Source organism: Pelophylax lessonae, assembly GCF_965119305.1.
Source record: "Pelophylax lessonae genome assembly, chromosome: 8".
In the NCBI taxonomy this organism is placed as follows: Eukaryota; Metazoa; Chordata; class Amphibia; order Anura; family Ranidae; genus Pelophylax; species Pelophylax lessonae.
In genome coordinates this window covers 155,749,555-155,821,643 of record NC_138775.1, presented here as the reverse complement: position 1 = coordinate 155,821,643, position 72,089 = coordinate 155,749,555, and positions in this window count along the sequence as shown.

Sequence of the window (72,089 nt, the reverse complement as noted above, 5' to 3'; positions counted from 1 at the left end):
TAGGGCACAGATTATCAGTGTCCTGATTATGAGTGCAGTCCCAACAATGGCCTCCAGTGCTGCCAATTAGTGTCCACTAGTGCTTCCAATCAGTGCTGCCAATCAGTGCCCATCAGTGCGTCCTCATCAGTGTCACCTATCAGTGCCCATCAGTGCCACCTGGGACTGCATGAGTGCTGCCGGCACTGGGGAGCTACAGTACATTGAGGGAACCATGAATGCCAACATGAACTGTGACATACTGAAGCAGAGCATGATCCCCCTCCCTTCAGAGACTAGGCTGCAGGGTAGTATTCCAACATGATAACGACCCCAAACCCACCTCCAAAACCACCACTGCCTTGCTAAAGAAGCTGAGGGTGAAGGTGATGGACTGGCCAAGCATGTCTCCAGACCTAAAACCTATTTAGCATTTGTGGGGAATCCTAAAAACAGAAGGTGGAGGAGAGCAAGGTCTCTAACATCCACCAGCTCCGTGATGTCATCATGGAGGAGTGGAAGAGGACTTCAGTGGCAACCTGTGAAACTCTGATGAACTCCATGCCGAAGAGGGTTAAGCCAGTGCTGGAAAAAAATGGTGGCCACACAAAATATTGACGGTTTGGGCCCAATTTTAACATTTTCACTTAGGGGTGTACTCACTTTTGTTGTCAGAAGTTTAGACATGAATGGCTGTGTTTTGAGTTATTTTGAGGGGACAGCAAATGTACACTGTTATACAAGCTGTACACACACTAATTTACATTGTAGCAAAGTGTCATTTTTTCAGTGTTGTCACATGAAAAGATATAATAAAATATTTACAAAAATGTGAGGGGTGTACTCACTTTTGTGAGATACTGAATATATATAGCTTGGTTGGCAGCCGGGTAGCCATCCTAAGACCATATTCTTTTGTCCAAGCAATCTATCACAATCTTGCTTCTGAGGGTATCTAATGGTGTTATTCTCTATATGATTTTTGCCAGTTAATTTAATATTCCACTTACTATGGATTTTGCTGGTTTAATTTGATATTCCGCTCACAGTATCATGAGCCCTAGGAATTTGATAATTACTTTTTTGTCGTACTGGTCCAGCTTATAGTCAGGCTTGACCTTTTTCTCCTACTGCAGGGGGGGGGCAACAAGTAATGTCCGATAATAGCAGATTAATTGTCTGCTAGGTTTAGCGATGTTTGGTTATTATGATATTTACTAGAGGAAAAAGAATAATTTAAATCACTCTTGTTCCCTGATATATATGTTTTAGCCATATGAATTGAGAGACTTACTGTATTGTAGAATATACATTTTGGTGTCTGTGTCATACTATCAATCCTACTGTTATGTGTGTTTGTTAGTGACTTTATAAAATACATCCTATTTCCATTTTCTAATTTTATAGTCCAAACTTTCACGCAATTTTTTTTGTGCTTAAGGTGTTCCAGCTGGGTAAAAAAAAAAAACGAAGTCAGTAGCTACTAATACTGTAGCTGCTGACTTTTAATATATAGACATTTACCTGTCCAGGGAGCTCGTAATGTCAGCACCCAAGCCGATTTTCTGATCGGTCCTGGGTGCTGCCGACGCCATTCGTTCTAAGGGAAACAAGCAGTGAAGCCTTTTAGCTTTACAGCCGGTGCCATACTGTGCATGCGCGAAGCGCGCTGCACTTTCTAATTGGCCCAGTGGCGGGGGAAGGAGGAAGGGGGCCGAACTTCTGAGGGACGGCGATTTCTCCCAGAAGTTGGGAAGGGTACTTATCAAAAACAGGTACCCGCTTCCCCCTGAAAGGTGCCAAATGCGGCACCAGAAGGGGGGAGGAAGCAGATGAGCGGAAGTTCTACTTTTGGGTGGAACTCTGCTTTAAAATAATATCTTCATGGACCAGCAAATTTCAGAGATCTGTGCACCCCAAAAATCCTTTTGAATATTGGTCAATAACTGGTAAAAGCTAGCTCTTCATTTGTCAATACCTTTCCTACTTTTTAGTAAATTGGATATTTTCCTTTTTTTAAGGATTATACTGTTTACTGTTGGATGATTTTGAAAAAGCTGCATCCTGTAAAAACACAGTGGATTTAAAGCTCCATACACACCTACCTTATATTATCTAAAACTACCTTGTCAGAAATACCCCTATTGCACCCTCTATGACATGACACATGCAGCAGGGAAGGATAATACCTCATGTGCATATTGGGTCACTGTCAACCATTGGTATATCCTTGAAACCCAGTAGTCCATGGATATTATCATTGGTAAGAATCAACAGTAAGGCTTTAAGTTGCAGCCTTGCCATCCCTGCCCATGCTTGCTTGACTAGGGCAAGGATGATCTTACGAGGAAAATATTAAAGAATGTAAAAAATAAATATAAAAAAGAAAAATTATAAGAAAATCTTCTATGTAAAAAAAAAAGTTAAAAAAATTATCAAAATATAACAGCACAGTGAGGATGTGAGACATTATCAAAGGTCAGGTTTCTGCCAACCTCTCACTCAAATGTGCTATTTGTGGTTCTTACAGCATGTGGTTTCTACTTTTTGTGCTACAGCCTGCATTGCTCTAGGGCCGGAAAGTATAAGCATCCGTGGAATCCCCCTGCTGGTTGATATAGCACCTAAACAATCAGTCCCAGGATGTCAACTTCACCATTTAGCTTTGCTCAGACCAATATCTGTTGCATGAGCAAGAGGTTTATTTCCTAGTGCCAGGTCCCAGACCATGTGAGTTCCTGCATTTCTGTTCCTCTCGTTTCTGACTTCAGCTGGTATCTGACAACATCTATTCACTGCTGCCTTGAACTTTGCCTGTACAGGCGGTTACAAACAAGATAGGGTCTGCAGGTTTGTTCTTAAGTTGAATTTGTTTGTAAGTCGGAGCAGGTACATTTTTAAGTGTAGCTCCAGCCAAGAGAAAATCATTTTTACATTTTTTGGATAGCATAGGGAAGGGTTACCACCTCTGTAATGTTTTTTTGCTGTCTGTGCCCCCATTCAAAAGATTTCACCTCACTTTCTCTCCCTATGGCAATTGGATTTTGAAAATTTTGGGTTTTTGTGAAACAAGGATTGGTGATAAAGCTTCAGTGGAGACATCTTTTTCCTATAAGAACTCTAAGAGGAGTGAATTTCTATTCCCAGGGGTAGATTTCCCTTCACTTCCTGTTGCCTCCCTCCATTTGTAAGTGGGAGTCATTTGTAAGTCGGATGTTTGTAACCTGGGTACCGCCTGTACCTGTTTATGATACTGACAATGGGGTACTTTGACGTAGTGGTGGGCTTGAGCACGATATGACCATATGGTGGGACCAAATCCCCATTTTTATTTATGGATTGTCTTCATATTTGATAGTCATTTCTTTTGCATGTGTGCGCTATTCTTTTTTAATATGCATGTCGCTTGGTTCATAGCTGCACCAGCTTTAGAAATACATGTTCAGGGTGTGCTCCCCCAACTTTTTGCTTGTTTATTATGTATTCAGTCTGACCAGACTTCTGAGGTTGAGCACCCCACCCCCCACACACACACCTGTACTCTATCAGTGTCCACTATCAAGTAGATATAGGAGGAGTCCCTTGTAGTGCAGTTGCACATCTCTCCCAGCAAGGAGTATTATCTCCAAGGGTTAGAGAGGCTGGATTCATCCTTTTTTTATGGATAGTGTAGGACCCACTGACAATGGGGTACTTTGACGTAGTGGTGGGCTTGAGCACGATATGGCCATTTGGTGGGACCAAATCCCCATTTTTATTTATGGATTGTCTTCATATTTGATAGTCATTTCTTTTGCATGTGTGCGCTATTCTTTTTTAATATGCATGTCGCTTGGTTCATAGTTGCACCAGCTTTAGAAATACATGTTCAGTGTGTGCTCCCTCAACTTTTTGCTTGTTTATTATGTATTCGGTCTGACCAGACTTCTGGGGTTGAGCACCCCACCCCCCACACACACACCTGTACTCTATCAGTGTCCACTATCAAGTAGATATAGGAGGAGTCCCTTGTAGTGCAGTTGCACATCTCTCCCAGCAAGGAGTATTATCTCCAAGGGTTAGAGAGGCTGGATTCATCTTTTTTTTATGGATAGTGTAGGACCCACTGACAATGGGGTACTTTGACTTAGTGGTGGGCTTGAGCACGATATGGCCATATGGTGGGACCAAATCCCCATTTTTTTATGGATTGTCTTCATATTTGATAGTCATTTCTTTTGCATGTGTGCGCTATTCTTTTTTAATATGCATGTCGCTTGGTTCATAGCTGCACCAGCTTTAGAAATACACGTTCAGGGTGTGCTCCCCCAACTTTTTGCTTGTTTATACTGTTTATGATATTGCCTGTCAACAATACACCATGCTCTGGTTCTATTCCTGATCATATGTTGCATCTGCACAAGTGTGTCTGATGGCTGAAACATAGTAAACCCACCAGGCAAGTCCATAACTCCTCTGGTGGAAATTTGGTGTATGTGTGCTTAGATTCTGTGCCTCAGCTTTTATAGGGTTCACACCATCTCCAATGTGCAAATGGTACAGAGGGGCTAATAGCTAGTTTGTCGGTATCATTGTGTTTCTCTCCATTCTTCAGAAGTAGCCTTTTTAACCTATTAGAGACATTACTTTCTCTATTCTCACATATAAGATTATATTCCTTGCAGCCATCACCAGTGCAAGGTCAATGTGTCAAAAATGTACTATATTTTGTTTATTCTTTTACTTTTTGCTGCAAGGCATCCCTTGTTTTTTTTTTAAATCTAAATAGAGGCAATTGTTTTAGAAGGGTGGTATTTTGGTGGGTGCGTTTCTTTTTGGGGTATACCGTTTAATATTTATGTTGATAGGGCACTTTCTTTATGTTAAACTGCTTTTTTTTTTTTTTTTTGCAAAAAGGCTTCACTTTGAAGTGATTGTAAAGACACAGTTTTTATTTTTACACAAACCGACTATGACCAAATTACCAACAACTCAAAGGTATAGAGCCCTATGTAGTGAAGACTACACAGGAGGGAGATTAAATATCAATAATCTGTCATCGCATCAACTAACAAATGAGGAGAAACAGGTATTATCACTAGAGTTATCATAATGCCCAAATAAAAGTATGGATACATTTGAGATGGTAAAAGATATTAACCTATTTGCTCAGAAATTATTGCTAAAAAGTATGTACACTAAACAGATGGATAAAGAGGAAGAAATAGAACCTAATCTCACAGCTGCAGACTTCAAGACTCTTCGAGAACTGAACCTGCTGCTACAGGAAAGTGAACACTGGAATGACACATGAGAGGGGGAATTTAAGGATGAGGAGAGTGAGGAGGAGGAATCAAATAGTCCTCAAAAAAAGTTTTATAAGAAATCACATAGATTTCCACCCTTGAGCCAAAATCCAGCCTTGGCTCTCTTTGTGAAGCAAACAACCAAGGAAATAGAAGCCATGAAAAATGATAACAAAGTAAGTAATTTAAAACCCAAACAACAGGCAGCATTAAAATCATTAAAAGATAACACCAGAATAACCATAAAAGCATCTGACAAAGGGAGGAACATAGTCCTAATGGACAAGGAAGCATATGAAAAAATGTTATCGGAGGGTTTCTGCTTCATTGGTTGAAAAATGTAATCAAGATTTATATTCACTAGTGGATAAGGCCCTAGGGGGGAACAATTAAGATACTTCCATATACCAACTTTTTATGCACTTCCTAAGGCGCATAAGAATATTGCCAATCCACCGGGGAGGCCGGTCATCTCGGGGAATGGCAGGATCTCTGAAGGGATTAGCCAGGTCATCTGTGCATATTTGAGACCACACGTAAAGAGCCTGGCTTCCTATACAAAGATACTATTCACGTGTTGCAGATACTTGAAAACTTAGAAATCCAGGAATCAGCAATATTAGTGACAGTTGATGTTGAATTGCTTTATAACAGCATCCCACATGATAAAGGGATTGCTGCTATAAGGCAAGTTCTCTGACAAAGGGTAACAAAGGAGTGGCAGTTCAATAAATTCATATTGCAGATGTTTGATTGCATCTTACAACATAATGTTTTTCTTTTTAAGGGCTCCCACTACCTCCAGGTACAGGGTGTAGCTATGGACACTAAAAGACCAGGATCTTATCTTTAAACCCAAAAAGGAATTATAAACCGGACAACACCATGAGAATATTATTGCAGTATTCTTTTTTTCAACAATATATATTGTTTAAAAAATGCACCTGAACAAATTTATATGCATCAAGAAAACATAGAGGCATCGTGTGATATAACATAGAGTACAATATAGCAAAGGTGAATATGCCAATATTAAATCTAAGAAACAATACAGACAAGAACTCAGTAGGATTACATTAGGGATCAACGAGGTGTTCAATAAGTAATAAATAAACGTGTCAACAGGGAACGGATGCTTGACTCCAATGGGACCAGGATTTCGTGAATTTGATGAGTGAGTTGGACCTCACGGCTAGGATGTGTTCATATTCGTGAATTAGGTTGACATGTTTAATCAGGTCTGACAAGTTAGGGGCTTTGTTTGTTTTCCAGATTCTGGTGATTTGAGTTTTAGCACTTAGTAGTATTACTGCAATTATGGTTTGAAACTGTGTGGTATTTATCAATTCCTATACACAACATGGCTAGGGCCGGGTCAGACTTAATGAGGATTCCGGTGACTTGGGCTATGAGTTGAAATACTGTATTCCAGTAACTTGTTAGACATCTACAGGACCATAGTATGTGGAAAAGAGAACCAGTACTCCCATATTCTCTCCAACACAGGGGGGAGAGGCCATGTTAGAATTTGGCAAGACGAGAGGGCGTTAGGTACCAGTGAGAGGTAACCTTTTGGTGAAGCTCCCAGTGGTTGGTACAATGCGTGACTCTGTGTGATAGTGTAAACGCTTTTTGCCATTGGGTATGAGTAAAAGTTTGTTTCAGGTGCAGTTACCATTTTAGCATGGGGGATGTTTTATGAAATGTGTCCTTATTCTTTAAAAGGGGATATAGGGATGCGATACCCTTGAGGGAATGATTAGGGTCAGTAAGGAAGAGCCAGGCTTTGGCGTGTATATGTAAAGAAGGTGCTGGGTGTCGCTTCAGGAAGGAGGAGAATCTGATATAGGTGTAGAAAGCTTTGGAAGGGATTCCATACGTGGTTTGTAGTTCTTGCATTTGTTTCAGTTGTGAATGGGAATAGAGATCTTCAATGTGATAGATCCCCGCTTCCTGCCATCTTATAGTTGAGAGGTGTGGGATTACGTATTCCAAGGAATAGACCGTAATGGGGACTTTTAGATCAGTGGGGTTGGGGTAGGTTATTTGGGTTTAAGTTCTCTATGCCAGACTGTTGCCTTGACTTGCTAATAATTATTCAGGGGTGAGCAATTACTTGCTCATACCCTGGATAATAGAATTGGCAATCAAGTGGTGTAAAAAATATAAATAAAAATATAAATAAATATATGACTTTTTGTATAGGTCACACAGCTAAGTGGTAGTGAACCAGTAATGTTCACAGTTAGTATACATAAATAGAAATAAACATCAACCTTAAATAAATGCTTTGGTTAACATAAAGTGCAGAAATAGTGCCAAAAATTAGTGCAAGAAAAGTCCAAATAAACAGTTCATAAGTGACTTTGTGCGTGGGTAAGAATTTTCAGTGCCAGGTAAAGGAAAGTGCAAGTGCTTAGTGCTGGATCCTCCAGTAGTCCAACTGCTGGTAAATTGGGCGTGACTTGAAATAATGGGGGTTTGCACTCACCAGAGGTAGTGGGTCTCAAATACCTTATGGTAGAAAGACCTTTTGGGCTTGTGGCTTCCTGAGCCTAGAAGGTGACTGCTGGGCCTTGTAGTTCCCTGTGGTCCGGGATCGCTCCCTTGGATAAAAACGATCCTCCAGGTCCAATATTTAGGGAAAAATAGAAGTGCTCCAATAGTGCAGTACCATTAAAAAGTAGCTTTTATTGAACAGTGCTGATGAATAGTACAAAAAAGTTTAAAATAGGCTGCTGCGGATGGCGTCTGTGAATGGAGAGCGGTGACTACCGGCTTGCGCTCCACCAGGCTTCCCAGAGCGTGCAGCATGAACCTTTATTTAAGGTTGATGTGTATTTCTATTTATGTGTACTAACTGTGAACTTTACTGGTTCACTACCACTTAGCTGTGTGACCTATACAAAAAGTCATATATTTATTTATATTTTTATTTATATTTTTTACACCACTTGATTGCCAATTTTATTATCCAGGGTATGAGCAAGTAATTGCTCACCCCTGAATAATTATTAGCAAGCGCTATACTAATCCCATTAGTTTTTGGGGTTTTTAATTTCACACTCATTTTTCTATCCTATAGCAGCTGCTTTCACCACCCCCACTCACTTTATTTAACCCACCCATCCCCAGATAGGACACCCATAGGCGCGAGGGATATACGCCTATTGGAGTATATATCTTTATCACTATTATCTTGACTGTATCTGGGAGGGAGGAAGTATTTGTAATTCCCCAGCTATCCGCCAGGAGGAAAGCTTTAAGGTTATATAAAAATATAAATAAATATATGACAATAAATATAACATTTTCTTGTAAAGCACTTTGTGCATTGTAAAACAAAAGGTGTTGTATACTTAATGCAATGCCAATGTGGTTCATTTTACATAGACAAAACACGACAAGAATTGGGGCAACGTGTAGGTACACTAGTGCATAGTATGAGGATTGGCAACTTGTAACTGCCCTTGTGATGACATGTGTACAAAATGCCAGAAGTGAACTTTACAGTGTTGTATTATATCCACATTCCAACTAGGGAGGGAGACTGGAATAAGATCCTACTCCAGCACAAAATGCGCTGGTTAGGTATCTTAATGCTCCAACCTCCCAGGTTTAAATGATTTTTATGATTAATGTCATTGTATACAAAAAAATGTCATGTGTTTAGAAAATTGTTTTGATGCTTCTTCTTTTTAAGTGAGAAAAAAATAAAAGATATTTTTAATATATATTGATGATTGAATGGCCTTAAAAATTCCATAAAAAAGAGGACATAAACTGTAAGCATTAGAGCAACTGCTGCACTTATTTGTGGCACTTGGCGCCAACATTTATTGGCGCGTACGTGTTCGCGTGTGCGCATACACAAATATTTGTGCACATGTGTGTACATTTGTGTGTCTGGTACGATGGGCACTTGTGGGATTGTTCCTGTGCATGCACATTTGCGTCCGCCTTTGAGCATTAGTAGCAAAATGGCCAGCACCTCCCTGACAGTTACTGTATATTGACAGATAAAATGTACTTATAGTTAGGGAGATAGCTGTTAAAACAGCAACACATTGCAGAAATTTGCATATGTGTGTGTATATACTGTATATTTATTAGTAATGTCCAAATCCACTGCAGCTAATTTATATTTACCTTCAACAGATAAAGACAGATTATAAAAATGCCTCTAAAATATTGAGGAAGCTTTGCACAAAAACAGATGATAAACAAACATATGACATATGCCTCAAAACAATTTCACAAATGTTTTCAAAGCTAGACTTGTTTTCTGAAGTCTGCTTAACACAACTTTTCAAAGACTATTTTGGCTTCCTTATGCGCTAAAATTTTAAATCCTAAACACTAGATAATACTGATATGCACATATTTTTTATCAAGCATACAGTGTTGTGATTGAATAATCAGAAACAATTTAGCCTGAAAAAAAAAATGTAATTCCAACAAAAACTTTTTTTTTAAATGAAGGGAAAAAGGGTTTAGAAAGTCAAAACCAATTTTTATAACTTTCTGTATTCTGCAAAACATGAATCTCACCACCATGCATACTGGCCAGGGACAATCAAAAGCCTGGTACACAGCAATGTTTTGTTTTCGTTCAACCCAGCGCCTCCCCTCTCAAACCATACCAGGCCACATGCCCTCAACATGAGGGTGCTGTCCCCCACCCCACAGCACCTTGTCCCCCATGTTGATTGGGGCAAGGGTATCTTACCTACTACCCTGGGCTGTGGTTGTAGGGATCGGCAGGCTATGGGCTTATCTTAATCTTGAACCCCCCTTTAACAAGGTGGGCCCCCAGATCCCACCCCCCCACCCCCGTGTGAATTAGTATGGGGCACATTGTACTACTCATCCACTAAAATTATCAAAATTAAATAAAAACAGTCATGCACCCAGAAGTGTCCATGATCTGTGGGTCCTGAGGACCCAGTGCATCACAGATCGGGGTAAAGGGCCAATAACATCCATGACGGAGCGATCACTTGTCACCTAACTGACGCTATAGGTCTGGTTCAGCTCTCTCCTCTACTTACACTGATTGGTACAGCTTGTGAGGAGAGGAGGGAGCCAGTGCAGCAGCACAAGTGGGCTGGGTCTGGAGTTCCTACAGTCATGATTTGTGCCTCATCAGTGCCCATCCCTGCCCCATCTATGCCACCTCTGTGCTCATCCATGCCACATCCGTGCTCATCTATGCCTCATCCATGCCACATCTGTGCTCATCCATGCCTTATCCATGCCTCATCCATGCCTCCTCAGTGCCCATCCATGCCTCATCCGTGCCCATCCATGCCACATCTGTGCTCACCCATGCCTCATCCATGCCTTATCAGTGCTCATCCATGCCTCTTCTATGTCTCATACATGCCACACCCATGCATCATCCGTGCCACATCCATGCAAATCGGTGCCACATCAATGATCATCCGTGCCACATCAGTGCTCATCCATGCCACTTCTGTGCTCATTCATGCCTCATCAGTGCTCATTCATGCCTCATCCATGCCACAACCATGCTCATCTGTGCTCAATTATGCCTAATTCATGCCACATCTGTGCTCATCCATGCCCATTCATGCCTCATCCATGCCAGATGCCACATCAGTGTTTATATGTACTACATCAGTGCTTATCCGTGCCTCATCTACGCCACATCTACGCCACATCTACGCCACATTAGTTTTCACCTTTGCCACATCAGTGCTCACCCATGCCTCATCCATGCCACATCAGTGCTCATCCGTGCCACATTCACACATTCATGCCACATCAGTGCTCATCCGTGCCACATTCACACATTCATGCCACATCAGTGCTCATCCATGCCTCATCTATGCCACATCAGTGCTCATGTGTGCCACATCCATGCCACATCAGTGCTCATCCAGGCCACATCAGTGCTCCTGCGTACAACATTAGTGCTCATCTGGGCAAAATCAGTGCTCATCATTGCCAAACCAGTGCTCATCCATGCCTCATCTGTGTCACAGCAGTGCTCATCTGTGCCATATCCATGCCACATCAGTGCTCATCTATGCCTCATCCGTGCCTAATTCATGCCACATTAATGCAATATCAGTTCTCATCCATGCCTCATCCATTGCACATCAGTGCTCATCTATGCCACATCAGTGCTCATCCGTTCCTCATCCATGCCACATCAGTGCTCATCCGTGCCACATCTGTGCTCACCCATGCCTCATCCATGCCTTATCAGTGCTCATCCATGCCTCTTCTATGTCTCATACATGCCACACCCATGCATCATCCGTGCCACATCCATGCAAATCGGTGCCACATCAATGATCATCCGTGCCACATCAGTGCTCATCCATGCCACTTCTGTGCTCATTCATGCCTCATCAGTGCTCATTCATGCCTCATCCATGCCACAACCATGCTCATCTGTGCTCAATTATGCCTAATTCATGCCACATCTGTGCTCATCCATGCCCATTCATGCCTCAGCCATGCCAGATGCCACATCAGTGTTTATATGTACTACATCAGTGCTTATCCGTGCCTCATCTACGCCACATCTACGCCACATTAGTTTTCACCTTTGCCACATCAGTGCTCACCCATGCCTCATCCATGCCACATCAGTGCTCATCCGTGCCACATTCACACATTCATGCCACATCAGTGCTCATCCGTGCCACATTCACACATTCATGCCACATCAGTGCTCATCCATGCCTCATCTATGCCACATCAGTGCTCATGTGTGCCACATCCATGCCACATCAGTGCTCATCCAGGCCACATCAGTGCTCCTGCGTACAACATTAGTGCTCATCTTGGCAAAATCAGTGCTCATCATTGCCAAACCAGTGCTCATCCATGCCTCATCTGTGTCACAGCAGTGCTCATCTGTGCCATATCCATGCCACATCAGTGCTCATCTATGCCTCATCCGTGCCTAATTCATGCCACATTAATGCAATATCAGTTCTCATCCATGCCTCATCCATTGCACATCAGTGCTCATCTATGCCACATCAGTGCTCATCCATTCCTCATCCATGCCACATCAGTGCTCATCCGTGCCACATCAGTGCTCATCCATGCCTCATCAGTGCCACATCAGTGCTCATGCATCCGACATGAGTGCCACTACAGTGCTCATCAGTGCCATCAGTACCCTTACAAAAGTGTAATAGGGAGTCATGAAATTAGATGTGTAGTTAATGTCCCTAGAACACCTGACGGTGCTCCCTGCATGTTGGGCTCTGTATGTCGCAGGCTGTGTAAAAGTCTCTAACATGTGGTATTGCCATACTCAGGAGGAGTAGCAGAATGTAACTTGGGGTATCATTTTTGCTATGTACATCCTATGTGCTAGAAATATCTTCTTGGGATAAAAAAAAAAGAAATATCTTATAAATTGACATGTGTTTTCATTTTCTTTCTACATATTCAAAAGACTCATTATGCCTCCTAGATTTTGTGTTTTCTTTCCAAAATGGTATCAATTTGTGAGTGTTTCTATTGTCCTGGTGCCCTCAAAAGTGTAATAGGTAGTCAAGAACTCAGATGTGTAATTTATGTCCCTAGAACACCCCTGCATGTTGGGCCTCTGTATACGGCCAGGCTGTGAAAAAGTCTCACATATGTGGTATTTCCATACTCAGGAGGAGTAGCAGAATGTGTTTTGGGGTATAGTTGCAAGTATGCATATGCAATTTGAGAGAAATAACCTGTTAATATGACAATTTTATGAAAAGAAAATCTTCATTTTGCAAAGTATTGTGGGGAAAAAAAAACTTAAAAAAAAAAACTGACTATGCCTCTTGCTTAATACCTTGGAATGTCTTCTTTCCAAAAGGGATCATTTGGGGGGTATTTGTACTGTCCTGGCTTGTTAGTGTCTCAAGAAATGTGATAGGCTGTCAGTACATCAGGTGTGATCAATTTTCAGTGATTGGCACTATAGCTTTGGTTCTCTCTCTCCCCAGTTCTAACTGCAAAACTATTGCAGGGTGCCCACTGTTGCCTTGTAACACTTTCACGGAAAGGCATTGATTTACATCTGAAAGAATAAACCTGAATCTCTCTCCGTGCTGTCCTGGGAACACTGGCCTGCTGGTGTCCAGTCTTCACAGCATGGCACTCTTTAGCAAATTGACCCATTCTTTGACATCAATAACACCCACTGTGACTGAATCTTCTATTTCAAACAACTTGCTTCTACTTCTTAAGCAACCCTGATGTGGGAATCCTATCTATTTCTTCTCTAGGGACCCCCACCCTAAGTAAATCAGTCCAAATGTGTCACCTGGACACCATAGACCTTGCCTTCTTGTTATCTGACTCAACTTGGCCATCTCTATTAGAGATGATCAAATTACCAGCTTCCCACATATGGTAAGTAGCAGTAATTCTGTGTTAATTCTTAACACAGAATTCAAAACTGTCGATCATTTTTCGACCGATTCGAATTCTAACCGTTCTAAAAAATTGGAATTGCTTAGAAAATTATTAAACTAAATACATTTAATAAAAACAAAAATTTAACAAAAACAAAACGCAACTAAAAAATTCCAAAACCAAACTAAACAAATTCAGGAATGAAACAAAATGAGTAACATTAAATCCATCCGAAACTAAAAGAAAAAAAAAATATTTCCGTTCTGCACATGTCTACCAGACACTGACCTACACTCATGGAAAACTAAGGGTATCACTCTCCTTGGATTTATACAATGGTAGCTCCCTTTACATCTTCTAAAATGTAAGTTCCCAATTCCATCTTTACGGTCCTTCCTAGTAAAACATTCACTACACCTATAAGCAGAAGTTCCAGCACCGGATTATAAATCCTCCCCATTCCTCACTGTCCACTAAGAGGAATTTCATTATTTTATAATATCTATAATCAACATGACTCCCTCTACAAGGCCACTGCTGTTACCAAGTGGAAAGAAAACTTTGGTACTACAGTACTTTCCCTGAGAGTACCTTGGAAAAAAGCCTTTACTACCACATATATGTAGCACTGTCCCTGTAGGACTTGCTGTATGATGAATTGTTGAGACTCCTCTGATTTCCAGCAGTCACTTAGAGTACAGTTCACACATTCATCCTTACTCCCAATGGCTCATTACTCAATAAACAGTCCAGGGGTGTTGGTTTTTGTCATTTATTGTGGAACATGGATGGAAGAAGGGACTAGTGGGATACTCCAACTGTAACTATATACATTTGATAAGGACAACTCTCATTTGGTCTCACTAGATTGCTTGTGGAAGTAGTCACACTGCTTCAACCATACTGCCACATGTATGGAAAGGATTAAGTCTCCTTGCGCTTTCTCCAGCAATAGACTTGGTGATCTACATTATCTTCAGGGCACTCTCTAGCATCCCCTTAACTGACACCTGTCCACTGACTCTTCTAGCTGCAGGGATGGCCCCACTCAGGTCTGGCCCCTTGACACAGATCTGTACACACTGTATGTAGAATCAGATCCTTCCAATGTCTCCCTTCCAGTCAGCTTTGCAGGACCTCCAGGTTCAGTTCCTCTCTAGCATTTTAGGCCCTCAGGTCGACTACCTGAGGCCACATTGCAACTTCTACAGAGGAGGAGGCAGCCGCCCCCTCCCTCCGGGACTCCCTTCTCCAGTTGACAGACCCCGAGCACATGTGCTCCTGGCATTTATATAGTATCCCAGCATGCACCAATGCACTTTCCTCTGCTAAATAACCAGGGCTGTACTAAATGCCTGTGCACTCATTTGTCAGGTTTCCTCCCACTGTCCAATATGTCTCCCTATTGGACCAGTGTGAAACGCTTCAGACAAACTGAGCTGTACCTGAGCACATTGAGCAGAACTCACTAGCAGATCCTGCTCTCTGGTAGGCAGAGAACAATATATATTTACCTGCAATCCCTCTGGTAAGCAGAAAGGATTCAAAACCATACTCTCTCTTTAGCACCTACCTAGGAGAGTGCTACATATACATCTTCTAAATGTGTAACTCACTAGGAACTGTTCCAAAAAACAGTACATTCCTGGTATCTCACTTTCTATAAACTCTTCATTCTTCTTCCAAACCCCTTTGCTGGAGGAATTGTGGAGAGGTTGGTTCATTATATCGTATGCTATAGTGCTATAGCAAAACTGTATGCTCATTCTGGAATAACATTTTCACAAAAATATCTGACATAGTAGGACAACAAGTAAACTCCAATCCCGAGCTGGCCATTCTACATTTAACTATCCATAAATTCTGTCCTAATGTCAAGGCAGTCCTTATACACCTCCTCCTAGCAGCAAAACTCACGATTACTAGGTTATGGAGTACATCAGACTCGCCTTCTACTACTGAGGCTATTTCTACCCTTAAACACCAATGTGAGACGGAGAAACTATTAGTAATTACTGACTTAACAGTCCCCAAGTTTAGGGAAAATTGGGATGTCTGGTTGTCCAACTCCAAATGCACTGTTAAAGTTTGATAAGTTAAGATATGTTTTTTCCTAAGCTCCTATATATACTTGTTATTGCTCCTTAACCATGCATATAATATGGTGATTGATTTGTTTTTTAACTTTCAAATATTTTTATTGAGAATGACAAAGGAAGTACAAACTGTCAACATGGACAACTCAGTATGAAAGAGTACAGTGTCAACATATCATAAGCGATGTGAAAACACTTTGTGGTACCAACAAGAAGAGAAACGTGTCGATAAAAAGCATTAGCCAAAGGTGTGGCCTAATAACATTGCTAAGTACAGGGAGGACAGCAGTAATGATGAGGCCTCCCCCGGTCCTTCCAGGAGCCATAACTTCAAGTGCAGGAGGCTAAACAAGGGAAACTGTAGTTAGGCGTGCAGGACCCTGGCCCCAAGCACCCAAAAGGGTTGCGATACATTTGGGGAACCGGTTGCACACCAAGACGTGATGGGGCCCCAACAGTAAAGGATGTCCCATGCACGTCATCAAACATACGAGTGGGGAGTAGACTCCATACGGAGGAGTGGGGGAAGCCCCAAGCTGCAACGTCACACTAATGTCGAGAAAGGGGACAGAGAGAGAAAGAAAGAGAAGAAAAAAAAAGGGGGGGGTGGGAGAGGAGAGCAGAGGAAGAAAAGCAAGAGAGTAGGGTGGGGAAGGGAGGATGGGGGGCAAGTCACCGGGGGTAAACTAGGATCAACTTTGCAGGTAAAATTACAGTGGAATGTGTAAATATTGCATCCAAGGGTCCCAAATGGCCTCATACTTTTCCACCCGGTCATGTAGGACCGCTACTATCTTTTCCTGGGTCATTAACCAAGAAATCTTCAGTTTCGCAGAGGTGAGAGAGACAGAAGGTTGTTTCCAAGCTTTGGCCAGTGTGAGCTTCGCTCCCAGAAGCATGAAAAATAGTAGGGCTGACCGGTGTTTGGGGTATTTGTGCGGGAAATCATGTAGAAAAGTGACTTGGGGTGACTGAGGAATCTGAAGACTCGTGACCAGCCGAAGCAAATGAAAAAATTTGTTCCAAAATGATCTAATTCTAGGGCACGACCACCAGATGTGAAGAAAAGATCCCTGGTGTCCACACCCCCTGAAACACAACGGGGAAGTGTTAGGGAATATGAGCGCCAGACGCGTCGGTACGAGGTACCACCGAGTCAAGATTTTGACGTTTGTTTCAATGAGAGTTATGTTTAGTATGCCCCTGAATGATCTGCGAAAAATGCGGTGCCAATCATTCAAAGAGTAATTTAATTGTGAATCATTCTCCCATTTGAGAGCGTAAGCAGGTTTTTCCAAGGGTTCCATCAAAGCAGCATAAATAGTAGATATGCCACCCCGCAGTTCAACTAGTTCTGCTGACTCAGAACACCACCTTTCGTAGGGGGTCAAGGTGGGTGGTACACGTTTGTCCGACCACATTTTATGCAGGAAGTGGGAAATTTGGAGAAACCAGAACTTTTCCGAGGGCGGCATCTTAAGTTTGTTAACGCAGTGAGAGAGGGAAAGGGGCCCGGACGGTGAGAGGAAGTGTCCAATATGATATAGACCTTTGTTTGTCCACCATTGGAATGCTTTGATGTCATGCCCGGGGAGGAATAGGGGGTGATGAAACAGGTGGTCTAATGGCTTCATAGGCGAGACCAGTGTGGGGAGGCCATAGAGCTGCCTACACAATTTAATCAAATGTGAAAGGGTGGGCGCCAAGATTGCGGGTTGAAGCTTAGACGGGCACCAGGCGACATAATCAAGTGTGTAGTGGGAGATCGCCTGTCTCTCAATTTGAATCCAATCAGGTCTAGGCCCATGAGTGTAAATCATAGAAAACTGAGCTAGTTGAGCAGCCTGGTAATATTTCCATAAATTGGGTAAGGCAAGTCTACCCTGCGTTCTCTGTCGAAATAAGACAGACCTCGAGCAACGGATTGATTTGTTTTTTACCCCCTATCTCTTCTTCCTTCTATACCCCCACTCCTTTACTCTCTCTCTCCTACTTTTCTACCTTCTATCCTTCCACCTCTGGCAGAGTACACCTTCTTAATGACATGTAACAATATGGCAACCTACCTAATATCTATGTATTGTATGTATGCTGACATGCTTTTATAAATTCTGTGGCCTATGGGCCTTCCTCACTGATATGATGTACCCTTACCATTTGCTATATTACCTTTTGGTTTTCGAAAAAGAAACAATGACATTAAAATAAAAAAAAAATCCTAAAAAATAATTAAACTTTAGTCCCCCTGATCACCCCCACGCCAGTCATATGATGATGCTGTACTGCACTAGTAACAACACGTAAAAAAAAATGTGACAAAAAATACAACTTCAAAAAATTTGCCATGCCTCTTGCTAAATACCCTGGACTGTCTACTTTCCAAAAAGGGGTAATTTGGGAGATATTTGTACTGTCATGGCATTTTAGGGCCTCAAAAAATTAGATAGACCATCAGTACATCAGGATTGATTAATTTTTATGGCAACACAGCCATAAATGTCTAAGCCATTGGCAAAACAAAGTGAGTACACCCCTAAGTGAAAATGTTCAAATTAGGCCCAAAGTGTCAATATGTTGTGTGGCTATCATTATTTTCCAGCACTGCCTTAACCCTCTTGGGCATGGAGTTCACCAGAGCTTCACATGTTGCCACTGGAGTCCTCTTCCACTCCTCCATGACAACATTATGGAGCTGGTGGATGTTAGAGACCTTACATTCCTCCACTTTCCATTTGAGGATGCCCCACAGAGGCTCAATAGGGTTTAGGTTTAGAGACATGCTTGGCCAGTCCATCACCTTTACCCCCAGCTTCTTTAGCAAGGTAGTGGTAGTCTTGGAGGTTTGTGTGTGGTCATTATTATGTTGGAATACTGCCCTGTGGCCCAGTCTCTGAAGGGAGGGGATCCTGCTCTGCTTCAGTATGTCACAGTACATGTGGGCATTCATGGTTCCCTCAATGAACTGTAGCTCCCCAGTGCCAGCAGCACTCTGCAGCCCCAGACCATGACACTCCCACCACCATGCTTGACTGTAGGCAAGACACACTTGTCTTTGTACTCCTCACCTGGTTGCCACCACACACACTTGACACCATCTGAACCAAATAGGTTTATCTTGGTCTCATCAGACCACAGGACATGATTCCAGTAATCTATGTCCTTAGGCTTGATTTCAGAAAACTGTTTGCGGCTTTCTTTTGCATTATCTTTAGAAGAGGCTTCCTTCTGGGGTGCATGCATATGGTCTGAGCACTGACAGGCTGACCCCCCCACCCCTTCAACCTCTGCAGCAATGCTGGCAGCACTCATACGTCTATTTACCAAAGACAACCTCTGGATATGACGCTGAGCACGTGCACTCAACTTCTTTGGTCGACCATGGCAAGGCCCGTTCTGAGTGAAGCCTGTCCTTTTAACCCGCTGTATGGTCTTGGCCAAAGTGCTGCAGCTCAGTTTCAGGGTCTTGGCATTCTTCTTATAGCCTAGGCCATCTTTATGTAGAGCAACAATTCTGTTTTTCAGATCCTCAGAGAGTTCTTTGCCATGAGGTGCCATGTTGAACTGACCAGTATGACAGAGTGAGAACGATAACAACAAATTTAACGCACCTGCTCCTCATTCATATCTGAGACCTCGTAAAACGAATGAGTCAAATGACACCGGGGACGGAAAATGGCTAATTGGGCCCAATTTGGAGATTTTCACTTAGGGGTGTACTTACTTTTGTTGCCAGCGATTTACACATTAATGGCTGTGTGTTGAGTTATTTTGAGAGGACAACAAATGTACACTGTTATACAAACTGTACACTCCCTGCTTTACATTGTAGCAAAGTGTCATTTCTTCAGTGTTGTCACATGAAAAATAGAATTAAATATTTACAAAAATGGATGGGATGTACTCACTTTTGTGAGATTCTGTGCATATGCGTGTATATATATCTATTTGGGATAATTTCACCAAAGAAATGTAGCAGAATACAGTTTGGCCTACATTTATGAATAAAGATTATTTATTTACAAAGTTTTATAACAGAAATGAAGAAAAACACATTTTTAAAAAAAAAATATTTTGGTCTTGTTTCGTTTATTTAGCAAAAATAAAAGTGGTGAATAAAAATCACCAAAAGAAAGCTCAGTGAAAGAAAATTATAAAAATGTCATATGGGTATAGTGTTACATGACCACGCAAATGTCATTCAAATTGAATGACAGTGCTGAAAGCTGAAAATAGTCCTGGGCAGGAAGTCAGTGAAAGTGCCTGGTCTCTTGGGCTAAGAAAAAAGAGTAAAATACATTCCATTTAAGATTTCATGCATTGTTCCACTTGTGATATACAACATCATCAGCGTGCAGAGTAAATTACATATCACCCAAGCAGTCCGTCCATGACTAGAACTACATCACTACCGGCGGGGGCCTGACGTTACTTCCTGTTGCTGTGTGGTCTGACCCTAATGCGTTTCGTCCAACAACTTCTTCAAAGTCACTGGATCTCTGCTCTGCCCACCAGCAGCCACAGGAGTGCTGGGCTGTGGAGGAGGCGGAATGGGCTGGCTCAGGCTTTCAGCAGATCGAGGAGATGCTGCGCAAGGTGCTGGGCCTGGCATCTGGGTGGATCCCAACTGCTCTTTCCTAAGCCTGGACTGGCTGAGTGATGTCAGCCGACAGCAGTCTTTAGCCTGTTGCTGGCTGAAAATAAGTCACAGGGGTGCAGAAGAAACTGCACAGTTACCTACATGAGAAGTATAGCCAAAAAGAGCTTTGGCTATATTTTTCCTTTTGGACAACCAAATTACTAAGGAATAGTTAGGAAAGCTAGACAACAGATACACATAGAGATACCATAAACTACCTGATAGTTGATGACAGTTGATAGAGAGGTTGTTGTAATTGGTTTTTACTTTTGTATCAATTTCACAATAAAGCAGTCAAATATACACAACAAATTTGACGTGAAAGGCAGACTTTGATAAACAAATTTCAAAAGAAATAGCCACAATACAATTTTAAATGCTAGTTTGTAGCCTACAGAACCTAGACAACTTGAATCCTTCACAAATCAGAAATAGGCATCTAACAAGATAACCTTTAAGGAGACCCTGTCACCAAACCATTCATTTCAACAACATTCTTCTCATATCATGGTTATTTAAGATTTAACATGTATTATTCATGTTATTTACCTGTAAAAGCATTCCTTGTGCAGACATCCAAAAGACTGGAGACTACTGGTGGGCTACAGCAGACATTCAAATGACAGTAGTTTTTAGTGTTCTCCTTTGTTCCTTCCTTAGCAGCTATATCTAGGATCTTAATAAAGGATTATATAGGGATCTGGGAGGAGGGGAAGAGAAGCTAGGCCAGTGTGTGTGTGTTTACCTGCAATTTATTCTAATCTGGTGACAGGGTCTCGTTAAGTTCAACATCTGGTTGAGATGTAGTAATCTGATCAAAACCCTAGTTAATCAATTTGCTATTGCTTGTGCAAGGATCTTCCTCTTAACCTCCCTGGCGGTTTTCCCGAGTGTGGCTCAGGGTGGAATTTCAGTGCCATTAGCAGTAACCCCGAGCCACACTAGGGATACCGCCAGGGAGAAGTCGCTGGATCCTGAAAGAGGTTACTTACCTTGTCCCCAGGATCCTGTGATGTATTCCGGCAGTGTACAGCGGCCGGATCTCCTTCCTGATGCTGTGTGCCCTTGCTTCTGTTTCCTGTGTACGTCGCATCCCAGGGGGGTGGAACCAGTGGCAAATTCAAAAAGTAAAACACACAAATACACTGATATATTGTAATCCTATTGGAATACATTACTAAATAAAATACAATGACATTAGTTTGCCCCCCCAGTGCCCTTGCCTGCAGTTTTACTGTACTATATATATATATATATATATATATATATATGTGTGTGTGTATATATATATATATATATTGGGCGTGTAAATTATTCAGCCCCCTTAAGTTAATACTTCATAGCGCCACCTTTTGCTGCGATTACAACTGTAAGTCGCTTGGGGTATGTCTCTATCAGTTTTGCACATCGAGAGACTGAAATTTTTGCCCATTCCTCCTTGCAAAACAGCTTGAGCTCAGTGAGGTTGGATGGAGAGCGTTTGTGAACAGCAGTTTTCAGTTCTTTCCACAAATTCTCGATTGGATTCAGGTCTGGACTTTGACTTGGCCATTCTAACACCTGGATATGTTTATTTGTGAACCATTCCATTGTAGATTTTGCTTTGTGTTTTGGATCATTGTCTTTTTGGAAGAAAAATCTCCGCCCCAGTTTGATTTTGGTTTCATCTGACCAGAGCACCTTCTTCCACATGTTTGGTGTGTCTCCCAGGTTGCTTGTGGCAAACTTTAAACAACACTTTTTATGGATATCATTAAGAAATTGCTTTCTTCATGCCACTCTTCCATAAAGGCCAGATTTGTGCAGTATACAACTGATTGTTGTCCTATGGACAGAGTCTCCCACCTCAGCTGTAGATCTCTGCAGTTCATCCAGAGTGATCATGGGCCTCTTGGCTGCATCTCTGATCAGTCTTCTCCTTGTTTGAGCTGAAAGTTTAGAGGGACGGCCAGGTCTTCGTAGATTTGCAGTGGTCTGATACTCCTTCCATTTCAATATTATCGCTTGCACAGTGCTCCTTGGGATGTTTAAAGCTTGGGAAATCTTTTTGTATCCAAATCCGGCTTTAAACTTCTCCACAACAGTATCTCAGACCTGCCTGGTGAGTTCCTTGTTCTTCATGATGCTCTCTGTGCTTTAAATGGACCTCTGAGACTATCACAGTGCAGGTGCATTTATACGGAGACTTGATTACACACAGGTGGATTCTATTTATCATCATTAGTCATTTAGGTCAACATTGGATCATTCAGAGATCCTCACTAAATTTCTGGAGAGAGTTTGCTGCACTGAAAGTAAAGGGGCTGAATAATTTTGCACGCCTAATTTTTCAGTTTTTTATTTGTTAACAAAGTTTGAAATATCCAATAAATTTATTTCCACTTCATGATTGTGTCCCACTTGTTGTTGATTCTTCACAAAAAATTACAGTTTTATATCTTTATGTTTGAAGCCTGAAATGTGGTAAAACTTTGCAAAGTTCAAGGGGGCCGAATACTTTCGCAAGGCACTGTATATATATATATATATATATATATATATATATATATATACTTTAACATATTTATAGTTATTTATTATATTGTAATTTATGATTTTGTGTTTCAAACTTTATCACATCTGGGATTTTTTACTAGAGTCTTGTTTGGTCAGGTTTAAGTAAGTAATTGCTAAGAATTGGAGGCCTACAATACATAACACCAAATTTCCATGCAAAAAATTGTACCGTTTTTGATACAAAATTTCTGACATAATCATACCGCCAGGGAGGTTAAGTAATAAGGATATCGGTGAAATGACATGCATTTCAAGGTGTACTCACTCTCTTTTGGAATAAGATAATGAAAGCGTTTCTCAATTAATAACAAATTTTCTGTTCATGAATAAAAAAAAAAAATAAAGCAAAAAAAAAACTGTTTAGTAGCTCTGTATGCATTTTGTAAAATGTATTATTATTATTGTTATTTATTACAGGTAATAGTGCTGACAATTTATGTATGCAATGCTCATTACCATCAGTCCCTGTCCTCCAGGAGCTTGCAATTTCAAGTCCCGACCTCATATGCATACATACACATACTAGAGCCAATTTAGAATGGCGTGAATTAACCTATTGTCTTGGCTTTGGAGTGTCAGGGCAAACCATATTACCCAGAGAAAACCTACACAAGTAAAAGGAGAACATGCATACTCCATACAGGTAGTGACATGTTAGTTTCCCTCCCTCTCTAACCTGCACCTCACAACTGCCACTTGAAATCTGGGTGCTGCGGATCAAACTGAAAATACTAACGCACACAAAAAGCATCACTGGAATCCAAGTTTATTTTGTAAAACAACTACAATTGCTGCAATGGTAGTCCTGCTAGAGGACCACCCCCTCTAACACATTTCATGCAATTGGGTTTAATCATAGAGGTTTCCTATAATAAGGCCAAATTGCTAGTGCAGGGACTGCCATTGCACTGATTCAAACCCGGGTGCTGCAAGGCAGAAGTGGCAACTACTAAGTTACTGTGCTTCCCATTCATTGGATATCCATAGCATAGTTCTATAGCTAGAGTAAATCATAATTGGATAACCTCTTTTAAAAACAAAGTCAAGTTTTCAGTTAATAGTAGAATTTTTTCAAGATCCTAATAGAATATATTAAGGATACTTTTTCTGTAAAATGTGAGGCAGTGAGTTACCGTTTTACCAAGGATAAGAACATTAAAAAAGACAGCAAATGGTAAAAAAAAAAAAAATTGAAATATTGTTTGCTTTAATTGCAATAGGTCTGTTAACACCAATTCACAAGGCAATTCTTTTAGCAAGGTATTATCTAGAAAGCTAGCTTTAATCCTTATCTAGTTCAGGGTCTAATGCTTTACTGAAATTGCCCATAAATAAAATTGGAGCCTGGGGAAATGATGATATTAAACTGGTCATATAAGAAAGATTCTTCAGATGGGTACCAAGAGGGCAATAGAAATTGATTAGGATAATAGACTGAAAGAAAATCACAGTACATAAAATTGTAAATTTCCCTATCAAGTCCTGATATATCAAAATAATTGTCATTCAAACAGAATGGGCAATTGGAATCAATACACAATTGGCATAACTGCATGAACTGAATTAGGAAATTCTGATAAAAAAGCTGCAGAAGAACAAACTATTTTTGCAAACTGGGTACAAATACAATTGAGAAAGAACTTATTTTATTTAAATGATTTAGATACTAGCCCGGTTGGAGCAGAGGAATCCACAAACAAAAACAATTCAGTGCACACAAAAGAAAAATAATATCAATTTGTACACATAAATACGATTTCAGTAGAAATTACAATAAAAAAACCCTCAAATTTGGTGCCCTCGCAGTTGCACTATCTCCATCATAAAATATGTACTGTATTGATTGTATATAAATCAGCAAATGTCAATTAAAAGGGAGTTTTAAATACAGCAAAATTATACTATGCAATATTCATTATTATCAGTGCAGATTTCACTAAAGTTAAAAATATAATAGTTTGATTACCATAGATCGTAGAAATAGTTGCCTCTGCCTTAGGAACCCCAAAGTGAATTACCCCTCAGTTTTGGTTCTGCCTCCTAAGGAAGCCACCCAAGTCTAGGAAGTCACATAAGACTGTTAAAGGAGACCTGTCACTCTTGACACTTCTTCTGGAATCGGGGATATTGGGCACTAATTATTACTTAAGCTTGTATTTTTTTTTTTTGTTGCTTACTTGCTTAAAACTTACTGCAAGTAACACAATACTCTGATTTTAAACACTTTAATTAAAAAAAAAAAATAAAAAAAATACCTACTGTATTTTAGGCTGCTCTTGTATAATGTGAACCCTGAATAGTTGCCAATATTTTCTAATCTCCAGGGACCACTTAAGTCTCATGCAGATTGGACGTTTTTGCAGCTGCTTCTAGGGGTGTCAGGTGTTGTTGTTTTTCCTGCCTTTAATAATTTCCCTTTTGGGATTAATAAAGTATTCTGAATTCTAAACTCCCCTGCATGTTTGCCTATGTGTTAATGCACACAAAGGATTTTAGCAGCAATTAGTGGCAGGGGTTTTTAGAGACAAGTAAAAAAAAAAAAAAAAAAAACACTGCCAGTGCAACTAGGAGCAGCAGAGTTTTGGCAGAAAAAATGCTTGACGCTGCTAAACACATCTAAACACGCCTAAACACGCGTTAATGCTAGGCAGGGTTAGCGCTTGAGTGTTAATTAATTTCATTGGCCAGAATAAATTATTATTCTGGCCAATGAAATTAATTAACACCCAAGCTTTTGATGCCTGTAAACACAACTAAACACTTGTAAAATCTTTAGACACTTTTACAAGAATCAGGCCAGTGCTTGACAAATTTGATTTAAAACTAGGAGCCAGCTAAAATGTTAGAAGCCAGAATTTAACAAAGCTTTATTTTCAATGACAAAACCTCTCCTCTTATGTAGCCCTGATGTATATTAGTGATGGGCAGAACACCCCTGGGTTCTATTCTACAGCAGAACTCCAGAACAGGAAAAATGTTCAACCTAGAACCTTATTAAAGTCTAAAGAAAAAGAATTCCCCTATTGGTGGGACTTTTGAGGCACTCACAAATTACAACGGTTTCAAAAAATTGACAATATTTTATTGGAAAAAACAAAACAACAATATAATATAAAAGGCAAGTAGGATAAAATACATCACATGTGCAATTGGAAATAACCACACCAATTCAGGGAGAAGACTCAAATCCCGACTAGTTTCGGAGTTTTAACATTACTCCTTCTTCAGGGGGGAGAGTAAGCCCTGGATAGTGGTCTGTAGACAATTTGATCAGACAAAAATTAGTCAGATGAAGAGAATAATACAGTCAAGTGTACATTGCATCAGTTTATACCACACATTTGAAATAGAAAGAAGACATAACTTACATTCTATGCTGTGATGAATGGCACTATATGTGTATGTGGAAAGTGCGCAGGATACTATATGGTGAAGCTGCAAAATAAATAATAATAGTGATAAATTTGTAAAGATAAAGTGCGCTAAACTCATATAAAATGTTCCCTGAATTAGGGAAATAAATCACAAACGTGATTAACAAATATAGTGGTATAAAAGATATTCAAAGTAAGTACTATACCAACAAATATTAGAGCACATGTTATAATATTTGTTGGTATAGTACTTACTTTGAATATCTTTTATACCACTATATTTGTTAATCACGTTTGTGATTTATTTCCCTAATTCAGGGAACATTTTATATGAGTTTAGCGCACTTTATCTTTACAAATGAATGGCACTATATACCTGCCAGAATATATTTAAAATCAGGCGCTGTGTATGCTCTGCCGAACTTATGCTCTGGTCATGTTCAAAGGATGGTTAAGGTGCCAGGACCCCGTACATGTATACTATTCTATAGTATACATGTACGGGGTCCTGGCACCTTAACCATCCTTTGAACATGACCAGAGCATAAGTTCGGCAGAGCATACACAGCACCTGATTTTAAATATATTCTGGCAGGTATATAGTGCCATTCATCACAGCATAGAATGTAAGTTATGTCTTCTTTCTATTTCAAATGTGTGGTATAAACTGATGCAATCTACACTTGACTGTATTATTCTCTTCATCTGACTAATTTTTGTCTGATCAAATTGTCTACAGACCACTATCCAGGGCTTACTCTCCCCCCTGAAGAAGGAGTAATGTTAAAACTCCGAAACTAGTCGGGATTTGAGTCTTCTCCCTGAATTGGTGTGGTTATTTCCAATTGCACATGTGATGTATTTTATCCTACTTGCCTTTTATATTATATTGTTGTTTTGTTTTTTCCAATAAAATATTGTCAATTTTTTGAAACCGTTGTAATTTGTGAGTGCCTCAAAAGTCCCACCAATAGGGGAATTCTTTTTCTTGAGATTATATTGGGATGCGGCACCACTAATAGTACCCAACACAGGTATTCCCTTTTGATTTATTAAAGTCTATAGCACAAGAACTGGAAAAATGAAAAGGACCCATTTTTAAAGCTTTTATGGAAGTTATTGGATATAAAAAGGCTTTTGGGGCCCGGGTACTGCCCTGAGGAACATGTATCAATGCAAACAAAAACTTTTAAAAATATTGATTTTAATTAAGCAGTTAAAAATTCCTTTAAATATAGTGCCTGTTTGTTCCATTAGTCTGCTTGTAAAGTGGCCCATCAATACCATGTATAGAACCTGCTGCAGCAAAACTGATATACAGTATATATATATATATATATATATATATATATATATATATATATATATATATAAAAACAAAATTTTAATTGATTTTCCCCGCAAGCTTTCTTTTTTTGTAAACAATGATTTGGGGAGCCAGTCTGTATGATGGGGCCACATTTAGTGCACTCGGAATAAGATTACAGATTTCTTTGGATAAATTCTGGTGTCTCTTTGGCAGACTTTGGATGGAAACCACAAAGTTTTTCACCACAGTATGCAAGCCTGATGTGAATAAGCCACATTATAGTACACTCAGACCCAAGTTCATGGGGGGAACAGGACTGTCAACTTGTTGTTTATCAGTGTTATCCCCTCTCTGTAGGCTCATGTTACTCCCTTCCTCAACCTCAGGACCAATATCAGAATCAAGTAATGGCTGTGCATCCTCAAGAAGCAAGTGGTTGTGCTGTGTTCAAATAATTCAGCTGACTTCTCCATGTATGATGGTGGAGCTAAGCCAGGAGTAGCTGTGGACAAGGAGGCAGAATAGGCCACTCTGGCACCTGTTATAGACTGCAAACTAGTGTCAGATTGGGTGATAAAGAATGAGGATGGGTTGGTAAGTCAGTCCACCACCTCCTCTGGATGCTGTGGCTGGATAGCACAGCTAACATTAGTAAAAAGAGACAAATGTGCCCTGCATGATGACGGACCACGTTCACCTTTGCCTATGGACACGGACGCTGCTGGCCCTTATAGAGTGGCATGGGAACTTCTGCCTTTCTTTGTTGGCCTCTCAGACATGATTGGGGGGGGGGGCTTTTTACACTAATTTATTAGATAATAGGAAATGGGTGATAAGATGCACTTTATTTAATGAAATGTGGTGCTTGGTACGTTATAAAGTGTGTACAATTGGGGACTGCTGCTGAGACAAATTGGAAAACTAAAAAAAAAAATGTTTTTACTATAATTATAAATAAAGGGGAACACCATCATCGCAGTAAGACAAACTGCAGCTGACAATATAAAAAATGTGGTGCTTGGTGCACTATAAACTGTGTACAATTGGGGACTGCCACTGACACACATTGAAAAAAATAAAAATATATATATATATATATATACACTGTATACACAGCTCTAAAAAAAATAAAGGAACACTTTTTAATCAGAGTATAGCATCAGGTCAGTTAGGCTCCTGAGATATTGATTGGCAGAGGGGGTTGTTAATCAATTTCAGCTGCTTTGGTGTTAATGAAATTAACAACAGGGGTACCAGATGGGCAACAATGAGAAAACCTCCAAAACAAGAATGATTTTTTTTTTCCCTACTGATCTTTTCTGACTGTTTTTCACTAGTTTTGCATTTGACTAGGGTCAATGTCACTACTGATAGCTTGAGGCAATACCTGGACCCTATAAAGGTTGCACAGGCATTCCAACTCCTCCAGGATGGCACATCAATATGTGCCATTGCCAGAAGGTTTGCTGTGTCTCCCACCACAGTCCTAAGATCATGGAGGAGATGCCAGGACACAGGCAGTTACTCTAGGAGAGCTGGACAGGCCGTAGAAGGTCATTAACCCATCGGCAGGACTGGGATCTGCCCCTTTGTGCATGGAGGAACAGGATGAGCACTGCCAGAGCCCTACAAAATTACCTCTAGCAGGCCACTGATGTGAAAGTCTGTGACCAAACAATCAGAAACAGACTTCATGATGGCCTGAGGGCCCAATGTCCTCTAGTGCGCTCTGTGCCCACTGCCTGGCACCATTGAGCTCAATTGGCATTTGTCATTGAACACCAGAATTGGTAGGTCCACCACTGGCACCCTGTGCTTTTAACAGATGAGAGCAGGTTCACCCTGAGCACATGTGACAGACGTAAAAGGGTCTGGAGAAACCGTGGAGATCATTATGCTGCCTGTAACATTGTTCAGCATGACTGATTTGGTAGTGGGATAATGATGGCCTGGGGAGGCATATCCATGGAGGGATGCACAGACCTCTACAGGCTAGAAAATGGCACCATGACTGCTATTAGGTATAATGTTAAAATCCTTGGACCCATCGTCAAACCCTACACTGGTGCAGTGAGTCCTGGGTTCCTCCTGTTGCATGACAATGCACAGCCTCATGTGGCAAGAGTATGCAGCCAGTTCCTGGAGGAAGAAGGAATTGATACCATTGAATGGCCCCCACGCTCGCCTGACTTAAATCCAATAGAACAACTCTGGGACATTATGTTTCGGTCTATCTGACGCCACCAGGTTGCACCTCAGTCTGTTCAGGAGCTTAGTGATGCCCCAACATTGTCAGGCATGCATACAAGCACGTGGGGGCCATACAAACCAATGAGTAACATTTTGAGTTGCTGCAATGAAATGTCAGCAACATGGACTAGCCTGCTACATAATTTTTTACTTGATTTTCGCGGTGTCTTTGAATTTAGCCCTCTGTAGGTTGATAACTTTCATTTCCATCAACCATGTGGCATCCATTCGTTCTTAACCCATTACCCAGTCCATATCAACATAGATATCCAGCATGAGATTTTTGCCCATTGAGATCTCATGTGTTTTCAAAGTGTTCCTTTATTTTTTTTGAGCATTGTATATTAATGAAAAAGGGGGAAACCCAACATCGCTGTATGACAAACTGTGGCTGACAATTTTAAAAGAGGGATCAGGGAACAAAAAAAAAAAAAAGGAAGCAGTGACAAAAAAAGTGTGTATACAGCACTGTATACAGCACTAAATGTAATGCTGTTAAACACTGCACTACACTCACACTACAGTGACACTACACTAACACTACACTAACACTAACTAGCCTGCTGAGCCCTGCTCTATCTTTGACTTCATACTGCAAAAGGTTCTGTGTAAAGTAACATTTTGTAGTGTGGGGCTTGGAGCACTGAGCCATGATTGACAGTGCTTTGTGCCCTTATTGGGCAAAGCCTTGCACCCGGCCAGTGGTCAGGTGCATTGCTTCAGCCAATCATCGTTGTTAAAATGCACTGTGCAGCATGCAGTGTATTGTGGGGTGCTCTGCAAATTCGGGTGTTCTACAAACACCCGAATAGGCGCTGTTCAGGGCCAAACTGATGCACGGCTCAGACAATTCGCCCATCTCTAATGTAAATCTTTTGAGATGCATGACCCAGGATTACACGCAGTTATACCTCACAGCTTTTGCCTATTAACCTTCATAGGATTCCTAAGAATTTAGTACATTTAAAATCGTAATAAGTGTGAAATAGTCACCACAGTCTCTGACTGTCCTTCACTGCAATTATAGTTTTAAATGTACTAAGTTTTTAGGGATGCTAAGCAGGTTAAAAGGGCAAAAGCTGAGAAGCATAACTGTGTGTAAGAGTATGAATAAAAAGTGCACTGTTGCTTTAAGTGAAGACCAATTTACAAGCCAGTGCAAATAATTAAAGCATTAAACATCAATGCACATAATTGAAAAAATAAATGTAAATATTCTGTGAAAACTTAATAAAATCATATATTCATATAGATCACTAAATTACAAAAAAGAAAAAAATAATATATATATATATATATATATATATATATATATATATAATCTACGAATTACATATTTAAAAGTCCATATCCAGTAAATTCATAATTCAATACAAAGTGTCCATGTGCCTTCGAAATGCTTTGTGCTCAAAAAATATAAAAGTGCTCCAGTGCAGAGAAAGTGCTCCTGAGAAAATAAGGCCTCTTACCAAACAGGGGTGATCTCAAATTATATAGTTCATATGCACTTTATCTTTCGAGGAAGGCCAAAATTCTCAACATGAAGCATCCAGGTAGCTCAGTGACCAAATCAGTAAGATACAACAGTGGTGTCTTATTTCAATGCAGCTTGATTGCATAACAACTTTGATGGGATTATTTACAGGCTGAATGAAGCAGAGCACGTGCAGCAGAAGTCAGTGTGATGTCAACACCATCAAGCCTGTACATTATTACCAATCATTAGTTACACTGTCAACAGATTGTTACTGGTCAGCACATCCTCCACCTGCAGGCAGCACAACACAAAATAGTAGAATAATTTCATGGGATGAGCAGACTCTGGAGGACACCAATATTACATCCCCAGTACAGGAGCCCTGCTCCCGTGTAATCAGAGGACCCCCCCAGTATAATCAGAGGATCCCCTTTATCTGCTGATAGGAAGATGTCAGTGGGTGGCCCCAGAGGTGACCCCAGGCAGTAGATGATGGATAGGGGGACACTGACCACATGGCACCGCACAGCACCATGTGACCCCCAGCACCACTAGCCAGACTCCCTGTGCTGTGACCCCATGGAGCTCTGCCCAGTCCCCCCTCTCTGCCGCTCTGCCAGGACAATGAAATTCCAGAGCCTGTCTGGCTGGCCTGAACTAACCTCTGTCACCTCTATGTATTGGCTTTTTAGCCCCCTCCACCTTTCAGTATGACTTCACCTCCACAACCCCTCTACACCGAACAGCCACCGGTGGAGAATAGTCCACTGCCCACAATAGGAGACCATCTCCCCCTCATATTCCTTCCCCCTCCCCAATCTACTGCCATCAACATCTCCATCCCCCCTCCTCCATGTGTATTTTGCATCTTGCAAACCCCACGAATCCTCCACATTACTTCACCCAGACTCAACTTGCTCTCAGGAGTCCCCCTACACAGCTCTCTATCTCCTCTCCCATCTGTGTGGGGGAGGGGGAACTGTCAGCGCTTTCACTGGGCTGCGTGAGAGACACTCTCAGAGCCCTGTAGCCAGCAACCCCACTGGGGAGCCACAGTGTGGGCTCTTAGGGCTCCCTCACAGTGGCAGAACTCCAGGTTCCGGTGAAAGTTTTTCCATTGCCTGGTGCCATCAGTAAATGGGCTGACAAAAGCCCAGGTGCCAGGATGCAATTTCCAGTCGCCATGGTGACTTGGCACCTGGGATTTATTGAGCCCTGCATCAGGCTTTTTTTTCCGCCAAAATGCTGCTGCCCAGGGGGAAAGGCTTCTAGGAGAGTTTGCAAAGCATCCTGTGTGCATGAGGCCTTATTTCTAACAAACATTGGGTAATAAATAAGTGAGGTTGAGGAGAAAAGCTGTTAACTTTATAAAGTTACTGGAAACCTGTTGAAAATTAATGTTTACCTGTTTACCTAAGTGAATAAGGTAATGCTGTGTTCAATTCAATAATTTCAATGTGATTGAACATGCAAGCTTGTTTTAAATTTTCAAAACCCCAATTATTTTTTTTGAGAGTGAACACAGCTTGACCTTATTGCCTGTGGTAAGTGAGCATACACTACGGTGTGTTTATGTTGTTAAAACATGTGTTGAAAATAATATAATAACATGGTCCCTTTATATAAAGGTAAATCCAATGTGTTTTAGACACCCTTTGATGATCAGCAGTCTACTTCTGCTACAGTCTAACTGAGCCTTAAGTAAATTGAATGCCTTGGGTCTAGTATGAGGCCGAGGAGTCAGGAAGTAACCACAGCTCTTTGAAGTTTCTTATAACATATTACATGACTGTAGCAATAGATACCCTTTAAAAGAATCAAAGGAAATAAAATCTTCTTAAATCCTTTGGCAATGAAAGAATTATTTTGCTTATTCTTTCATTTTCTGAAAGTATTTTATACACATTTTTCCTAATCTAATTTCATTTTCGTACAGAAGAAAATATAGTTCTTTACTCAGGACAGTAATTTAGGCCAATGTGATTTTCTGTAATTATCTTTCCAGCTGTGTGTAATGTTCTATTCTTTCTAGTGCACTAAGAATAGAAGCAAAATCTTGGTCTTTTTCACCCCTACTAATCGAGCAGTAATAAATGACTCACAATGGTGTGCTCACTCCTTCAGTGCCAAAAGGCTCTCTATTGTCCTGCGGTAGTAAGTTTAAAAAAAATCTTTGTGTTCTTTAGTACTGATCTGAACATTACCATGAGTTAAATTTCATAGAAATCATACAAGGATTTTTTTTCTTTCAACAGTCTGTGATATGATTAATTGGTTGTTGAACAGTCTTCAGCACAGCAAGATTTGACTTACGAATATTATGCAAAAGCTGAATGAAGTGTTGCTTTCCCCGTAATTTTATGGAAACTAGTACCGTTTATCCTGCTTCATTAGGAAGTAATCAGTCAAATAGCTACACTTGTTAAGCTTTAGTTTTTTGAGAATTGATTTTCTGTTTCATTGACTTCAAGGCCTAGTTTACAATAGCTTTTTACTGAAAATCGGAAGGACTTTTTTTTTTTTATTGGTTCAGACTATCCATTTAAACAACTCTCAAGTCATTGTACATCAGATTGTTTCCAGCTATATGAGTTCATTTAAAAATTATAGCATGGTAAGAAGAATTTGGGGATTTTTACAGAATTCAACAATCCAGGATGCTGATTTTAAAGGAAAGCTAACTGTAAGAATTTGCACACCTTTTCTTTTGATGCACCTGGACTTCATTTAGCTCATTTCAATTCAAGTTCAATTAGGCTTTAGCAATTTACAAGATTATTACAAAATAAGTATAATGCAGGCCATACATGGGTTGAATTCCAACAAACGTTTCTTTTGCAAATCAGAATTTGTGTGCGTTTTGTAATCCAATGGTGTTACCATTGATTTTGAAATTCGACCAACCAAGCCTTCAATTTCACCTTCTGTTGCTACAGAAAATACATTTCATGGCTGGGAATCTTCTTTCCTTTCCAGGTCACAGCTCATGCGCATTTCTTTTTTGATTAAATTTCTCGCCTGATTCTCCCTTTATTAATTAGAAAAATGTTTGATTTTCAAAAAACTTTCAACTTGTCTGATCACTCAAATTTGATGGCCGCACAAAAGTCAGGCATTGCTGTGGTCCACCAATAGTGTGAAATTCGAACGAAAATTCACAATTACGATTTTCGAAGAAAATTTTGTTTGGAATTTGACCCATATATGGCTGGCTTTAAGCTGGGGTGTGCTGCTACCATAGTTTTGAGAGTGAGTCTTGGGAGCTCAAAATTTTCCGTCCCAGCAAATCTATGTGCAGATTTACCTAGGAAATTTTTTTTTAACCATAATCCACTGTATAGTTTTTGAAAGCCAGGGCTTAGATAGTCCAGTGAGGGAGCTTTTGTTTAATTTACAGGCACAGAATTGGAAGCTGTTGTAGGGAAAGCTAACAAACTTATTAGGGGGATCTTGGATCAGATAGGAAACAATTCCCTTATAATTCTGATCATTATCTCTTTGGGCAATAAACCCCTTTGTCAATTTTTTAAACTATTTAGGTATTGAAAACTTTTTGGTAGTTCATTTTTGTGGTTTCTTCAAGGTCAGGGGTCACTTTTAGCTGCTGTCCAGACCATGACAATCTTTTTTTGCTTTTGCTGCTGCAAAACTTTCCTTTAGAAAATTGGGCTTTTGTTTCAGGGGTGGTATTTTGTTTTTTCATTTATGTTGGGGGTGCATTTTCTTTTTATCTTATGTTGATGGGGCATTTATTTAAGTTTAAATTGATTTTTTTTTTAAGTTTGTGGGTGCAGCTTTTACTTGTCACTAACCATATTTTCTCTTAGCTGCCTTTAATCCTCATTCACAAGAAAAAAATAAAAAATAAAAAACTAGAACACACAGTTTTCACCTAAACCACTTCTCACTGAAGTATCCATCACATCCTTATCAGCAAAGAAAGAATACAATTTAGGTTGGGTTCATACTGCTCCGACATGGAAGTTGGACGACTTCCGATCTGACTTTGGCCAACAACTTCATATCCAACTTCAATGCGACTTCAATGAACAGGATCCGACAATACCAGGCCCTTTGAGTCTGGTATGAATCTTGACAGGGGGTAATCCCACGACAAGACTGAAAAAAAAAGTGTTCCCCCTTAAGATCATACCAGACCCTTATCTGAGTATGCAACCTGGCAGGTCAGGAAAGGGGGGATGAGTGAGGCCACCCCTGGACCATACCAGCTAAACATAGAGGGGGGGTGCTTTGGGGCAGGGGGTCTCTGCACCTCCCACCTCAAAGCATCTTGCCCCCATATTGATGGGGACAAAGGCATCTTCCCAACATCCCTTGGAAGTGGTTGTGGGGGTCTTTGAATCTGGAAGCCCCTTTCTTTTGCTGGTTCTTCTCCCTCTGCTGCTGATGTTTTCTCCTCAAGCTAACTCCCGCAGTTTTGACAGCTCCGTTCTCTGCAATTTCTTATATAGCCATTGAGTGTGGCCATCCATAGACATGATGGGGTAGTGACGTCACAATGCATGACAACACCGGCTGTCACGCCCCATGGCTATAAAAGAACTGCCAGAGAATGGAGCTGGCACAACTGTGGGAGAAGACATCAGCAGCAGAGGGAGAAGAACCAGCAGAAGAACCAGGGGAAGATGACATCAGCAGCAGAGGGAGAAGAACCGGAGGAAGAAGACATCAGCAGAGGGAGAAGAACCAGAGAAAGAAGACACGTTGGAGCTACGACGAGGGGCATTCTTAATAAAAGACTTGTCAAAAACCGTCTCTTGTTTTTATTTACACTGCTTTTTTTGTGGGGTGAATGGGTAGGGGTACAATGTACCCCTTACTTATTCAAAAAAGGGGGCCTGGATCTGAGGGTCCCCTTGGTAAAGCCCCCTGCCCGCAGACCCCCAAAACCACCACCCAGGGTTATTAGGAAAAGGCACTTGTCCCCACCACCATAGGGGAAAGGTGCTTTGGGTGGGGGGCAGAGGCCCTGGGGGTGCGCAGCTTGGTGAATAGGGATGAGGCATGTCCCTCAGGACACAGCCCATCCCTGATCATGGAAAAGAGCCAATGAAAATGGCTCTTTACCACATGACCGGCTGTGTCCAATCACAGCCGGTCACAAATATCAGCAAATGGCGACAACTCGCCGTTACTGGGTTTCTTTCCTCACACGCTGATCCAGTGGGAGAAGAAGATTACAGTGCAAAACACAGTCCCCATATTGCCCCCAAAAGTTACCAATTACAGTGCAAAACACAGTCCCCATATTGCCCCCAAAATAAAGAGGACCTGTCTCCAGCCAAGAGTACCCAAGTACCTATCTGCAGCCCAGAGTACCCATCTGCAGAACAGAGTACTTGAGTATCTAGCTGCAGCCAAGAGTACCTGAGTACCTATCTGCAACCCAGAGTATCCGGGTACCTATCTGCAGCCCAGAGAACCTGAGTACCTATCTGAAGCCCAGAGTACTCGAGTACCTATCTGCAGCCCAGAGTACCCGAGTACCTGTCTCAAGCCAATCAGAGAACCTGAGTACCTGTCTCCTGCCCATCAGAGTATCTATGTGCATCCCATCAGAGTACCCGAGTATCTGTCTCCAGCCCATCAGAGTGTACCTGTCTGCAGCAGTGTTAATTTTGGCAGCAAATTTCAATTTAGTTTTAGTCTTAGGACTAAAATGGCATTTTAGTTTTAGTCCCATTTTAGTCTTCTGCAAGTGTTTTAGTTTTAGTCGTATTTAGTCGACTAAAACTCCAGTACATTTTAGTTGACTAAAACGTCCTACATTTTAGTCGACTAAAACGTCCTACATTTTAGTCGACTAAAACTAATTTTAGTCATCTATAATCTAATGGGTGTAGTTCAATTGTAATTTGTAATGCATTATTTAAGCATTTCTCTACAATTTCCAAACTCATTATTTACTACTGCTGGTCCTGGAGTGAAAAATCTAATATGTTATTATTTTTGGTATTAAGCTTTGAGCATGCACCAGTGTTAATTTTGGCAGCAAATTTCGATTTAGTTTTAGTTATAGTCTTTTGACTAAAATGCCATTTTAGTTTTAGTCGTATTTTAGTCTTAAGACTAAAAAGCCATTTTAGTTTTAGTCGTATTTTAGTCATCTGAATTGTTTTCGTTTTAGTCGTATTTTAGTCGACTAAAATTGTGTTAATTTAGTCAACGAAAACGTTTTAGTCGGTTTTAGTCAACAAAATTAACACTGGTCTGCAGTCTATTAGAGTACCCGAATATCTGTCTTCAGTCCATCAGAGTAACTGAGTACCTATCTGCGACCCATCATAGTACAAGAATACCTATCTGCAACCCATTAGAGTACCTGAGTACCTGTCTCCAGACCTATCAGAGTACCCAAGTCTCGTAGGGTCAATTTGTGGACATTTTGCATTGTCCTGGTGCTTTGGGGCCTTCACAGATGTGATAGGTAGTCAGGAAATTATATGTGTAATTTATGCTCTTAGAATGCCTGAAGGTACTACTTGGATGTTAGGCCTTTGTATGTGGCTATGTTTTGTAAAAGTCTGTGTAAAGTGGTATCGCTATACTCAGGAGAAGAAGCAGAATGTATTTTGGGTGTATTTTTTGCTATATACATACTATGTGTAAGAATTATCTTATAAATTGTCAGCTTTATGTAAAGAAAAATATGTTTTCATTTACATTCCATATTTTCCAAAAAATTGTAGAAAAAAATGACATTCTCAAAAGACTTATGCCTCAAAGAATGCACGTTAAGAGGTTTGCTTTCCAAAATTGTGGTCATTTTGTGGGTGTTTTAATTGTCCTAGTGTTTCAGGGCCTTCAAAAATGTGATAGATAGTCAGGAAATTATATGTGTAATTTATGCTCCTAGAATGCCTGACGGTTCTCCCTGCATGTTGGGCCTCTGTATGTGTCCAGGCTGTGTAAAAGTCTCATGTGGTATGCGCCATTCTCAGAACGAGTAGCAGAATGTATTTTTGGGTGTCATTGTAAGTATGCCTATGCTGCATGTGAGAAGTAACTTGTTAATATATAAGGAAAAAATAAATAAAAATAATATCTCCATTTTCCTAAGAATTGTGGGAAAAAAATTACAACTTCAAAAAACTCACCATGCCTCCTACTAAATACCTTGGACTGTCTACTTTACAAAAAGGGGGTAATTTTCGGGGTATTTGTACTGTCCTGACATTTCAGGGCCTCAGGAAATGAGATAGGCCATCGGTACATCAGGTGTAATCAATTTTCAATGATTGGTACCATAGCTTTTAGACTCTATAACTTTCACACAGACAAAATAATATACATTTGATTTGGGTTATTTTTTTACCAAGGATATGTAGCAGTATAAATGTTGGCCCACATTTATGAACAAAAAATAATTATTTGCAAAATGTTAAAATAAAAACTTAAAAAAGTGTTCTATTTGTGTGAAAAAAAATGATGAGTAATTGTCATTCAAAGTGTGAGAGCACTGAAATCTGAAACATGGTCTGAGCAGAAGGGGGTGGGGAGTATAAATGCCCTGTATTGAAGTGGTTAATGGCACCCTAAATGCAATGGGATTCTGTCATGACAGGCAACAAATCACACCTTTTAAAATTGTGTGAAGCTTGTCACCTGAAAAGGTGCAGGAGCTTCTTTTCTGTTGACAAACTCACGTAGGGCAGCCTATTCAAGCACGCAGAATTGTGTGCAAATTGCTAAAAAAAATAAAATTGCGAGCAGGAATATTAAAAATGACATGCTGGTGGCCAATTTTACACCACTGTTTCATCTGTGGTCTTTATTTTCTTATAAAAAGGACTTGAAAATAATTGTCTAGCAGCAGGACAGAGAACATGGATAGCTATAGATAGGGCAGTCATCAGAAATTTTGGGGCCCCATACACAGCTTTAAGCCTCGGCCCCTCCTCCGGGCATAACCACCAATATTCCCCAGGACCCACCCACTGGCCGTCCCACCAAGTCCTTCAATACATCCACTTTAATTTTAACACTCTTATCATATAATATATAAAAATAAAAAGTATATTCCAAGTCATCATTGCTTTCAAGATTTAACAGTAGGGGATTATATTTTGGCCAAAAAATATGAAGCCCGCCACCACGACAAGATAGACTGTTTTGAGCAGAACCCTACATTAACACTAACTGCACTACCTTTTCAATGCCCCCAACCTCAATATAAGACTCCCTGAGACACTGACCTCTATATAAGACCCTCTGACACAATGACTTCTAAACAAGTTCTTCTGAAACCTACCGGCCTCTATATAAGACCCCTGGACACCAACCAACCTCTATATAAGACTCGTGGACACCTACCAACCTCTATATAAGACCCCCTGACACCTACCAACCTCTATATATGACTTCAGACAGATACCAACCTCTGTATAAGACCTCCAAATATCTACCAACCTCTATATAAGATCCCCTGACACTCACTTACATCTATATAAGACACCTTAACACCAACCTACCTCTATATAAGACCCACGGACACCTACCTACCTCTAAATAAGTCTACAGACCTTTACCTACTAGACCCCTGACACCCTACCTACCTCTATTAAAGACCCCCTGACACATATCTACCTCTATAAAAGACTCCAGACACCTACCTACCTCTATATAGGACCCATTGACCCCCATATTTACAGATCCCCCATCACCATGAAGTGTAGGGAGGTAATTAGAGGGGCCCCCTCTGTCCCATCCAGGAATCCTGACCTCCTCTAGAGAAGACGACCCCTGAACAGGAGGAGTGCATGGGGGGAAATAAATAGATCCCCTCCCATCCATCCATCCATCCAGGAATACAGACAAATATAGGGAGACACCTATCCAGGAAAACAGAAATCCCCTCCCCCTGCAGTTAAAGGAGACTCCTAGCTAAATAGACTGCAGGGGGTGACCAGAGGGGACCCCAACACAGACCCCCTCTGCCCACCCAGCTCCAGGAGAATAACACCCTCACTTAGGAGGAATGCAGGAGGGTGATTAGAGGGGACCTCCACACATATCCCCCTGCTCAACCTTTTCCAAAAAAAGGAGACCCTCCCAGCTAGGATGATTTCAGGGGTATGATCGGAGGGGACCCCCACACAAACTGCCCTGCCCACCCCCCTGAAGATGAAAGAAAACCCCCCACCTAAGAGGACTGGAGGGGGTCTTTGGGGGGACCTCCACACAAACTCCTCACCCACTCTTCCCCACTAAAAGGAGACCCCCAGCTAGGACTGCAGGGGGGTTATTAGACATGAACTGAACACAGACTGCCCTGCCCACCCTTTTTCAGTAAAAAGAGACCCCCCAGCTAGGATGACTACAGGGGGTGATCAGTAGGGACCCCAAAACAGACCCCCCTCTTCCCACCATCCCTCTAGGAGAAGGAGACCCCTAGTTAGTAGGACTGCAGGGGGTGATCAGAGGGGACACCAACACAGACCCCTCCTGACCATTGTTCTCCAGTAAAGGGAGACCCCTAGCTAGGAGGAATGCAGCCAGCTGACTTCCACTCCCCCCCCCCCCCCTGGTCCAAACAAACTATTTAAAGTGAATGAAAACATAGAAATCAGCTTTAACCCTTAATGTGAATCCTATGTCAGTTTCTCCTACATTTTAACAGTGGCAGGGTCTCTCGCTGTCACAATATACTCTATAACAGTGCCCAACTTTTCATGCTTTTTCTTTTTTTTTTTTTACAGTAGTTTAACTATTAGACCTAAAAAGTTTGAGAATTTTACAGCAAGATTTGCTCCCCATTTTAATGGGATTTGCCTCTATGTTCAGATTCAGGAAATTAACATAATTTTCTAAACCCTTGTTGGACCAAACCCTTGTGCAGATTTATTGATCGCTATTACTGAACAGGAAATGGTCAACACCCATCTGTTTTGATAGGGGAAAGCATTGTGATGGTCCTTTTCCTGTGTTGAATGGCATATGGGCTTCAACCAAAAAATCATGTGCAATGTGTGCATTATTGCGTGCTTGCAGTTCTCTACCATGTAGATACAAATCTATATGTGTGCCGTGCAGGACTTTTGGCAGTAGGGACTGGGTTGGCATTTGGCTTTGAATTTTTGTTAATAACAGAAGTAAAAAATGATATCAAGCAGTACTGCTAATAATGGAACCTACTAGAGTAGTGACACAATGTAAATCAGCTATAATCTATTTTTTAGTGAAGCTGAATATTGGCACAGTTCATAGAAATGAAAAACCCCTATTTACGTGTGTATTTTTAGAAATGCATTCCCATATCAATATGGCTTTGCTGACTGTGGTGATTCCTGGGGTTGCTCACTATAGAGTAATATTTTGAAGCCTGGGAAGTTCTTAAAAGTTATATTATTAATTAGTTGGCATTAAGGTCATGCTCGGAAAGAAAAATTGAAATAGCCAAATTCGGCTAAGGCTAAGTTCCATAAAAGAGCAGAGTAAACTCAAGGGTATTTCTTTTACACTTGCTGTTCTCAAACCATTCATCACTACCTATTTAATCCTGTGAGACCACATGGCTCATTTGTCTGGATTCAACAGAGGAACAACCATGCATTTTTTTAGTTAACATAATAAAAGCAACAATATGCCAACACTGTATTATTAAGACAAAAATGTGGTATTGAATGGTTAGGAAATAAGGTTTGCATTAAAAATGAACAGGTACTGTGCAAAGCGTTTATATTTTATGTAAAGGGCTTGTTTGTTTTTCCTAAAGCTGAAATAGCATTAGATATGTTTTTTCATGTTAAGTGCATGCATGCTAAACATTATGTAAGTGTAATACAGGTATTTATTTCTTTTCACAGAGATCACAGTACTCCCCATTTGCTTTCTTCTCAAGAAGAATGGAGCTATCTTTGTAAGGGTTCATCCGCAGTCAGCATCTAGTTTCTGGACTGAGATGCTATTTCATATAAATCCTGATGTCACAAACGTCTGACACAGATCAGCCCTTTGCTCCAGCCTCTGTGAAATGATATAAAGTGACAATGTTGCATTCTGACCTCTGGTGTAAAGGGAGACTGAGGTAACATCTTCCTCCTTCTGCAGCAGACTGATGACGTCATCTCAATCTAGGCAAGGGTTTTTGAATGTTAAAAAGGTACAGTTTTCTAAAAATTATGCTGTTGCTGTATATTGTAACATGTCAGGACAGGAACCTTATTCTTGTAGAATCAACTTTATCCTTTGACAAGCATAAATGAAACTATGAAAGGGTTAAATACCAGCGCTATGGAGTTTCAGTACCTTAATTGGACTAGGATAGTGGTTATTGTGGTGTAAGCTGCCCCCAACCTACCTCTGAGGTAGTAAATTGGAAAAAGTGCAAGGAATGTTGGGACCGGTGCTACCACTTTAAATCAAAAATGTGTATTTGTGCGGTTTCATAAACTGTATAAATCATACAATTAAAAAAGTGCATATAGTGCAAATAGTGCGTTTAAAAATGCAAAGTGTTGCGTGCTAGTAAAACTTCAGTAAAATAGCATGGGCTGTGCTCAGTGTACCATACCATATATCACATATACATATAGAAAGTGCTGAGTGCTACTGATACCATTAACCACGTTTCGTCATACGACGTCATACCACGCTCACGCTCCAGATGACGGCGTATGACGAAACGCGCAGGGCGTGGTTTTGTTATGTCAGTACATCACTTCCGGGAATGGTGGTTTGAGCCGGTGGAACGTGGAAGCGGCTCGGCGAACACCTTATGCTGATAGTGAACCCCCTAAATGTGAGTGGATGCTAAGTTGCTCTATCCTTATCAACATATACTACGCAATGGAGGCTTATCTTTTATTCTAGTGACCGAGGAGTGCTGAGCCACCTGTCTTACAAGTGCGGTAAGCAGCGGTGCAATTGGTGGGGATCCACTGGCGCCATATATTGCTATAAGCACATAATCACTCACGTGGTTAATGGTATCAGTAGCACTCAGCACTTTCTATATGTATATGTGATATATGGTATGGTACACTGAGCACAGCCCATGCTATTTTACTGAAGTTTTACTAGCATGCAGCACTTTGCATTTTTAAACGCACTATTTGCACTATATGCACTTTATTAATATGTATGATTTATACAGTTTATGAAACCGCACAAATACACATTTTTGATTTAAAGTGGTAGCGTCGGTCCCAACATTTCTTGCACTTTTTCATAAATGAAACTATAAATACATATAAAACAAGTTATCCTGATCTTTTTTTTTATGCTTTTATTGTTATTTATATGTTCAATAAAAGGTGCTTTTTGCGCCAATTCTTCCTCCCATCTTTACAAGCAGAGTGTAACCCTCCTTGCACAGTCTGTAGACTAAACAGATAAATGGGAAAGCCTCTGTAAGACTAGTGTAGCCCAGTGTTGAACCAGTTAAGACCAAAAGACAGTGGGATACAGCAGCTACTGGTCTGAGGAGTAATGGAGCTCTAGTTGTATTGTACATGAGAACTAACGCTGTAGACCATGGGTGTCCTACCTTTTGGCTTCTCTGGGCCACATTGAGTTAGAGAAATTTTCTAGGGCCACATATAAAATACATACTATAGTTAAGGTATATAAGTAATAAAACACCCTTCCCGCGCCGCCACGCGCCCCCCTCCACCCGCACAAATTAAACACAACTAGAGGATGATCAAATGAAATGGAATCAGTATACAGAAGTTTACTTCTTCTGAGAGATATTAAAGGAACATTCTAACCACCATGACCACTTCAGTGATTTGAAGTGGTCATGGTGGTAAGAGTCAGAAACACTGCACGTGCTGGGATATTTACAGTTATGTGCTGGGGGATAGTTGCACCCCTAGCACATATGACTTAGGCAGCCAGAAAATGTCATGTCCTTATTCATACATGTATGAACAAGGACATGACATATTATTACAAAACACAACTAGTTATTAAAAAACATATTGCAACAATTTACACACGCTGATGCTCATACCTTTTCTACTTATTTTGCAGACTGCTGGCGGGTACTGCTGGTGCAGTTACTGCTGGCTGTTACTGCTGGTGGGTAATGCTGGTGGTTACTGCTGGCGGGTAATGCTGGTGGTTACTGATGGTGGGTAGTGCTGGCGGTTACTAATGGCAGGTAGTGCTGGTGGTTACTGCTGGTGGTTACTGATGGTGGGTAATGCTTTTTGTTACTGCTGGCAATTACTGCTGGCGGTTACTGCTGGCGGGTAATGCTGGAAGTTAGTGTTGGTGGGTAATACTGGTGGTTACTGCTGGCGGGTAATGCTGGTGGATACTGCTGGCACTGCTGGCGGGTAATGCTGGTCATGCGGGTAGTGCTAGTCATGACGTAGGGTACTGCTGGAGGAAGCAGTGGCTGCAGTAGAGAGCAGAGCCACTGCTTCCTGTATGGCTCCTGCCACAGGTGGAGTACATTTCATATCACTCCGCCTGTGACAGAGCCGGAACTATACAGTAAGCAGCGGCTCTGTCACTGACTGCAGACATCCTAAGTCTCCCGCAGCAGCCGGGAGATTGCGTGGCACTTGGGGGAGACTGTCTGGAGATCCACGGCCGGTGTCCTGCATTGCCTGCAGTTCCAGGTCGCATGCGGCCCGCCGGCCCGCGGGTTGGACGTGTCTGCAGTAGACCATCCTTTCTGGGGTGTAATGGTGCTGCTAAAAAGATCAAGTAAAAGTGATTTTACTTCATCCTTACATGCTTTGGATATGCATGTATAGAAAGGCTTTAGTGATATGGGTCATTCCTCTATGATTCACTTATACCTCTGTTTTTTTTTTTTTTTGTTTTGTTTCTTTACTTTAGTTGTTCCTACTATTAGACCATTTGGGGCTATTTCTCTTTTCCTGAAGCCTGAATGGGATACAGGTAGCAATATAATGACCAGCTGTGGGCCCCTTAAATAATGTACTAATGCCAGTTGAAGAGGTTGTTTTGCCAACAAAGTTACAATAAAACTGTACCATTTTGCCCAGGCTAACTAAGGCAAAACACAATTTTTAGAGGCCTTTCCTTAAAGCCACAGAGCTCCAGCAACTTGCTTGGAGGATTTAGGACAATCCTTTTTCTGCATCTAGGTGATTTCACTAGCAGGAGGTTGCACATGCTGGGTGATGCGATTTGCCAGACTCATGGATTTCCTGTCAATTTGGCTCTTTTTCAAATTGCTGCTATAACTACCATGCTAGGAGAGCTCTGGCTACTATCACAGTTATGGACTACCTTCAAAAAATTTGATGCCTGTGGCTAGTGGAGATCACTCATAAAGATGTGCATCGGAAACTCAGCCACTACTCTTCCCTTTTTGACATAAGGGAATTTTCTGTGACCAGACAACAAAGAGAAGGTGTTGCTCAAGGCTCCAGCTGGGTCCTACACCACTAGGAGTGCTGGCAAAACCTGCTTAAAACCTACTGCTGTAAGAAGGGAAGGAATGGAGAAGTAGCTAACTAAATCCTACACAGTACCATAGGGCAAATTCCTTTATACAAGAGCCAAAAAAGTCCTATGCACCACACATCACTGTAAGACTAGGGATGATCGAACTTTTGAAAAGTTTGGTTCGACCAGAACACCCAAATTTCCCAAAAGTTTGGTTCGGATTCCAGAACTCCATTGAAATCAATGGGACCCGAAATTCTGGAATCAAAAAACACCATTGTGAAGCCCTAAACCCCAATAAATGCCCCTAAAAAGTGCCTAGGGTTCTGGGTCATGCCCCAGGGACTATGAATCAAGCAAAAAAAATTCTTAAAATTGTCGTTTTTGATAGAGAGTCAATTATTGAAAAAATTATTGAAAAAAAAGAAATTATATTTCTTTGGATTTAGTGTCTGGGGGGTCTAAAATGTGTACCTGTGAAGTTTCAGCTTTGTAGCATGTCCAGAACCAGAAAAAAACAAATCATTTTTCTTAGAATTTCAGTAGCGCAGGGATGGTGTTACCCTCCTTTCACACCTGGGCGTTTTTGTTTCAGGCGTTTATGGGGCGTTTTTTTTTTTACTCCTGTATAGGGGTATATATATATATATATATATATATATATATGTGTGTGTGTGTGTGTGTGTGTATATATATATATATATATATATATTATATACACACACACATATATATATATATATATATATATATATATATATATATGTGTGTGTGTGTGTGTGTGTGTGTGTATATATATATACATATACATATATATATACACACACACACACATATATATATATATATATATGTATACCCCTAACCCAGAATCTGCAGAGTTCGGTCACCCTGACATGGCAGAGTCAGATCACATTAAACTACGGTCAGCCTGATATGGCAGAGTCAGATCACATTAAAATACACTACGGTCAGCCTGACATGGCAGAGTCAGATCACATTAAAATACACTATGGTCAGCCTGACATGGCAGAGTCAGATCACATTAAACTACACTACGGTCAGCCTGACATGGCAGAGTCAGATCACATTAAAATACACTACGCTCAGCCTGACATGGCAGAGTCAGGTCACCTAAACTACACTACGGTCACCCTGACACTTTTACTATCCCTACAAAAACTAGATTTTTGAATCTAACTATAGTGGTATATAGTACCCTAACTACACTGCATATCCCTTTCCTCACACTAATAATTGCAAAATGACACTGGAGACACTTACAAACAGCAGGAGTAACAGAAATGCTTCCACTCTATTCCACAGCCTCTGTATTACAGTGCTAGAGGTTTGGCGGGGCTATGTTATATACTGGGGGGCGTATGGGGGGCGTATTCACTCCTGATTGGCCTCTGGACCCCCTAGTTACTCCAATCGGCTTTTACTGATGTTTCTAGGCCATTTACAGGCTTTTAAAGCCCAGTTCCTGTCCAATTGCATTTTGGGCGATTCTGGTGGCCGAATTCCGAACTTTTACCCCAAAAAAGTTCGGAATTCAGCACCTATGGTGCTGTGTAGGATTTAGTTAGCTACTTCTCTAGCCCTTCCCTTCTTACAGCAATAGGTTCTAAGCAGGAAGAAAGAAAACACGGGCAGGCAACCATATGCTGCATGGGAAAAGTTACAACAGGAAAAGCATTTGATCAGCGAAGTTGCTGTCAGTGATGTAAGTACCTGCAGTTCTAAATTATGTATCTTCATGTGTGCAGTGCATCGCTTTTTACTTGAGTTTTTTTAATAATTCTATCTTACTGCTATGCTCCAGGAAAGTAAGCTGATCAAAAAAAAAATTGTCTAAAGACAACTTGAAAAGATTTTGTGCAGATGCCTTGGATGTTTCTCAGCAGGTCTAAAACTTCCCATCTGTGTCAAGATGATTCTGTGTGTAATTAGTAATCACTTTCTGGGTCTTGACATCCTTCATTTTTATTGCCATTATACAGTATGTACTGTAGTTACAATGTGATCAAAGCCCTCAACCTTAGGTTTTCCCTAAATATCATCAGGATAACATTTCTGGCAACGGCTCCAGTTTCCAAGGCTCTGACTTTGATATTTCAGTGATTTCCTTTTAGCCACATACTGTGTAACAGCAGTAATAATAGGGGAACATTTTAATCTAGGTGGTGAAATGAATTGAGAGACGATTTTAGTTATTTTCTATCTACTTTTGACCTTTGTCTAGTATTGAACTAGTTCCAAACAGGTTTTGTCTGGATCTAAAAATAATATTTTGTTACTTGTAAAACAGATTGTCAAGGCCACCTGGAACAAGGTTGTGCTGATCTCTCTCTATTACCCTATTGCACAAGCCTTGTAAAAGGACAGAAATATTTTTCAGCTGCTCAACCAAGTACTGAAGTTTGTCATTTTGTCTCTTCATTTTATTCTGGTTATCTGGTTTGTCGTATTTTTGTACCTTTTAACACCAGTCTCTGTCCCATCATGCTTACACACATTAGGCATTTTAATTAGTTAGTGTTTTGGCTTATTAAGAAAAAAAAAAAGTTTTTTGTGCTGCTTTAACGTAGACTTAAACCCTCTAATTGTCCTCCAGATTACCACTGACTTTGAGACAGAAACTTTTGGGAAAACACCAATCCAATATTTTGCAGTTGTCACAAGAACAAGAGGTGAAGCTACATTTTCCAATGGAAATATCTGTCCTGGTGACAGTGAGCATTTCCCTTCACTTTTTACAGGTAATTATTTAGTGCCAACAATTTTTAAGCACTTAACATATGATGTTAAATCCCCGATCTCAAGGAGATTACAATCTAAGGTTAATATCACACACACGCTAGTTCCAGTTATCCTATTACTTGTGGTAATGAGTAAGCGACTTTCCATGTCGTGAAATGCGTCTACCTGCAATTGTCCCATGTCTCACAGTTTGATCGTTGTTATTGTTTGATGAGGAATAAATCACTCTGTTTTTTTATTTGAATTTTCGGAGTGCGGTCACTTCTTTCCTATTTGATCAGTTCACCGGATGACGGATCCGACCTGCACCTGAAACTATCTCACCTGGAGCGGTTTACACTTGTATTTGGATTTTAGACCAGTTATCCTATTAGCATGTCTTTGGGGTGTGGTAGGAAATCAGAGTGCCCCCACACAAATACAGAACATGTAAACTTCATGCAGGTAATGGCCTGGCTCAGTTTTGAATTGAGGACCCCATCACTGAAAGTCAGACGTGCTAACCACTAAGCCGCTGAGCTGCCCAAGTTATATTATGTTTGACAGAAGTGTTATTTCATCCACACTTTTTCTAACCTAAATTTAAAATTTTGTCTATACGCACACTTTAATGTAATCTGGAAAGTTGTGTTCAGGCTTGTTAAAGCTGAACTGTCACGTACCTGATCCGAGGCCGAGATGCAGAGAGGGCTCCCCTTGTGGCTGAGTGTGGCACACCCCTGGGGTTGAGACAGAGGGTGTAGCGCCCACAGAAGCACTGGTTGCCGGCAGGGTCCTGATGGTAGACAGGCGGTCTCTAGCAGAGTGCTGGGCAGGAATACACCGGACAGTCCAAGGAGGAACCAGGAACAACCAGGCAGTAGGTGTAAGACCGGCCGGGGTTCAAACACAGGAACCTGCAACAGATGCAAGCCAAAGGTATAGTAGGGAAGCCAGAAGCAGACAAGTCCGTGGGGAAGCGAAGATCAGGTACTGGAGAGCAGGTAGACAGGAAGCAAGTCCGTGAGCCAAGCCGAGATCAGATAACGGGAGAGCCAAACTGGAGCAGGGATGGTCAGACAAAGCCGAGGGTCAAAGCCAGGAGAGAGAGCAGACAGGTCAGGAACAAGCCGGGTCAAACTGGAATCCAGAAAGTAACAATGCACAGAAAACAGGAAGAGCTGAAGATGATCCAGCAATTTGATGGGAGTCCATTGCGGCCATGGGAAGTACTAGCAAAGTTGCCAGTTTGCAGCACAGCCATTTCACTGACAATGAGTCTATGGCCTGAGTCCATTGCGGCAATTGGAAGTACTGGCAGAGTCGCCAGTTGCCGCATGGCTGTTTCTCTGACAGTGCCCCCCCCCCAAGGGGCAGCCTCCGGATGCCCAACCGGGCCACGCTTCCCAGGAATCTCCTGTGGAATTCCTGTACCAGCCTGGGGGCATGCAGGTTACTAGCGGGTTCCCAGGAATTGTCTTCAGGGGGGTAACCTTTCCATTTAATAAGATACTGAGTTTGTCTCCCTTTCTTTCGGCAATCCAGTATGGACTCAACTTCAAATTCCGTCTCCCCTTCGATCGAGACAGGAGGTGGAGGTAGCTCGTCTCTCCCAGGAAATGGACTGGGGACAACTGGTTTGAGCAAGGAGATGTGGAAAACTGGGTGTACCTTAAAGGAGTCGGGAAGTGCCAGCTCAAAAGCCACAGGATTGATCACCCTCTTGACTTCAAACGGACCAATGAACCTTGGCCCGAGCTTCCTGGATGGGCATGAGAGTTTAAGGTTCAAGGCTGACGGACAGACTTTGTCTCCAATCTTGAGATTCAGACCCTTCTTTCTTTTACAGTCATGAAACCGTTTATAGTCCTCCTGGGCTTTACGCATGGCTTCCTGTAGGGTTTGATAGTTGGTTTGAATGAAGCTGATCCGATCTTGGAAAGCAGGAACTGATGCTTCCGGAAGGGTGTTAGGCAGAAAGGAGAGATGAAATCCATAATTTGCCCAGAAAGGGGACTGGTTGGTGGATGCATGAAGAGAATTGTTGTAAGCAAATTCCGCACAGGGGAGGAGCGAGACCCAGTCGTCTTGGGAACAGGTGCAAAAGCATCGTAAGTATTGTTCTAGAGTTTGATTAGTCCTCTCTGTTTGCCCATTGCTCTGAGGATGGTATGCAGAAGAAAGAGAAACTTCAATGGACAGGGATTTACAGAGAACCCTCCAGAACCTGGAGGTAAATTGCACTGCTCTATCTGAGATAATGTTGTCTGGAAGGCCATGTAGCCTGACTATCTCCCTTATGAATATGTTGGCTGTGTCCAGGGCTGAAGGTGTGCCAACCATGGGTAGAAAATGGGCCATTTTGGAAAGGCGATCCACTACCACCAAGATGGTGGAAAATCCTTCTGAAGGGGGTAGTTCAACAATAAAGTCCATAGATATCTTTTTCCAGGGTTGCTCAGGAATGGGAAGTGGTCTTAGCAAACCCCAAGTCTTGGTACTTGACCCCTTGTTACGTTGGCAGATGGTACAAGAGCCGATGTAATCCTTGCAATCCTGCCCAAGGTTGGGCCACCAAAAAGAGCGTTGGATAAGCTCCGAGGTCTTCCGCACCCCAAAATGCCCAGCAAGTTTACTGTCATGAAATATTTTAAGAATTTGAGGTCTTACTTTGGGGAGGGACAAAGATTTTATCCTGATGCCACAGCAACCCTTCCTGTTTTTTCAGGGAGGGTACTTTAGGATCCAAGCAAAGGGCCGAGGCCTGTCAGATTGCCGTCATCAGGTCGGGCTGGATAAGGAGAAAATTATGGGCAGAAAGGATGGTATCAGGTTCTGCTGTTTCTGGGGTATCTGGAAACATCCGGGAGAGAGCATCTGCTTTCCCATTCTTGGAGCCAGGTCGATAAGAAATATGAAAGTTAAACCTGGAGAAAAACAGCGCCCATCGGGCTTGTCTGGGTCTCAACCGTTTGGCAGTCCTGAGGTACTCCAAGTCTTTGTGGTCCGTGAAGATCATAATAGGATGAGTGGCTCCTTTCAATAGATATCTCCACTCTTCTAGTGCAAAATTTAATGGCCAACAGTTCTCGGTCGCCAACGTCATAATTCTTCTCCGGAGGTGACATTTTCCTAGAAAAGAAGGCCACAGGATGGAGGAGAGATTTGGGCCCTTGACGTTGCGACAGGATTGCCCCGGTGGCCACTTCCGAGGCATCGACTTCCAACACATAGGGCAGAGCCGGATCAGGGTGTTGTAGGACGGGTGCAGAAATAAACAGCTGTTTAAGTTTTTCAAATGCCAATTGGGCCTCCTGAGACCACAGAAAGCGGGACTGATGGAGGGTTAACTGGGTGATGGGGGAGATGATGGAAGAAGATTTTTTCACAAAACGCCTGTAAAAATTAGCAAAGCCCACTAATCTCTGAACACCTTTCTTGTCACAAGGAGCAGGCCAATCTAGGATCGCTTTCACTTTTTGTGGGTCCATAGCGATCCCATCGGTGGAAATAATGAGTCCCAAAAACTGAATGGACCCCTTTTCAAAGTCACACTTCTCCGCCTTGGCATAGAGTCCGTGTTTTCTCAAGGTAGAAAGGACTTTTTTAACGTGAACCCGATGGAGTTCCAGTGAGGCAGAAAAAATGAGGATATCGTCAAGGTATACAATGACGAAGTGGTCAAGAAACTCCCGAAATATATCATTTACCAGGTGCTGGAATGTGGCTGGGGTATTACACAGGCCGAAGGGCATGACGAGGTATTCATAATGTCCAAAACAAGTTCTGAATGCGGTCTTCCACTCATCTCCCTCCCGTATTCGGACAAGGTTATAAGCTCCCCGCAGGTCTAACTTGGTAAAGAGCTGGGCGGTCCGGAACCTCTGGAAGAGTTCGGGGACAAGGGGCAGCGGATACCGGTTTCTGATTGTGACCTTATTCAGCTCTCTATAGTCCACACAGGGTCTCAAGGTGCCATCTTTCTTTTCCAAAAAGAATATACCATATAGGAGAAGAAGATGGGCGAATAAACCCCTTTTTTAAATTTTCATCGATATAGACCCGTAGGGCCTACAGTTCCTTTTCAGAAAGGGGGAATATCCTTCCAAACGGGATCTCGGCTCCGGGAAGCATTTCTATAGGGCAATCGTAAGGCCGATGGGGAGGAAGGACCTCGGCTTTTTTCTTGTCAAAGACGTCCCTGAAGTCTTGGTAAGCAGTTGGGATATCCAGGAGTGGCTCAGGTGTTGGTTGAACAGACAAGCAACTAGCAGGCCCACTAGGTCTTTGAGGGAAGCAATGCTGCTGACAGTAGGCAGAAGAAAAGTTGAGTTCCTTCTTGGCCCAATCGATTTGGGGGTTATGGGCTTGCAGCCAAGGAAGTCCCAGTATGACAGGAAACATGGGGGAACATAGGGCATCAAAACGGATGAACTCCTGATGACCGGAGTCTGCTGTGGTGAGGATGGGTCCAGTCTCTAGGATACCTGGTCCGGAACTGGGTAGGGACCCATCGGCGAGCTGGACCTCGAGCCTTTGTGTCTTAGGGATAAGAGGAATATGGAGTCTGTTGGCCAAAGAAATGTTCAGAAAACAGCTACAGGCCCCAGAGTCAACGATGGCTCGAAGTTGGACCTCCCCTTCCGCCACCTGTAAGGAGACCGGGAGAATAAGGTGAGAGAGCGAAAGCTCAGAAACTCGGCAGTTAAATGGGGGCTGAGAGTAAGGCTTACTGGGTCTCACAGGGCAGTTCCGAAGAAAATGTCCAGCCTCGCCGCAGTAGAGGCATAGGTTGGCCTGCCGACGTCGTAGTCTCTCATCAGGAGTCAGGGAGGAACGGACCAGGCCCAGCTGCATAGGTTCCCCTTCAGATGCTGACATGGGGGAAGAGACCGGAGGTGCAGGTGGAGCATAAGAGATCTTGGGAAGCATCCAGGTAGGCCGGAATGTTTGGAGACGCTCCGAGCGTCGCTCCCGCAGACGTCTATCAAGTTGAATGGCGAGTTGTATGAGACCCTCAAGGGTAGCAGGGGTCTCCACTCGAGCCAGCTCATCTTTTAATGTCTCAGAAAGTCCTTGGCGAAACTGATACTTGAGGGCAGCCTCATTCCAATCAGTGTCAGCAGACCATTTACGGAATTCAACCGTGTAGTCCTCCACTGGGCGCTTGCCCTGTAGCAGGGAGTGTAGGGCGACCTCTGCGGTGCCCGTGCGCTGGGGGTCGTCGCGAAGCTGTGCCATAACCTCAAAGAATGTGTCCACAGAGTCCAGAACAGGGCTCTTCTGTTCCATTAAGTTATGAGCCCAGGTTTGGGGTTCTTCAGACAGCAAAGAGATGATGAACCGCACTTTCACAGAGTCCAGAGAAAAGGTCCGGGCTTGCAAGGCCAAGTATAGCAAGCAGGCGTTCTTAAAGGCCCTGAACTTCTTTCGATATCCAGAAAATCGCTCAGGCGTGGGTACTCGTGGTTCAGGAGGCGGGACTAGCATGGAGTTGGCGGAGCTAGCGTGTCCTTGTGGTAACGGGGATGAAGAGGTGTTGGCATGAGATTGATTGGAGTCTGTAGGAGGCAAAACGGCCAGGTGTTGCAGGCGACCTTCCAACTGGAAATAACCCTCCTGGAGTCTTTGCACTGTCTGAGTGAGGGCGGTGACTTGCTGGCACAAAGCCTCAATTGGGGAAGCACCTCTGTCGGCCTCTGACATGGCTGGATTGTACTGTCACGTACCTGATCCAAGGCCAGGTACGTGACACAGAAGCACTGGTTGCCGGCAGGGTCCTGATGGTAGACAGGCGGTCTCTAGCAGAGTGCTGGGCAGGAATACACTGGACAGTCCAAGGAGGAACCAGGAACAACCAGGCAGTAGGTGTAAGACCGGCCGGGGGTCAAACACAGGAAGCTGCAACAGATGCAAGCCAAAGGTATAGTAGGGAATCCAGAAGCAGACAAGTCAGTGGGGAAGCCAAAATAAGGTACTGGAGAACAGGTAGACAGGAAGCAAGTCCGTGAGCCAAGCTGAGATCAGATAACGGGAGAGCCAAACTGGAGCAGGGATGGTCAGACGAAGCCGAGGGTGAAAGCCAGGAGAGAGAGCAGACAGGTCAGGAACAAGCCAGGTCAAACTGGAATCCAGGAAGTAGCAATGCACAGGAAACAGGAAGAGCTGAAGACAATCCAGCAATCTGATGGGCTGAGCAGAGCCCTTTTATAGGCCAGTGAATTAGTCTATGGCCTGAGTCCATTGTGGCCATGGGAAGTACTGGCAAAGTTGCCAGTTTGCAGCACAGCCATTTCACTGACAATGAGTCTATGGCCTGAGTCCATTGCGGCCATTGGAAGTACTGGCAGAGTCGCCAGTTGCAGCATGGCTGTTTCTCTGACATGAACCCTTGCCGCACTTCTGCTGCCCTGCAAGGGCACTCTGTTTTGCCTTGAAAATTGGCTTTTACTCACCAAAACTCTTGCTTTGTTGGCTCCTCCTTTCATGTGACTGGATCCCCTTAAACCTTTTTTCTCTAAAGCGTCTAGACCACTGGTCTGAGCCCTGATGTCATGAAGCTGAGGGCCCACTCACAATCCAGAACATTGGAGAGTAAAGGTCAGCACCAGTTGCTGAGCAGTGAGGGATAAAGTAAGTAAAAATGTTTTTTCTAGGCAAAACCCTAGGAAAAATGGAGCATTTAATCCTTGTTTAATAGGGAGAGCCCCAATGCAAGAGTTTTTTTTTTTTTTTTCCCCCGCTTCTAGACTTTAGACAAGCTAACAGCTAGTGATCCTGTCATTAACTACTTGAAGACTGGACTGTTTTCCCTACTTCTAATCCATTACATTTTTAGGTTTTCAGTGCTGTCACGCTTTGAAATTACTCATGCAACACTGTACCCACACAGTACAGGCACATTTAAAATAATACCCAAAATACTTTGTACAATCTGCTACTCCTCTTGAGTAGGGTGACATGACATGTGTCAGACTTTTTAACAGGCTAGCCACACAGAGAGGCCGATAATCCAAGGTTCATCTTAAGACGTTATAGGGCCCTAAATTACATGTCTAATTTACTGACTATGTATGACATTTTTTTGACACTTTGACTGGTCTACACTATTACTAATTAAGACTCGTAAAAAAAATTCTGTTTAGTAATTGTTCTATTACATCAATATAATATCAGTTTTGGTTATTAATTCATTCGTTTTATGCTTTCTAGTAAAAACAGATAGCATACACACTTTTGAAGTAATAGAGCTTCATTTTTGGGTTATTTATTACACAGTGTAGATTTACAGTGTATGTTTTAAAGATTTTATAGCAGTTGTTTAAACAAGAAAAAGCCACTAAAAATAATCACCTAAGCATTATTTATTTATAAATGCTGCCACACATCTCATGCACTGCGGTAAAAAGACAAGGATATGTGAATGCAAATATCTCTTCAATGTAAATAATGTATAGGTAGCTGGTAAGCCACCCACATTTTCAGCTAAATTAGATCCTTGTGAAGTCTAGCCTTGGGTGTATAACGTAAGATATTTTCATCTTCTCTAGAAAATGTTTTCTGGGCACGGATAATAACTACAAGAAAATTCAGTGCAGATAAAAGGATTCTTGAGATTTGTGACCAGGCTGTTAAAGTCCCTACTTCCAAATGCACAGAGGAGAAAAAGTGTTAGCACAGAAACAGGAACTTTAAATGAGCTAAGACATCAGTGAACATTTGTCAATATTTGAAACAATGTGCATTTGGAAATTATATTGGGAGGGTTCTAGGTATAAAATGAGATTTTAGACAGAATAAATAGATATTGTTTCAGAAGGAAGAAAAGTTAATCATGTTATTTTCTATTTTCGAAAAGTAAAAAAAAAAAAAAAAAGCCTTTGATAATATGATACAAAAAACACAACATTTTTGCTGGAAAATGCGGAGTGATACATAGGTAGTCCTAATTGTTATTGTAATATTTTTCTTTTTGGCCCAATAACGTTTTCTTGGAATTTATTTTGAGTCCTAAAGACACACATGCAAGCATTGTCATGTAACATAGTATATATATATATATATATGCAAAATATATCATACTACCATAATATTAACAGTTTAAACTACCCTTACCAGCCAATAATATGCACCATCATGTACTACTTTGTGGGATTTATTTTTCAAAGCACTGCTGCACTGTAATAGCCCTCAAAACCTGTGTACCAACAATATGCAAATTCTGACTTTTGCAACAATTGTGGGGCATTCTTTTTGGTCAATGTAGGACAGGGTTTCTCAATCAGGGTTCCATGGAACCCTAGGGTTCCTCCTGAGGTTGCTAGGGGTTCCTTCAGCAATAGGCAATTTCTGCCTCTCAGATAAGTTTCCAAAAAAAAAAGTTTCCAATGACACCATTGTTCCTTTTAGCTATCTTTGAGGGGGTAATTCTTCAAAAGGATGACAAGAGTAAGGAGCATTCTTCCCACTGACTGTCACACTAATGTGTCATGAGATTTTTAATTTTTAGCAGGGGTTCCCGAGACCAGAAATTTATTTCAAGGGTTCCTCTGTGTTGAAAAGGTTGAGAAAGGCTGGTGTAGGACATTACTTATATGGTTTTCAATTTTAAATAAAGGACTGTATGTCTGTATGGACTGTGTGTGCCTATTTACAACATTTTTTTACTTATTAATTTATATGTTTTTTATTGCAAACATATGTTTACAATTTATTAATAAAAAATACATACACACACGCATGCATACACGCATATACAAACATTTTTGTGCTTACAGATATCACAGAGTTTGAGCAGTAATATCTTTATAATTCCTGCTTATCTCTTCTTATACCTGATGTGTTCCTCTGTCTCTTATCTTTCTGTCAGCCTGCATGTGTAAAACCTCCTTGTCAAAAAATGTATATAGTATAACATATTTTAAAGCTATAAAATAGAAAAAATGTCAGTTGAGAAAAATAAAAGTAGTCTGCGGCTGGTGCCTGTAATACTGTATATGGACAAGAGCAGACCCCTTGCCTTTCTTTGTTGACAAGAAATGTGTATTTATTTATTTCTAGTGTTCTTGCAGAGCCATCATGCTATGCAGGCTTTTTTTTTTTTTCTTTTTTCTTTCAAACAATTATATTAAAGCAAAAGGAATGCGGTACAAAACAATACAATACAATACAATATAAGTACATACCAAAAGTGTACATGTCAAAAGGACATAAGTAACAGAAAGCAATTGCATAACTTACAGATTCGAGAAAGAAAAAAAGGGGCAAGCTGGGTGCCTCAAGAATATAAATACAAAGGGTGGTCACAAGGTGCAGGGGTGGCCAGGAGCATGGCAAAGAAGGAGTCATTAGCACAATGAAAGTTGGTGGTCCAGCCATAACAGGTAAAAGTGTTGGGTAGTGGTATACCTGAGTCAATGTGGGGGGGGGGAGATAAAAGGAAAGAATAAGGGGAGCAAGAAGGAAAGTAGGGGGATTAGAAGGACAAAACAGAAGAGGGGTAAATAGGGGGGATAACAGGTGCCCCGAGAGAGTCCCGAGCCACTATTGGAGGCTCAAAGTGGTGTAACCGGTAGGGTATCGAGGACCTGAGTTCAAACTAGTACAAGGTATTCGTCAAAGCCTGATGATAGGCAATTGTCAATCCAGGGTTTCCAGAGCTTTTCATAAGGGGTAAGTTTATCCAGCAGGATTGCTTCCGTTTTAGCATGTATCATAGCTTGAGCGACTCTACTTTTCATAGTCAGGAAACAAAGCGTGGAAGTTTTTCCAAGCCTTTGCTATAGTCTGTTTGGCTGCTGTGGTGATATAGAGAAAAAGCATAAATTGGCGATGTGTAAGATCAGGTGGCTTGTGGTTCAGGAGCGCAGATGCCGGATCAGGGATAAGTGAAGTGTGAAAAATATTAGACAGGGCTTGATATACTTTGGACCAAAAGGCATAAACCATGGGGCATTCCCACCATATGTGTTCATGGGTACCTGGAGACTCGCAACCACAAAAGCAACGAGGTAAATACTGAGGCATGTATTTGGAGATTCTGGCTGGGACCAAGTACCATCTGGTAAGGACTTTATAATTTGTCTCCAGGGCTACAATATTTGAGGATGCAGATTTCGTGGCTTGCAGATTTGAACCTGAGTCTGAGTCATCTATCGAGAGGTTTAGGTCCCTTTCCCATTTAGTTGCGTATGTAGGGGGGGTGGTCTCCTGAACTGACCAGAGTTGAGCATAGAGATCAGAAATAAGCCCACGCCTATGCAGGTCCGTTTTGCAGGCACATTCAAAGGTTGAGAACGCAGGGGAGCCATCTCGCACTGGTGTGTTTTGGCCAAAGAAGTGTTTCAGTTGTAAGCATCGAAACAATTCGCCAGGAGGGAGGTCGTGGGCTTCACGTAAAGCCGGGAAGCATTTAAAGGCACGCGGCGTGAAGAACTGGTAAGCACATATCAAGCCAGCCCTAGTCCACTCGGAGAAAGAGGTCCGAGAAGACCAGGCCAGGTAGAGCGAGGGGTTGTGAAGGAAAGAAAGCAGAGGATTATGGGGGGACTGAAGGTTAAAGCCTTGTTTAAGTCTATCCCAAATGATTAGGCTATGTTTAGTGATAGGGTTAGTGATTCATCTCCGTTGCGAGGGTGGTAGCCAGAGGAGGTTAGCTACTGATAAAGGATCGCAGTCTACTGCTTCCAGGGAAACCCACAATGGGATTTCCTTTGTTGCGTGATACTTAGGGAGCTGAGCCAACTGCACTGCATAATAGTATTTGGCAAACTGTGGCATGCCAAGCCCACCTCGGATACGTGGTCGGTACAATGTCTGTCTGGGTAAGCGAGGTTTGGCATTGCCCCAAATATATTCCAGAGCCCGCTTCTGTAAAATGCGTAAAAAATAAGCTGGTGCCTGTATCGAGAGAGCTTGAAACAGGTATAAGATCTTGGGTAAGATTGACATTTTGAGGACTGTAATTTTCCCCATCCAAGATAGAAGTAGGGAGGACCATTTGTTCGTAAGTTTTTCTAAGTGTAGATAACTTTGGAGGATAGTTGGCAAAAAAAGAGCTCAACAGGGTCAGCTGTGAATTTGATACCCAAGTAGGGGATATATGAATCAGCCCAAGGGAATGGGAGAGAAGACTTGATGTGGTTAAGGACATCGGCTGACAGGGATACATTTAGGGCTAGTGACTTCCGTGGATTAATGAAAAAGCCAGAGATAGATCCAAATTTAGTTAGGGTATCAAGGAGATTATGAGCTGATAGGAGTAGGGCAGTAAGGAAAAGCAGGACATCATCTGCAAAGAGGCAGAGTTTATGGTGGTGTCCACCCAGTTCAATTCCCCGAATATTTGGATTGGAGCGTATGAGGATCGCAAGGGGCTCAATGGCCAGGGCAAATAGAAGCGGGGGAAGGGGACAACCCTGCCTCGTGCCTCGTTCTATGGGGAAGGGGTCCAACTGGTAGCCCGAGAAATAGACTTACGCTCTAGGGTTCTTGTAGAGGGCATTCACCCAGAGTCAACAGGACAGCATGACATCTGTCCAAGTAAGAAAACTCTGGTGAACACTGCGGGGTCTCCTTAGTCCATGGAATCCTCAGGAGCAGGGGTTGGAACTGGGGATGAGTAGCGGCCTCTTTTATGGATTCCTTGCTGGGTGACAGAATCCTGGTGAGCTTGAGTCTTCTGTGGAGAGGACGATGCAGCAGGTCGCTTGGAGCCTTCAGCGGAGTGATCAGGAGGTGTCAAGTGAAGTTCATGAATAGTACAAGGAAGATCCTCAGGGGATTTACATTGGTAGAAGGAGCCTTTATAGGAGAAGTGAACAGCAAAGGGAAAGATCCATCTGTAGGTGATCCTGTGGTGTTGTAGAATAAGCAGATGTGGCCTCATAGCCTTTCGTTTAGCCAGGGTAGCCTGGGATAAATCTTGAAAGAGTTGATAACGGTGACCCTGAAAGGTTAGGGAATCCTTATTGCAAGCTGCTGCCATAAGTTGTTCTTTAGTGCGGAAAAAGTGAAGTTTCACTATTATGTCTCTGGGGGGGGGCGCTGTCATCTGAGCATTGAAGGTCCTCCACAGACTCTGGAATACCTCTGATCCTGATATTGTTTTCCAAGTCATCTAAGTGGGATTGTAAGGATAAATTCTCTTCTCCAAGGGTTTCCAACTCCTCTGAATGGTTGCCTGCTGTGAGTTCCAGCTCCTCAGTGCACTGCTCTAATAGAGTAGTGCGGTGGCCCACCTCCCTAATTTCTCTGGTGAGCCTGTCTGTAATGGCATCTGAGGTGTGTTTCAGTGCTTTTGTGAGCATCCGCTCAAATTGCTGGAGCAGGTCCGGCTGTGGGTCCCCCCCCCCCTGAATTCTAGGGGTGAGAGGTCAAAATCATAGTCTGACTCACCCTCTGGAAGAAGCGCTGCAGGTTTTGTGAGGGAAGATGTGTGTGGCGAGTTGGAAGATGGAGCCACCGCCATCTTAGGAGCGGATTTGATCAGGGCGTCACAGATAGATTTAGCCTTGAATTTTTTCTTCGGTCCGCTGTAGACCATCATGGGCTGATCCTGGGGATTCCTGGATGCTGTTGGGTAGGTGAGTAGCAGGGTATGCAGTGATCGGTGCAGAGAGGCTGTTTTGTACTGAGAGATGCAGAGCTCTAGGCAGACATGTCCTGCTCAGACGGCTCCGTGCATGCACCCCCGCTATGCAGGTTTTTATAGATAATATAGATCTATTCATATCGGTCACTAGAGTTCAAAAAAATATTGCTTGTTGGACTTAGCAATGCATTGTAGGTTCAGGTATGAGGGGCTGAACCTCTATATCACTAAACCAGTCTCAGTATGGTGAGCCCAACAATTTCTTTAGTTTTTATATGAGTAAAATGGCATCACTTGTGCAAATTGGCAGCAAAGTAGGTGGGGGGAGCTGTTTAAAGCTTGGAAATATGCATTGTGGGGAAATGTGTTGTTTGCCAATACTGTAAGTAAAAGATGCAATCATATAACTCTATTCTCCAAACTTGGAAATCATTTGATGTCTGCAGGTGGTGACCGATTATTTAGAGACATTGTTAGGATGTATACTGTAGAAATAGATATAAAATGAAACAGGCAGAAAATAAGAAAATGTATTGAAAAAATCTTAAGATCTGTGTGCTACTTCAGTTGTTTGCAAGACATTACAGCAATAAAGCAGCCCATAGATGAGTTATTTTTTATTTATTTTTTTAACTAGTGGGCTGAACAAAAAAAAAAAACTGACACAAATTCCCTATGCAAACAATCGAGGTGGATGAGGGACTTTTCCCAGCTGAGACGGTATATTCTGACAGCAAAGACCCCATCGCCAGAATACACTCAAAATTCGACTGGGCAGGTTTGTACAGAAGTCAATCAATGGATCCACTTCTGTACAACAACAATGACCATACATGCATTGAAATTTTGAAATTTGGCTGGTCCCTCCTAAACCGGCTAAATTTCGGTGTAGTTACTCAGTTAAAGCTAGAAGTTACATTTACCTATCCATTCCCCATTGCAGGATAATTAATGGAACAGTTACATCTGTTGGTAAAGAATTTATCTCAGCACACCAGACAATTATTAGGAAAGATCAGATATTTCCAAGTAACAAAAAGTAGAGTTTTTTTTGGTTCTTCTAGAAGACAACACAGAAAAGCTCAGCAATGCAGGGCTGCCTCTGGATTTTAAAATACATTTTTGGATGGAAAAACAAAGTCATCAACCTCATGTTCCACATCAAGGTCATCTATTATAATGATATTGAGAGAAAGAAAGTGTTGCTGTCAATGCATTTAGGATCCTTCCTCAATAGTTTAGTAATGCTGGAAGAACCATGATAGGGTTGTTGACTGGAACTCACAAGAGGCACTGGGACTGGTAGCACAAGGAGCATTGAGAAAACACACTAAGCGAATGCATGCTGCTAGTGTGTGGACACTCTGCTCAAACATTTAGCAATTCACAAAGCTTTTGAAAAAGAGCTTAAAGCTGGATACACACTATAAGATTTTCTGAAGACTTTTTTCTTCAGATTTACCTTTTCTATGTAGTGCAAGGGCCTGCCAGATTGCATACAAATTGAAAGTGTTTAGGTCTGACCTCATATTATATGGTTTTGGTAAAGCCTCGTACACACGCGTCGAAAATTGGCAGGGAATTTTCGGCCAACGTCCGATCTGCCGATTTTCGGCTTGTTAGTATGATGCTTCCGACAACCGACTCTGACTTTTCAGCCGAAAAAAATCTGGTGTGCAGACTATAACATTTTTGTTGGCCGTCAACACAACGGCCGATTTTCGTGCAGTCAGTACAGATTTCGAAAGGGAAAAATCTGATGAGCAAGTCTGGGCATGCTCAGTGAAGAAAGAACACAAAGAAAGCAAACCAACACATGACATCACTTCTGAAGTAGAATTTTGTTGGGCGAGAAAATTAGTGTGCAGTCTAGGCACATTCCAACCAACAAAAAACACAACTCTGGACAAAAGACGGACGATCGGTCGGCCGATAATCGTTGCGTGTGTACGGGGCTTTAGTCTAAAGGAAAAAGTCTTCAGAAAATCTTAGAGTGTGTATGGCCCATTAGGCTTTTGAAACAGCACCCCCCTCTAGGATTGCCTGGAAGCTGGTGGCCGCACCCAGATGAAAGGACCTGATGCTGGAGCCTTGAAGACATTAATGTGACAAAGCAGACAAAAGCACCCTTATTTTAGGGCCAGGAGCAAAGCCTCCCCTCTTACAAGACACATTGTCCACATGTTGATGGAGACAAGGGCCTCACCCTCATATCCTATTTCCCATATTGGATGTGAGAGTATGCAGGTATGGACTTTTTAGGATCTGAAGACCCCCCACATAAAAATTGGGCCCTTGAATATCCAGCCTTCCACCTACATAGTACGCCTTGTTATTCATTTACAAAAAAAATAAATAAAATGACGTAATAAAAACAAACACACCATGAAAAAATTTTCTTTTTTGAAAAAAAGTAATGATGTAAATGCAATACAAATCACAATGTCCAGCAATGTGAATCCACATCAGTCACGCTCAGCTCCATCTGAATTTGTTGACCTTTCACCATCCTGGCAAACAATACGACCTTACCACTTCTCAAATGACCAATCCCCAGCACTGCCATAGTTGCCAACATTTAAAAAAAATTTCCAGGGACACTTTGCAGCACAGCTGTCAATTACCCACCACACCCACTTCCCTAAAGCTCCGCCCACTCAGCATAATTAATCTCCCCTCCAGTCACCCCAACCCTAACCCCCCCTCAATCACCCCAACCCTGACCTGTACCCCTACATTGCCCATCCTTGACCTGTGACCCCTCCATCACCCCAACCCTAACTTATACCCCCTCCATCCCCCCAACCCTAAATTATACCCCCTCCATCACCCCAACCCTAACCTATAACCTCTCCATCGCCCCATCCTTTATCTGTGACCCCTCCATCACCCCAGCCCTGTGACCCCCCACTGTCACCCCAGCCCTGAACTACTCTTACCTGAACAGTGTGGGGTGATCTCTCTGAGTCGCATATATACGGAATTTGGGACCCTTTCACACTGAACACCATTGACTGCATTTTGAACTGCACTTAAACTGCAAAGATAGCCCAAAACCAAAGTAATCCTATGGGCATAGTTCAGGAGGACATGATACAAGAGATGATCAGAGACTGGGGAAATGATACAAGAGATGGTCAGAGACTGAGGACATGATACAGTAGATGATCAGAGACTGAGGACATGATACAAGAGATGGTCAGAGACTGCGGACATGATACAGTAGATGGTCAGAGACTGCGGACATGATACAGTAGATGGTCAGAGACTGAGGACATGATACAGTAGATGATCAGAGACTGAGGACATGATACAAGAGATGGTCAGAGACTGCGGACATGATACAAGAGATAGTCAGAGACTGCAGACATGATACAGGAGATTGTCGAGGACTGCAGACATAATACAGGAGATGGTCAGAGACTGCGGACATGATACAGGAGATTGTCGGAGACTGCAGACATGGTACAGGAGATGGTCAGAGACTGCAGACATGATACAGGAGATTGTCGGAGACTGCAGACATGATACAGGAGATGGTCAGAGACTGCGGACATGATACAAGAGATGGTCAAAGACTGCAGACATGATACAAGAGATGGTCAGAGACTGCGGACATGATACAAGAGATGGTCAGAGACTGCGGACATGATACAAGAGATGGTCAGAGACTGCGGACATGATACAAGAGATGGTCAGAGACTGCGGACATGATACAAGAGATGGTCAGAGACTGCAGACATGATAGAAGAGATGGTCAGAGACTGCAGACATGATAGAAGAGATGGTCAGAGACTGCAGACATGATACAAGAGATGGTCAGAGACTGCAGACATGATACAGGAGATGGTCAGAGACTGCAGACATGATACAAGAGATGGTCAGAGACTGCAGACATGATACAGGAGATGGTCAGAGACTGCAGACATGATACAAGAGATGGTCAGAGACTGCAGACATAGTACAGTAGATGGTCAGACACTGAGGACATGATACAAGAGATGGTCAGAGACTGCAGACATGATACAGGAGATGGTCAGAGACTGCAGACATAATACAAGAGATGGTCAGAGACTGCAGACATGATACAGGAGATGGTCAGAGACTGCAGACATGATACAAGAGATGGTCAGAGACTGCAGACATGATACAGGAGATGGTCAGAGACTGCAGACATGATACAAGAGATGGTCAGAGACTGCAAACATAGTACAGTAGATGGTCAGACACTGAGGACATGATACAAGAGATGGTCAGAGACTGCAGACATGATACAGGAGATGGTCAGAGACTGCAGACATGATACAAGAGATGGTCAGAGACTGCAGACATGATACAGGAGATGGTCAGAGACTGTAGACATGATACAAGAGATGGTCAGAGACTGCAGACATGATACAGGAGATGGTCAGAGACTGCAGACATGATACAAGAGATGGTCAGAGACTGCAGACATGATACAAGAGATGGTCAGAGACTGCAGACATAGTACAGTAGATGGTCAGACACTGAGGACATGATACAAGAGATGGTCAGAGACTGCAGACATGATACAGGAGATGGTCAGAGACGGCAGACATGATACAGGAGATGGTCAGAGACTGCAGACATGATACAAGAGATGGTCAGAGACTGCAGACATAGTACAGTAGATGGTCAGACACTGAGGACATGATACAAGAGATGGTCAGAGACTACAGACATGATACAGGAGATGGTCAGAGACTGCAGACATGATACAGGAGATGGTCAGAGACTGCAGACATGATACAAGAGATGGTCAGAGACTGCAGACATAGTACAGTAGATGGTCAGACACTGAGGACATGATACAAGAGATGGTCAGAGACTACAGACATGATACAGGAGATGGTCAGAGACTGCAGACATGATACAGGAGATGGTCAGAGACTGCAGACATGATACAAGAGATGGTCAGAGACTGCAGACATGATACAAGAGATGGTCAGAGACTGCAGACATGATACAGGAGATGGTCAGAGACTGCATACATGATACAGGAGATGGTCAGAGACTGCAGACATGATACAAGAGATGGTCAGAGACTGCAGACATGATACAAGAGATGGTCAGAGACTGCAGACATAGTACAGTAGATGGTCAGACACTGAGGACATGATACAAGAGATGGTCAGAGACTACAGACATGATACAGGAGATGGTCAGAGACTGCAGACATGATACAGGAGATGGTCAGAGACTGCAGACATGATACAAGAGATGGTCAGAGACTGCAGACATGATACAAGAGATGGTCAGAGACTGCAGACATGATACAGGAGATGGTCAGAGACTGCAGACATAGTACAGTAGATGGTTAGACACTGAGGACATGATACAAGAGATGGTCAGAGACGAAGAGAAGAGCACTAGGGGGGCAGAAAGCACAGGGCAAGCAGAGAGCAAGGGCACGGGGGGGACTGAAGAGAACTAAGGGGGGGTTTGGAAAGCATTGCAGGGGGGTTAGAAGGCGCAGGAGATGGAGAGCACTGGGGGGAGGGGGGGGACAGGTAGCACTGGGGGGGGGGGGCAGGCAGGGAAAACCAGGTGGATGAAGAGCAGGGGGGAAACTAGAAATCACAGAGGGTGGAGCCAGGGAGCACAGGGGGGAGGAGAGCACTGGGAGAACCAGAGAGCATGGGGGGGATGAAAAGCACTGGGGGGGGCTAAAGACCTTTGGCGGGGGGGGGGCTATGGGGCACTGGGGGGGGCTACAGGCACTGAGGGGAGGTTAAGAGCATTGGGGGGGGGGGCTGGAGAACACTAGGGGGGGCAGCAAAAGAAGTTGTATAGGAGGGGGATGGTGCAGCTGCATATGGAGGAATTGATCTTTCTCTATTCTTCCTGCAGCCACAGAATACTGCAGGAAGAATAGGGAAAGATCAATTCCTCCATATGCAGCTGCACCATCCCCCTCCTAGCAGCACACACACTGACTCGGGCACTCATCTTGCTTGTTCTCGCTGCGGCTCCGCCCATCGCCCCCCCCCCCCCGGACTGTGAAGGAGCTGTCACTGCAGCCGAGCTGCCTTCACACTGAGAGATGCCGGGATTTGACAGCGCTCCCCCCGCATTGACTCTTACTATGCAGAGGGACAGATAGACACACACAGGAGAGAGAACTCCTGACACGGCTCCTTACCAGGGGGACAATAGCAGACTTCGGACGGAAAGAAGGCTCACAAACTTTCTTGCAAATTAGACTGTAGCCTGAATCTCACAATACTACACTGCAGCACCGCCCCCACGAGAGCTATAATTGGTTTTGATTAGTCCTGCCTTATGATGGGCATTTTCTGTGTCCAATGAGGTTTAGCAAATTACGGGCAGCCCGAGGCAACACTGATCTCCCGGGACTAGACTAAATTACACGGGACAGGGTCCTTCTTCCCGGGACTGTCCCGCCAAAAACGGGACAGTTGGCAAGTATGCACTGCTGCAATGTAGACCACAGCTCTGGGGATCCTAGGTGATAGCATTGTTGAACTATGGTCATGATGACTGTATTTGGTCAAGGATGTCTCTTCAGTAGCTTTGTGTACAGAATTGGGCAGAGAATCTGTCAGTATCCTTTTAGCTCATTTCTATTATAGTGTCACTTAACTGACTACTCTGCTGGAGCTACTGACATCACATCTAAGATGATGGCACCCGCTCCCGCTCGGTCACAGACCCCCCCACACGAGTGACCGGCGGACCCGATGTCCACCGGTCACTCGCGATCGTCGGTTACAGCGGGAGAAAGGCGGGCGGCTAATGTAAACAAAGCCGCCTGCCAGTCTCCCCTGTGTAACAGCACAGATCATACGGTCCTACGTTGATCTGTGCTGTTACACACACACAGCCACATCCAATCACAGTAAGAATCACGCCCCTAGGGACACACTTAACCCCTCCCTCTCAAATAAAGTTAAACCCTTCACTGCCAGTGTCATTTTTACAGTAACAGTGCATATGTATAGCACTGATTACTGTAGTAATGTCACTGGTAACCCCAAAAATGTCAAAAATGTCAGTCAAGGGTCCGATCTGTCCGCCGCAATGTTGCAGTCCCGCAAAAAAAAAAAAAAAAAAAAAATCGCAGATCGCCACCATTACTCGTTAAAAAAAAAAAAACAATAAAAATGACAAAAATCTTTCCCTTAGTTAGTAAACGCAATAACTTTTGCGCAAACCAATCAAAATACGCTTTTTGAGATTTTTTTTACCAAACATATGTAGCAGAAAACAAATTGGCCTAAAATGTTAAAAAAATTAGATTTTTACTTTTTTTTTTTGGGGGGGGGGGGAATTTCATATAAAAAAATGTGAAAAATATTGTTATTTTTGCAAAATTGTCGCTCTTTTTTTGTTTATAGCGCATGATCAAAAAATCGCACAGGTGATCAAATACCACCAAAAGAAATCTCTGTTTGTGGGAAAAAAAGGACGTCAAATTTGTTTTGGTACAGCCTTGCATGACTGCGCAATTGTCCGTTAAAGTCACGCAGTGCCGAATCGCAAAATAGGGCCTGGTCAGGAAGGGGGTAAAATCTTCCGGGGCTTAAATGGTTAAGAAGTGTTATGTTATTGATTTAGTTTTTTTTTATAATAGTGTTGCCAGTTTGTCCTGGACAGCCATCTTAGCATCAGAAGCAGAGAGGCAGTGAGATAGACAATCTCTAGGGTTTCATTTGTTTCTCTTCCCATTGTACAGTGTTGAGAGGACTGTATAGAGAAGATGTATAGGTGTTCCTCTGGTCCTTCTGCTTGCCTAAGAGGGCTATCGAGAGCTGACTACTATTTTTATGTTACCCATAGTCTGCATAGAAAAAAAATCTTAAAATCGTAGTGCCTGTGTCCCATATTACTCAAACTGCATTGCTCTTTGGTGCAGCAGCAATAAATGTCCAACCAGAAATACTATATGATCACCTGATGTATTCTACTGTGATGGACCGTGTTTTATATCTGTTTCTTTACCACGTGACATGAATACAGAAATGCTGTTAGATGATTTTCTGAAAGAAAACAGACAACTGCTTTACAAAACCCTGTTGTTGAATAAAGTAAACTGGCTGGGAAAAAGCTTTCTTTGGCGCTAAGGATAATAAACGGATAAATCATCTAATTTCGTCAAAAGAATAGGAAAGGATTTTCTGGTCTGCAGATGTGCTGAGCCCCAACATAAATCTCTGCAAGCTTACCTAGGAGGAATGTGTTGAAATCCATTTGCTAGTTTGTCAGGAAAACAGTAACACTGACTGTCACTGAAAATGCCATATGACTGCTATGGTTTTAAATAGCTATATCAGTCCCTTAAACCTGGGATACTTCTGCACCCTCTAACAACATTTTCTGTCACTAAAAAATTAAAAAATAATTTAATCCCTGATTTCTTTTGGCACCACTAAAAAAACGTTACCACCAGCCTTTTAAACATGCACAGTGAAGTCTGTCTTTGTTTATATTGTTGATTAAAATTCACTCATCAATTCACTATGAACTCTTTACCTTGACATGTATTAATAATATTACATTATTGCAAAACACAAGGGAGGACTTAGCCCCCGTTCACACTAAGCCCCCGTTCACATAGGGGCGACGCTACTTCGCACCGCGACCTCCGACCTCCACAGGTCGCCGTAGGTCGCCTCCCATAGGGAAGCTGCGGACCCTTTCTAATAGGAGCGACACAAGTCACTCCGACTTAGAAAAAGGGTCCGGAGCTTCTTTGGGGCGACCAGGAGGCGACCGCCATAGACTTCAATGTTATGAAGTCCGTGGCGGCCGCTCCGAGGTCGCGGTGCGAAGAAGCGTCGCCCCTATGTGAACGGGGGCTTATTGTGACTGGAAAAAAGGCATACAAGTAAAAAGGATTCTTTTCTGTAAGAGTTGAGAAAATGTCAGATAATCTTCCAGAGAAATTGGTTCTGGACAACTCAGTAGATTGCTTTTTTTACCATATTTTTTTCATTTTAAAAAATTATAAAAAAAATAAGGCACAAGAATCATAGTTTCCAACAATGCATCAATAACAAAAAGGGCAGCATAGTATTCCAGCCATGCTTTGGGTAGACAACTTCCCTCAGTAGGTTGCTTTATGTACGTTTCTCAGTGCACAAAAAAATAAGTGGCTATTAACCATTTTAAGACCGGAGGATTTTCCTGCTTTATGACCAGGCCACTTTTTTCAACTTGGCACTTCGCAAATTTAACTGACAATTGCGCGGTCATGCAATGCTGTACCCAAACAAAATGTACGTCCTTTTTTCCCCACAAACAGAGCTTTCTTTTGGTGGTATTTGATCACCTCTGCGCTTTTCATTTTTTGCGATATTATTAAAAAAAGAGTGAAAATTTTGTGAAAAATTTACATTTTCTACTTTGACAGTTAAAAAATAACCAATATATTAAATTTTTGTCATATATTTAAGCCAAAATGTATTTAGCTAAACGTCTTTGACAAAAAAAATCTCAATGAGCGTATTTTTAACCACTTTAAGACCAGAAGATTTTACCCCATTCCTGACCAGGCCATATTTTGCGATTCGGCACTGCGTTATTTTAACGGACAATTGCGCGGTCATGCGATGCTGTACCTTAATTAAATTTATGTCCTTTTTTCCCCCACAAACAGAGCTTTCTTTTGGTGGTATTTGATCACCCATGCGATTTTTAATTTTCGAAAAAAAGAGCGACAATTTTGAAAAATAAAACAATATTTTTCACATTCTGATATGCAACATTCGCCAAAAAACTACCATAAACCTTTGTTCCTGTTCAGCATCCGTGTTCTGTAACTAGCCTACTCAGGAACTGGGAGGGGACTCCTGCTGCCATGGAGTCCATCAGGAAAGGAAAATTATGGTAAGTATTTGATAACAGTTTTCTGTTTTCTTGACAGACTCCATGGCAGCATACGTTTTGGGAAATAACTTGCTGTACACACCCGGGTGTACTGAACAAAAAAAAAGTTTAATTGACCCCATCAACTGACAGGACTTGTAAGCCAAAATTAACAGAAAACAAGGCAGCCGGTTCAACACAATAATTGGGACAGGAACGTGTTGAATAAGACTAGGGGGCTGATTACTTTAGGGCCAACATGTCTTGAAACTGCCCAAAATGTTGAGACACTCCGAGTCGAGTGCACTGTCACTATCTCTGGAGGCATCAAGCCCTTCGCTTTATAGGCCCACTGTATGGTCTGAACAATCCATGGATCAATTGATCTTGATGAAGCACACATCTCCCTACACTTTTTAAAGAAGGGACAAATAGGTATTCAGACTGCCGAAAGGAAGCCATGGCTTCTGGATACTGCTTCAGGGTATTGCCTACATCAAGTGGATGGATAATGGAATCTTGTCTAATCTGAAAGTGGGCACGACAATTTCCTGATTCTCATGAAACACAGAGATAACCTTAAGCTTTGACCCCAGCGTAGGGATTAGGACCAGTCTGTCCAGGAAGAAAGTGAGCCCAGAGCTCGAATCTCGGAGACCCTCCTAGCTGATGTGATTACCACCAGACATACTGTTTTTAGAGTAACTTCCTTAATCGTGGGTGTCTTATCCTGGTCCAGACCAAGCTGTGCAAGAAAATTGAGAACCAGTGGGAGGTCCCATTTGGGGAACCTCTGTTTACTCTGGGGCCTGAGTCTCACTGCCCCCTAAAAGAACTGATGGATGAGCATATGCCTGGCCCATGATACCCCTATGAACTCTGATATAGCCGATACCTGTACCTGGAGTAAGCTGACTGACAGGGACAGGTCCAGGCCCAACTGTAGGGAACTCAGGATGTCTTGGACTACAGGAACGACATGTGGACTGGCTTTAGTGGACATATGGTCCGCAAACTTTGACCATATCATCTCATAGATCTTATTAGTGCTTTTCCTCCTAGCATTCAAGAGTGTGGGGATGACCTCCTCAGGACAGCCTAGAGCCTCCAGCCTTCCCCTCTCATAAACCAGACCTTCAGGTGAAGATGAGCCGGGCATGGATGT